The sequence below is a fragment of the Cupressus sempervirens genome, chromosome 6 (genome assembly GCF_028749045.1).
Source record: "Cupressus sempervirens isolate cs-2001-9-10 chromosome 6, ASM2874904v1, whole genome shotgun sequence".
In the NCBI taxonomy this organism is placed as follows: Eukaryota; Viridiplantae; Streptophyta; class Pinopsida; order Cupressales; family Cupressaceae; genus Cupressus; species Cupressus sempervirens.
The window spans coordinates 23,257,259-23,329,347 of NC_143123.1; positions in this window are offsets into that span (position 1 = coordinate 23,257,259).

Sequence of the window (72,089 nt, forward strand, 5' to 3'; positions counted from 1 at the left end):
CTTGAGTAGAATTATTGCCTACTCTATATGTGCAAGTTCTAAGATTGATGAATTATCAACCAGATTCATCTATGCAGCCTATAAGATATGTGTTGAGAAGGAACAAGTTAACCTTAGTGAAATTCTAAGAATGCAACTTCTTGAAAACTTGGAGAAAATCAAGAGAACCAAGAATGGTGTGTTTAGATTTTAGTCATTGATCAATTATATATTCTTTCATGTACTTAAGAGATTTCCATATTTGTCAGTCATAGAGATTATGAGCAATGAGAGATGTACAATGGAGAAGATCAAAGATTTATGTAGAAGAAATCTAGTAGATAAAATCTTTGATAGTGGAAATTTGATAATGAAAACATTTTAGAATGAGATGAGACAAAGATTCAAAATTGCACTTGCAATTGTAGATAGACTTAAAAATGAAATATGTGTTATGGTGGATATAGATTTTACCTATATTCAAGCAATAGAACCTTAGAAAACATTTCTTGATCCCTTAGGTTATGAATTGAGTGATGAAGTAGCAGTTGGATATGTTGATTTATTATTGAAATTTGAGAAGCACCAAGATGAGTATAGATTTGGGACTTATGAAGAAATTAACCAATCAACTCATCAGGCATCCTTAGAGAAGGCATCTAACAAGAAGATAGAGACAATAATGAAGAAAGCTTTAACAGAGGCTAGTATGACTGAAAGTGATTCACAAGCAGTCAAACATACTATGAAACAAGGTATAACATATGTGCAACCTTTGTCAGTGTTTATTCCAGAGACATCTTTAGAATAGAGCATTCCATATGTAGCAAAGTCAAATCTACAGCCAAGTGAGCCAAAGAGAAAATCAAAAAAATTAGTTGAAGTTGTGACCACCAAGACAAAAAGGGTCAAGCAACAAGTCACTAGACTGGGAAAGAGACAAAAGACATTGTTGAAAATTGTTGAATCTAGTGAAGAAGAACAACAACAACAAGAATCTAAATAGGCAAAGAAGGTAACTACTTCTAACCAATTAGCAGGAAAAGATAAGCAACCCTAGAAGCAAAAGCTAGAGAAGATTAATTCAGCCATCGCTTATGAAGACAACTTTGTTCAGATGAAAAAATTTTATGACTTGTATAATAATATTGAGAAAGATTATATTGATATCTCTACTATGAGATATAAAATAGCTTACAATCTAAAACTCAAAGATATTGAAGGCATGGTAATCCAGAAGATTTATGACAAACTTTTTAAGAATAAAATGCAAGCTCGAGAAGACGATATAGAACTTCATAAGTCTATGATAAGGATAATATGCAAGACTGATGATGAAGAAGAAGTCAAGAGATTGTTGAACAATATAGCACCTTACTTGAGAAACAAGGTGAGACCATTTCTTTTTATGGTTAGTGAGAAGGAAAAAAATAAGGAGTGAAACTATGGCAACTATAAGTCAAATATTGACAGAATCCAAGGAAGCATCTTCAGCAACACCTAGAACCTCAGAAGTGTCAGTAAGTGGTGACACAATGCAAATTAATCTAACCAATGTTACCATTAATGTTGATGATACTAACCCTTTTGAGAGTTTGGAATAACCTGAATCTCATGTCGAGGATATTGAAGAACAATTAAAATAAATTGAAGAGGAGAAAAGACTATTAGAAGAAGAGAAGAGGAAAATAGAAGAGGCCAAGTAGAGATTGCTCAAAGAAGAGATAAAAAAAAGTGTCAAGGAAGAAAGGAAGAGGAAGTTAGAATAAGATAATAGAGGAGGAAGAAAAGAGAGAGAAAGAAAGAAAAAAGAAAGAGGAAGAAGAAAGAAGAGTCAAAGAGGCAACTAAGAAGAAGCAAAGGGAAGATCAATCTAAACCATCTAGTTTATCTACTCCACTTTCACTTGTTGGCTTGCCAACTAATGATGATGATCAAACTAACTTGATATCATCTTTGTCAAAACTAATTGAGAAAAATAGGAAAGTGAAGAGCCTATAGAGAACCTTGATGGAGGTTATTGACAGATTACATAGTACTCTGGAAATCTAGCACACAGAGGTAGATTTTGAATAGAGGGAACAAGAGGTGCTAAAATATTTTGATGAGGAATTTAAAAATTTTCTAAATATTGTAGAATCTAAGGCACAGATTTCACATGATGCTAACTTTTTTAGCACTATTTGTCAGAACATCAAGAATGATTTGATAAGTCTTGATACTTGTATCAAGGAACTTCAGAAATGTCAAGAGGATGGAAAGGTATTGTACATCAAGTGTACCTTATCTCACAAGTTGATCAAGGATCTTGATAGTCATATTGAAGGTAAGATGAGTGGGCTAGAGGCTCTATCTAGCCAAATACAACATCCTTCTAGCAAAGTTGATGACTTTGAAGGACAAGTGGCTAGTATTCATTGTGATATCAGGAAACTAGAACTCTAGGAGGAACAAATTTTGAAAATATTTTTGAATTTCATAGATTCTATTTCTCTAAAAATATCTACTATGGATAAAAAATTGGAGGAATGTGTCAAAGCCAAGGACACTTATTCTAACATTTTATACTCCGATCTTAATGCAATTGAGATTGCATCATATGCCCTATGTACAATTCTCACCTCTACTAAATCAGCCAAGAATACATGGGTAAAAGGTTTAACCATTCTTAAGGAGAAAAAATTGATTGTATGAAGATACTATCAGTTTAAGGTAGATGTTTATAGAGCTTTTGATAATAGTTTTTGATAGATTTTGACATTTTGACCTTTGTCATTGGTGTTAAAGGGGGAGAAGTACATAAGAAAATTGTAAATAAGGTAAAAGGAAGAAGATAAAATTTTAAGGTATAAAATCATATTGTAAGGGGGTCATATGAAATATTGACAAGTTGTAAAAGTTAATTAATGTATTGTTGCTATAATGTTTTTGACAAGTTTTTTGATACTTAGCCAGTTTTCCCTATCGTGTTGCCATCAATGCCAATGAGGAATATTCTTGACAATTGGATAATGAAGATATGTAATTTTTGTCATTTATGGCAACTCATGATGTACATTCTTACAAGAAACCTTAGAAATAAAGATACTTAGCTTTTGGTACTCAAAAAATTGTCTAAGTATGAATTTGGTTTACAACAGTGTATTGGTTTGTATGTAACTTGTTACTGATGTCATCTTATGACTAGAAAAGTTAGACAAAGATAGTATACATGATGATGATGACATGTATAACCTTGAACATCAATGTGGATTGTAGAGAAAAGAGATATTTGTGTTTTACTAGTGAAACAAGATAGCAAAATTATAGGAATTATTTTGTTTATAAAATAATTACTTGACCAATTAGGGCTAACATCCTAGATGTTTACTCTTAGTTGGAAAAGCATATTGTGGTCTTAGACAACCTAGCAAAATTTTTTGAAAATCCATGAAATTTATGTAAAAGACATTTTGAGATGAGAAGTGTAGAATTTTGTGATGTATTTTGGTATGCAAAGTTTTTGTGAAAGCGATATATGTGAAGTTGATTTTGTTATTTGAGATCAAACTAAGGAAGAATCTATATTCTTGAAGACTAATTACTTGTTTGGGTAGTGAGCTCTTCTTGTAATTGGAGGCGTGTTTGGACAATGACCTTATCTTGCATTACTACAACTCCTAACAAGGATTCAAAGTCTCCTAATAGGGACTCTCTATACTAAATTTACTCATTGACTCTTAATAGGGTCCATCCTCTAACAAGGAACATATATATTGCTATATCATCTAATCAGGGTTTTCCCTTGGCCAAGGTTTCCATAGCTAACAAAATATGGTGTCATGAGTTATCTTTGTGCATGGTTACTGTTACTGTTCAGCATTACTTGTTTATTTTCTTATGTATGGTTCAAAGTAATTAATAATATCTAGTTGGAAACTAAAGTTTGTAAATTACTAATTCACCTCCCCCCCAGTAATTCCTATGCATAAAATACCAATAAATGATAATAAGAAGACTTTCTACATTAGCTCCATGCCTTTTGACTTGGGATATCAAATTAGAAGAGAAAATGTAGCAAACTTGCAAGCTACCCAAACACTAGCTATGGAGATGGAGGATGACATAATAACATCTAGTAATTGGAAAAGAGAATTCCAATTTGAGACCATGAGCAATACAGCTAATACTTCTAATAATATAGAGGCTATGCTTCAAAAATTGTCTAATGAGCTCATTTCATTGAAGAAACAAATTAACAGGCCTACTCATTATTTTCATCAACCTCATCAACAACGATCTAGATATCCAAATGGAGGTAAAGCATTGAAAATACTACCTATTCAATAGAGATTAGCAATTGAAGGTGCTCCTAAGAGACCAAATATGTGTGCTTTTCACTTAAGGGGAGATCATGATGGAGATACATGTGTTGATATGATTAGATATAAGTAGATGGTGGATAATAAAGAACAAAAAATTGAATATCTTGAAAGTGAGGATGATCATGCTCCTTGTGGTGACTCTGAAAAAAAATTCTTAGAGTATGAATCAGATTCAAAAATAGGAGGTGACTACTTTGCAACTCTAGATGGACCTTAGTTGACAATAATAACCAGAGGTCAAAAGAATAGAAATCATACCAACAATACAATTCCTGTCAAGAATAATACATCATCAAACAAAACTGATAAAGATGGTGACATAGTAACTTCATCTTTACAAAAGAAGCATAAAGGTAAGTTAGCTAATTCCTTTGACATCATATGATACTATGAAGAGACAAGAATTCATATATCTCCACTAGATTACTTGAAAGCTAATATTGATCAATTGAAAAGGTTAGTTGAACATTGCAATAAAGATAAAGAACAAGTTAGTATTAATGCTAATATTGATTATCTCAGTAAAGCTAGCACTAGTGGATCTTCTTTAACCGATGAAGATTTAGCACTCCCTAAGTTGTTTCAAGAAGAGTAATCCATTGTCTTAGCCACCTATCCAAATCAAAAACCAGATCCTTTCTACATTTCTTTATTTATCAATGGGAATAGGTTGAGTAATTGCATCATAGATTTAGGAGCTTCTGATAATGTAATGTTTGACTTTGTAGAAAAATCTTTAGGCCTTTCACTAACTAAGACCTTTGGTAGATGTTATTTAATGGGTGTAAAACAAGTACCCTTTCTTGGACAAATAAAAGATACTAAAGTTTCCCTGGATGCCTATCTTTCAAAGAGACTTAAACTTACCACCCTAGTAGTAGACATCCCTACAAGTTATGGAATGCTCCTAAGTAGAAATTTTTGTAAAGACATGGGAGGAGAAATAAAACTAGATTGGTCTAGTGCTACTATCCAAGTTGGAGATAAAAAGATGAAGTTAGAAATTGAGGAAAAGGAAAAGTTTACTATTCTAAAATCAAATGACCCTAGGTCTCAAATATTGTATCATGAAATGCATTTTGGTAATTACATGTTATTCTCTAACACTTCTGATATTCAAGAAGAATCAAAGAAAACTAAAGGTGATCATTTGTGGACTTTGGAATTTTATGGTAGTTGTGCTAATTTTAGTTTAGCTGTAGGGGTAGTATTGACATCATCTAGTGGGGAAATTAATTGCTTGTCTTATAAGTTAGATTTTAAAAATACTAAAAATATTATAGAATGTTAAGCTCTTCTCCTTGGAACAAGGGCAACAAAAGCAAAAAGGGGTCAAGTTACTCAAAGCTCAAGGAGATGTAGAATCAGTGGTAAAAAAAGTCATAAATCAATATGCAGTTAAGAACTCAAGATTGAGAAGCTACTGTAATAAGGTGTGGGATGAAATTGAGAGTTTAGATTCTTTCTCAATTACATCAGTACTTAGAGAATTCAATTCAAGAGTTGGTTCTTTGGCAGTTTCTGCATCATTTCTCTTACCACATCCTGATTTTAAATATCAAACTTATATTTAGAAGTTCTATTTAGACCCAATGTCCCTAATAATGAAGATTCTTGGTAGGTGTTTGAGGATGAAAAAACATACAATAGTTCATTGAAGGAGAAGAACCTTTTGAAGGCTTGTATTTTGAAGGAAGCACTAATGCAAATGGTGACAATTTAGTGACATATGATAAGAGGAAAATAAAGCTTGATATGATTCAATTGAAGGGTAATAAGATTCTGCCCCATCTAATCTCTTTAGAAAATATTTTTGATAGGAATGGTGCATACATAAAGAGGGAAAGAGATAAGAAAGGAAAAACCTATGGTGAATTTGATGGAATCAATATAGGGATAGAAGTCAGCCCAAAGATGATAAACATAGGGGAAAGTGTTGCACTCCAGAAGAGAGGGTAGAAATCTAAAAACTACTCATTATATTTCAAGATGTGTTTTCTTGGAGATATGAAGACCTTAAAATTTTCATGGGTGAAAAGTTCAAAAATGAAATCCATCTTAAACCAGAAGCAATACCATTCAGACATAAACAAAGAAACTATAACCCTATAGTTGAAGAAGCAATCATCAAGGAGATTGACAAAATGTTGTAGGCTAGGATTATGTATCTTATTCATCATTCCACTTGGGTTGCTAATATTGTGCCAGTGAGGAAGAAGAATGGAGAGATAAGGATTTCTGTGGATTTTAGAAATCTAAATAAAGCCTCTCTTAAAGATAATTTTGCACTTCCCAACATGGTTCATCTCTTACAAACTGTTATAGGTTCAGAGATGATTTCAATTACAGATGGGTTTTTAGGGTATAAGCAAATTTAGGTAGATGAAGTAGATTAGTTCAAAACTACATTTACTACACAATGGGTTACTTTTGCTTACAATAGAATATCTTTTGGCCTAATCAATGCAAGTGCAACTTTTCAATGTTGCATGAATTCGGTCTTTGAAAATTTGAAGGATAGAATTATTGTCATATACCTTGATGATTTGATAGTCTTTTCCAAGAAGAGAAAAAGATCATATCAGATATCTAGAAAAGGTGTTGCAAAGATGTAAAGATCATGGTATCTCATTGAATCCAAAGAAGTTAGTATTTTGTGTGATAGAAGGCAAGTTTCTTGATCATATTGTATCCCGAGAATGAGTGAAAATTAATCAAAATAGGGTTAAAGTTGTTCAACAATTAAGTCTACCATTGAGTAAGACTAGAGTAAAGTCCTTCATTGGCTAGGGTAAATTTCTTGAAGAGATTTGTGCCTGATTTATTTGAGATAGGTAAATGTATAGTTGATATGATGAAAGGGAATAAAACTTTCAATTGGAGTGATGTTGGGAAAAAGGCTTTTGAAGATATCAAGGATGTCATTGCCAAAGCCCCTGTGCTTGTCCATCCTGACTACACTAAAGAATTCATCATTTACTATTATGCCTCAAAACATAATATGTCAGCTATATTGATGCAAGAAAATAAAGAAAGAATACAAGTCCCAATTGCTTTCATGAGTATAACGTTAAAGAATCAATGATTGAGATACTCATAGAAGGAAAAACATCCATATGCAGTGGTGAAAGCCCTTAAAAAATTTATGTTTTATGTATTGTTTTCTCATTTAGTAATATATGTGCCAGATCCTGCAGTAAAAAGTATTTTGACACAAGAGGTTGGTTGTAATAATAGAGGAGTTTGGATAGAAAAAGTCCAAGAATATGATACAAAAATTAAGCCAAAAAAACTTGTAAGAAGTAATGCACTTTGTAAAGACGTGGAAGAAAATCAATAGGACAAAGAAGAAGATACCCCAAATATTCTTATGGTAAGTCTTCAAAACCCTTGGTTTTCAAGAATTGCTTATTTTCTTACATATGGTGAATGGTCTAATGGATTAACTACTAAGAAAAGAAGAGACCTAAAAATAAAGGCCTTGAAGTATGTGATTCATGATAATGTCTTGTATAAGAGAACAATTGATGGTATATTCCTAAGATGTGTTGACAGAGAGCAACAAGTAAAGTTGTTAAGATATTTTCATGATGAAGCATGTGGAGGACATTTTTCTAGCACTATCATTACACTCAAAATTATGAGACAATGATATTATTGGCCTAGTATGCTTAAAGATGCATATAAGTGGATGGCTTATTGTGATAAATTTAAGATGTTTACTGGTAAACCTCAATTAGTTGCTTTACCCCTTAGATTAGTGGTAATTGAAGCTCCTTTTCATTAATGGGGTTTAGATTTCATAGGCCCAATCAATCCTTCTTCTATTCAAGGTCATTCTTACATAATAACTACCACAAATTATTTCAATAAATGGGTTGAAGAAAAGCCAATGAAGAAGACTTCATCAAAAGTGGTATGTGAGTTTCTCAAAGAAAATATTCTGGTCAGATTTGGAATTCCTATAAAATTGATAATGGGTAATGTATCTTATTTTTCTTCTTCAAAAATTGTTAAATTTTTCTATGATAATGGCATTCAAGTTGGGCATTCTTCTAATTATTTCCCTCAAGAGAATGGGAAAGTTGAATCTAGTTATAATAATCTAATTAATATTTTGAAGAAATTGGTCTTAGATAATCAAAAAAGTTGGCACAAGAAGATTCATGATGCTTTATGGGTTGATAGAATCACACCTAAAAGAGCCATAGGTATTTTTCCTTTTGAATTAGTTTATGAAGTGGAAGCTAATTTGACATTGCCTCTAGAGCTTTTTGCATGTAAATTAAAGATTGTCATTGAAGAAGATGTTTTCAAAGATGGATTAGAGAAGAGAATCATGTATCTCACCAAGTTGTAGGAAGAAAGGGAAGAGATGGTTGACAAGATTACTAAACACCAAAGAAGGGTAAATAATTTGTTTGATAAAAGGGAAAGGCCTAGAAAATTCATGGAAGGTGATTTGGTGTTGTTATGGGATAAGAGACATGAGTCGAGAGGTATGCATCCAAAATTTTAGTCTTTGTGGAAAGGGCCTTTTCAGATCATTCAAGTGAATCAAAATAACTCCTTCAAGTTGGCATCTTCCATTAGTAAAACCCTACCATGATCTTATAATGGGAAGGATTTGAAGTTGTATCAATTGCAAAATTGAAAGAAGGTAACCCTACATAGTAGCTAGGTAGGTAGGTTTCCCTTTCATGCATTTTTCTTTAATTTAGTTGCTTTCTTTCCTAGGTAGTTTGTTGTTGTTTTTTGAGTCTAGTCTATTCTTTTTGTTTCCAAGTTGTCACCTTTTATGTATAACCATAGATTGCTAGAGTTATTTCAAGCATTATCATGCTTAAATTCCTAGATAGAGCCAGTTGTTGCCCTAGTTTCAGTCCATATCTTTTCCTTTAAGGTTTTGAGTCAAGTCAAGTGTCAATGTCTTGAGTCTAAGTCTAAACTACCTATAGGATGGCATTTCTTCTCATCATTCCTTTGAGCTAACCTAATGTAGGAAATTATATGAGCAATGCATCAATCTAGAGGGTTTTTGTTATGCATTATCTCCATGAGAAGAAGGTTTGGATCTTCTATCAATTTTTTCCTAACCATGATGAAGATAAAGATTCGACGTTACATTATGGTTTCCATGAAAGACATTACAGATGAGCAAGATTAGTGAGTAGAAGATGTAGTTCATGTAGAAGAAAACATTTAGAACCTTGCTAGAGTCAAAATATGAAGATAAGCAAATACGCATCATCGATTCAATACATGAACAATTCATATGCGATCATAATAAACTATGCGGTAGAGAAAAGTCAAATGAATGAAAGAATGCATGCCATTGGTCATTTGACAAGTCAAATTTCTTAAAAGTTCAAATCTAGATCATCAATAAAGAAATAATCAATGGATGATGTTTTAAGGAAGTAAATATGAATATTTGATCATACATCTTATTAACCATTAGATCAAATATTGATCTATGCTCATTGTTATTTCACTATGCAGAGTTATATAGAGAATAATTAAAGTAACATAATGACAATTAGATGCATGGACCAAATGGACCCACATTGCAAAGGGAAATTAATGAGTCAAAATCTTTAAATAAACACTATCAGATAACATGAACATCTAATGTTTTTGCAAGATCATTGATGATTAACACAAACCCTAGGTTAAGGTCCCTACTGAGTGAAAGGAAACAATCACACCATCATGATCAAGTTAAGGTAAGTCATGATTAAGGTTGCGATAGAGAGAAAACAAAAAAATTGGATGGTCATGAGTTAAGCAAAGGAAATTAAGTTTAATGTTGCAAAATCACAATCATGGTTAATGAACAGTTGTCACCATAATTAATAAAATAAAGGCATGCTAAGTTATGGCCGAGAGAAAAGGTTAATGTCAGGTTCTCCAAGAAATGGAATGATGTCACTCGTCTACCATGGCATGCATGGTTGGAAAGTAGACCCATGTCGTGAAAAAAAGAGACTTAAAATCATTTTATTACCATTGTCAGATCAAAAAATGATCTACATTTGTAGCTATGTCACTATGTAAAGCTACAAGGAAGGTTATGTGTACATGAAGGGATATGTGGAGGAATTTATAAAGGAATGTTATAATGCTTTAATTACAATCATTAATTTAAGATGTACGGCCAAAATTCAAAGATGCAGTGACCATTGGAATATGAAATACATAGATATGATGCCAAACTACAAAATATGAAAGAATAAATATCTTTTACAGGATTTCACAGAATTACGCGAAGAAAAAAAATTGTCATGTGTTTTCAAAAATATCATGGGTTCATAATCATCAATAAAAGGGATACCACGTGCTCATGTTATGATGTAGATTGGATAATTTTATATTTTATTCTCATTTTCTTTTCTATTATGTGATTGTTGCTCTACCAAAATTAAGAAATGATAGAGAACAATAAATGTAAATCCTTCTAATAATACTAGTGTCAGAAAACTTGATGGTGAATTGGTCTATAATTCCATTTACCCTATTTGTTTGTCATGTTTTGTTGCCCATGCATAGATTAGTTATGCATTAAGAGTTGAAGGACAATTATATGTGATCTTGTGATAATCAGGTAGATTCCATTTCATTTTGATATTTTTAGTAGAGGTGATTCCATTTACTTTCTTCATATAAGAATCTGCTTCCTCTCTTGTTCATTTCATATCATGTTAGATAGTTTCATTAGGAATTGAAGGATAGATGTGTATGAATCTATTGGTAACTTGTTGAATTCCATTTCATTCAAGTCTAGTAGTCAAAGAAATTTCATTTTCCCCTCATGTGTGTTTCTTATTCTCTTCCTCTCTTTGCATTTAGATGTTAATCTACATTTAGAATAGAAGGAAGGGGTTAGAAATCTCAAGATAGTCTATTACAGTCATTTCATTGGGTGTTATAGGTTGTCCAAATCTATTTTTCCTAAATTGTTTGTGCCTACAAACAATTTGGTTATCCTTTATGATGGGGACACAACCCAAGAACAGAATAGACACAATAGGAAAGGGAAAATTTTATTAACTATGAAAATATGCTAATACACTCAATGCAGAGAGAATAGACTCCAAAACATGCCCTATGGGGCTTACAATAGTATAAATCTGGAGATAATTTCTTCTTCCAGTACCTTCTCTCAAACTCCACTTTGAACTACCTTTTACAATGCTAGAAATGTTCTTAAATAGACCCCAAAGGGTTAAGGATTAGGAGTACATTCTAGAAAGTGCTAGTTGGCATCCACTGCCAAAATGGAAGGCTCCAACAGTCACTTTAGAAGTCAGTACAAAATTAGAAGAATCCAAAAATGGTAGCTGAACTTCTGAGAGGCATAACTTTTGAACCGTAGCTCCGATTGACAAACCATTTACATTTTTGAAAAGATCTCAGAGTGCTCTATAGCCCCATAAACCAGCCTCGCTCATCCCACATTTTTTAGGCCCATAAAAGGTCATTTAGTGCCTCGAACCTAACTTTGAAGCATTCTTAGGAAGTCTCCAGAAACTGAAAAATTGTGATAACTTTCAAACCATGCAGCCTTTTGACCTGATTCTTTTTTTGGAATGTTCTAAATTACAATTTTAATCATCCATTCAATTTACACCTTATAACTCACCATAATTATGGCTCAATTACAATCTTTTTTTTTTTTTACACATATCCCAAGGTGCTTAAAAACTCTAACCCAGAACACTGATAGTGGAACTGTGAGAGTTGGAACCTTTATTTGACCCAAATGGGTATCCAAAAATGAAAACACATGAAACAAAAACTATGTCTAGGTTTTTTTTTTGGGTGACACAAGATTGCCCTTATACCTCTGGATGCTCCTACATCAGACACCCAGGGTAGATTGAAAAGTGACCCTGTCACTTTATGGATGGTAAAGGAAATCCCAAATGGGAAACCTCAACTACTGATATCCAAGTTGAGTCCTCTATCGGCCATCCTTTCCACTTAACCAGATACTCTTCATACTTCCTATTTATGGTACTCCTGCCCACACGACTATCCAGAATCTCTTCTATCTCCTCTTTCTTAGAAGTAGGAATTGGACATGGCTCTAGCATCAACCCCTCCTCTACACCACCATCATGATATTCTATTAAGTCTAAAATGTTGAAGAAAGGAGAAATGTGAATTCCATCTGGCAACTCCACTTTATATGCATTTCTTAAGTCATGTTTCTTCAAAATTTTGCAGGGGCCAAATTTCTTTATCTTCAGCTTGTTGTAAGTACCTACTAGAAATCTTTCTTTTCTTAAGTGTACCATGACTAGATCCCCTACTTGAAACTCCTTATGTCTTCTCCTTTGATCAGCCCTAGCTTCATACTATTGATTCATCTTGATAATGTGTGCCTGGACCTCCTCATGTAGGTGCTTGATATGTTCAGCAAATTCTTTTGCTTCAGCACTTGTCCTCTCCCCTTGCTCCATCTTCCTCAATTCTAGTGCAGTCCTTGGGCTACTTCCATATACAATCTAGAATGGTGATCTACCAATACTCCTATTTATAGAGTTATTGTAATCAAATTCCGCTTGTGGTAGAATCAAATTCCATCCCTTGGGCTTATCCCCAACTAAACATCTCAGCAAATTGCCCAAGTTTATGTTTACCACTTATGTCTGGCCGTCAATCTATGGGTGATGTGTGGAACTGAATTTCAAGTCCATTCTCAACTTCTTCCACAATGTTCTCCAGAAATAGCCCACAAATTTAGTATCTCTATCAGAAACTATACTCCTTGGGAGACCATGTAGTCTCACCACCTCTCTGAAAAACAAGTCTTCAATATGGACAGCATCATGAGTTTTGTGGCATGGAATGAAATGTTCCATTTTGGAGAACATATCAACCACCAGAAATACTAAGTCATTACCCCTTTGTGTCCTCGGAAATCCAAGAACAAAATCCATACTTATGTCTTCCCATGGCTTTGATGGAATAGGAAATGGCTGATATAGTCTAATATTGTGACTAAATCCCTTCACTGCTTCACAACCTGAAAACTCTATACAAACTTTCTCACACCCTATGAAATTTGAGGCCAAAAATAATGTTCTCTAAGAATGGAAATGGTCTTATCTTAACCAAAATGGCCTACCATCCCTCCACTATGTTTCTCCTTAATTAGATTTTCCCTCATGGAACTCCTTAGAATGCACAATTGACTGCCCTTGAACAACATACCATCTTGAATCAAATAGTCTAACCACTTGGTTCTGTCTACAACAATAGGTTCTTTACAAGCTTTCCATGCTTCAGCAAAATCAAGATCCTTAGGATATGGATTCTTGAGTTCATCAAACCCAACTACTTCAACTTGCATTACTATAAGCAACAACTGCCTCCTACTCAATGCATCTACAACCCTATTAGACTTTCCACTTCTATGCTTCAACACAAATGTATAGCTTTGCAAGAACTCTACCCACTTCACATGCCTCTGGTTCAATTTACCTTGCTATTTAAGTATTGTAATGTCTGGTGATCAGTATATAAAAAAAATTCCTTTGGCAATAAATAATGCCTCCATTTCTTTAAGGCTTGAACTATTGCATAGAACTCTTGATCATAAATAGAATACTTCTTCTTCACATCATTCAATTTTTCACTAAAATATGCAATAGGCTTACCTCCTTGGCTCAATATAGCCCCAATAGCACTACCACTAGCATCACAATCCACCTGGAACACCTTACTAAAATTAGGAAGTGCCAACACAGGTTGTTCTATCACCTTCTTCTTCAGCAATTCAAAACTTCTTGCAGCTGCTGCAGTCCATTTGAACTCTTTCCTATCCCAGTGCCAGTCAAGGGTGCACATATGCCACTGAAATTCTTAATGAACTTCCTGTAAAAACTTACAAGACCATGAAATGATCTCACCTCAGTACCAGACCTTGGAGTAGGCCATTCCAAGATTTCTTTTACCTTCTCTGGATCCATTTTGAGACCTTCAGGTGATACAACAAACCCCAGGTAGACTGAGTCTTTTTTTGCAAAGCTACACTTCTTCAGATTAATTAACAATTTCTCTTCCCTCAACCTTTCAAGGACACTATGAATATGCAATAAATTTTCTTCCAAAGTCTTGTTGAAAATTAAAATATCATCCAAATAGACAATAACAAATTTTCCTAAGAATTTCTTAAGTACCCCATTCATAAGCCGCATGAAGGTGCTTGGGGCATTCGTCAATGCAAAGGGCATGAATAGCCACTCATAAAGACCCTCCTTGGTCATGAAGGGAATTTTCCTCTCATCTCCTTCTTGTATCCATATCTGGTGATAGCCACTCTTGAGATCTATCTTAGTGAAGTACTGAGCTCCACTCAAGAAGTCCATAAGATCATCCATTCTTGGCAAAAGAAATTGATACTTGATGGTTATCCTATTTATAGCTCAAGAGTCTGTACACATTCTCCACTCTCCATCCTTCTTTGGTGCCAGTATTACAGGTACTACACATGGACTTAGGCTCTCTCGAATCAAACCCTTCCTCACTAGCTCTTGAACTTGTCTGTTTAGCTCCTTAGTTTTAGTATGAGTCATCCTATGAGCAACCTTATTAGGAAAACTAGCTCCAAGGATTAAATCTATCTGAGGACTGATTTACCTTACTGGTGGAAATCCTTCTAGAACATTAATAGAGATGATATCTCCAAAATCACTTAATAAATCTAAAACTTCAAGTGGTATTTCACTACTACCTTCCTTATCTTTTCTAGGAATCAAAGCATAACACATACGCTAATGTTTCATGGCATCTAAAAACTTTCTTCCATCAGCAAGACAGATCCTAGCATTGCTGCATACCTTTTCACCTTCCTTTATCATGGGCTTAAGTTTGTGGTAAACTCCATCCTTTGTCAAAGAGTGTGTGTTTGCATGAGCATCATGTACTACATGCTTGTCGAATTTCCACGGTCTTCATAACAATAGATGGCAGACATCCATTGGAATAATATCATAGAGAACTTCATCATGGTAACTCCCAATTTTGAACTTCACTAAACATTGTTCACTTACCAGGACCTTATCATCATCCTTCACCCAAGTGATCTGATAGGGCTGGGGGTGTTTCTCCCTCTTGAGCTTCAACTTAGAGACCATCTCTTCTGACACCAAGATGTCAGTGCTACCACCATCAATGATCAAATCACAACATTTATCCTCACACTTGCACCTGGTACGAAATAGACTCCTCGTTTGTCCCGGTTCAATCTCACCACTTAGTAGGACACTTTCATTTACTAAAGTCTCTCCTCTTTCTGCATCCTCTAAATGTGATGACTATGCATCCTCATCCACATGAGCAACCCTAGCTTGGTCCTTAGCTCTCCTATCTGTCCTTCCTTATCATTGAGGACACTCAAAGGCACAATGACCTTGTTCATTGCAATGGAAATAGGTACCATGAAAGCCTCCTCTTCTTGAACCCTGTCCACGTCCTCTACCTCTTCCTCTCTAATCTCCAAAATTTTGATCACGGGAACAGTTGAAATTCTCGTTCCTCTGGTTCCTGCTAGTACCCACATCTTCATTTTTATTTTGGGTCTCATTTCGGCCTCTAGACAACCTACCACTACCCCTTCCTCCTTGACCATGCCCTCTTTGTCTCCCTTCAAACCTTTTATTTACCTTCTCTTCAACCCATAGGGCAAACTAGTATGCCTCTTCAACACTGGTCATTCTTACCAGACTTAATTCGTCTTGGATGCTAGGTTGCAACCCATTGATATGATAAGAAACCTTCTCCTTATTTGCTTCAGCATGCCCTACTCTAATCAAAAGTCGATAAAACTCCTCCGTATATTCCTAGAATAATTTTCCTACTTGCTTTAACCCATGCATCTTCTTAAACAAATCAAGCTCGTAGTCAACTGGAATGAATTGCTTCTTTAGTTTGTCCACCATGTGATCCCACCTTGTGATCTTCTCCTTTCCTCTTCTATTTCTTTCCAATTGAACCTCTTGCCACCAGATTTTGTCATGGCCTTTTAGTTTGGCCTTTGCAAACTTAACCCTATCTGGATCCTTGATATCCTCATACTCAAAGTACTCCTCCAGTTCATTGATCCAGTCGATCAACTCATTTGGTTTCAGATTTCCTGAAAATACACCCACATCAATTATAGGTCTTTTCCCAAACTTAGTAATGGCCCAAAAAAGCCTCTCCTCTACCTAATTCATAACTTCCCCTTCCAGTCCAATTTCTTATTCCTAATTGTTATCCTCACTTTTGTCGCCTGCGGCAACATTTGTTCCTCTACAGAGCTCCTCCTGCAATGCTTGAACCTGTCTTTGGAGGGCTCTAACCTCCTTAGGATTAATAGCTCTGGCCCTTCCACCATGCTCTCTTCATGGAGGCATCTTCTTATCTCAAACCCACAACAACACAGTCCTAGTGCAAACTGCCTCTCATTCGGCGCTCTGTCTACACACTCAGAAAATCCTTGCTCTGATACCACTTGATGGGGACACAACCCAAGAAAAGAATGGACATAATAGAAAAGGGAAAACTTTATTAATTATGAAAATATGCTAATGCACTCAGTGAAAAGAGAATAGACTCCAAAATATGCCCTATGGGCTTACAATAGTATAAATATGGAGATAATTTCTTCTTCCAGTACCTTCTCTCAAACTCAACTCTAAACTGCCTTTTACAATGCCAAAAATGTTCTTAAATAGACCCCAAAGGGTTAAGGATTAGGAATACATTCTATAAAGTGCTAGTTGTAATCCACTGCCAAAATGAAAGGCTCCAAAAGTCACTTTAGAAGTTGGTGCAAAATTAGAAGAATCTAGAAATGGTACCTGAACTTTCGAGAGGCATAACATTTGAACCGTAGCTCCGATTGACGAACCGTTTACATTTTCAAAAATCTCTCAGAGTGCTCTATAGTCCTATAGAAAAGCCTCACTCATAGCCCATTTTTTAGGCCCGTAAAAAGTCATTTAGTGCCTCAAACCTAACTTTGAAGCATTCTTAAGAAGTCTCCAGAAACTGAAAAACTGCGATAACTTTCAAACCATACAAACTTTTGACCTGATTCTTTTTCTAGAATGTTCTAAATTACAATTTTAATCATCCCTCCAATTTAAACCTTCTAACTCAACATAATTATGGCTCAATTACATATTCCTATTTTTTTGGCATGTACACGTATCCCAAGGTGCTTAAAAACTTTAACCCAGAACATTGATAGTGGAACTGTGAGAGTTGGAACCTTTATTTGACCCAAATGGGTATCCAAAAATGAAAACTCATGAGACAGAAACTATGTCTATGTATATTTTTTTGGGTGACATAGGATTTTCCTTATACCTCTGGATGCTCCGGCATCACTTCACTACTCTTAGGTTAAGAACTTATATTGTCAAAACATATGATCTCATAAATACACATCCATTGCATATCACTGAAAATCATAAGGAGTTGTACCTAATCAATTCATAGGGTAGTGATAGAATACATACACTAACCCATTTGTTGGTAAAGTACCTTTTCTCTATCCAAACATTGTGTATCAAAGAGTCAAGATTATAAAATCTAATAGGAGAACAAATTGTTAACCAAAAATGTGATATACGAAGTGATATGTGAACTATATTGATTTGAATTCTAATGTATGATCAGAGGTATGCAAAGAGTAGCAAAGGAAAGAGCAAATATTGAAAATATCAACAATAAAGAGGTTTTTGTATCTATCTCTTTTGTGTAAAGGAATTTCATGTTTGGGTAGTGGGCTCATCTTGCATACATTATGTAATTGTATATACCAGCTCCTAATAGGGTTGAAGCAACACCTAATAGGTTTGAGGCTTTTAATAGGGCCTAGTCCTCTAATAAGGACCAAGACGCTATATGTACTTCATAGACTCCTAACAAGGTATGAGACACTATAGCAAGGACATCAAGAAGAAGATTGAGAAAAATATTGAAACAATTCTCAAGGAGATTGGTATGACTGAGAATAATTTCAAGAGGCAAAGGGAATTTCCATGCAAACACTAGTACATTTGGACCTAACTTATTTGTCAAAATTTTGACCAACCTGCAATTTGGTCAAAATTTTGACAAGAAAAATAGTGACGTATCTTGGTCAAAAATTGACCAAAATTGGTCAAAATTTGGGTCCAAATTTACTAGTGAAATGAAGGCAACCATACAAATAGAAGTGTTGGCACCTACACCCCAAGAAATGGTAGGATCTGCAAAGGGAGTTACATTAGCTAAATCCTCTATATAGATACCAACTGCACCTTATGTAGTGGTAGCACAAGTACAACCTACTATTGTATGACTAATTTAAAAGAAGGATGAAGAGGAAGTTAAGATTATTGATGTACAGTCAATCACTCCTCCATGTACAAGGAAGTTGGAGAGACTCACCAAAGCTAAACAAGAGGTTGACTCACCTTCTAAGTAGGGGAAAAAGTAATTTTCAATTGGACTAGGCAAGAGAAGGAAAACTTTGCAGATGATTGAATCTAACAAATCAAAAGAAGAATTAGAGGAAAAACCCATAGAGAAGATGGCAACTGAATTCAATCTTACCTTGGATAAGAAACCTTGGAAACCAAAGGTAAAGAATCTAAATGTTCAAATCATTGATAATAAGAACTTTATTGAATTGAAAAAGTATTAACATTTGTATAACAACACGGATAGAATACAACTAGAGAATACAATTGTTATATACATGATTTTGGAGAATAAAAGATTTGAGGACATTTAGAAAGACATTCCTCAAGATTTGCATGATAGATTAATTAAAAGAAAAAGAAGTGTAGTAGAAGAGGATAGAAGAATAAGGGAGAGTTGGATTAAGAAGCTTTGCGAAGTTAACAATGATGAGGATGTGAGAAGAATAATGAAGGCTCTTGATCCCTTATTGAGGACTAAGAGTAGAACAATTTTATTGATGTGAGGTAACTATAAGGAAGTGAATAAGGAGACAATGCAAGCTATTGTCAAATTCATGACCTCTATACCTACTATTGCTAAATAAAGAAAGGAGTTACCAGGAGAAATCCCTGTGACAATTAAAAACAATGCACCTACACCAGTAGTAGTGGAAGTTAAAGCCACTATGATGCCAAAATCATCACCTCATATCACAATTGGTATGAATGCTATTCAAGTGGACAATACATAAAAATAGTTGATGACAAGGAAGATTCTTTTAAGGATTATGGTACTAGTATTGTTAGCAATATCATTGGTTACTCCAACATAGATGAGGAAGTAAATGAAGAAGAGGAGAGAAGAAAAAAGAGGAAGAAGAGAAAAAGAAAAAAGAGGAAGAGAAAAGAAAAGAAGACAAAGAAAGAAAAAGAAAAAATGAAGAAAAGGAAAAGCAAAGAATAGAGGATGAGAAGAAGGAGAAAGAAGAAGAAGAAGAAGAGAGAAAGAAAAAGCAAGACAAGAAAGAAAAAGAGAAGAAAGAAGAAGAGGAGGAGAGAAGAAAGGAAGAATAAATGAGAATAGATTAAGCTAAAAGGTTAAAGCACAATTGGAAGGTTGTGATGCAAGATTCAGCATTCAAACCTTAGTTGAAGCACATTGAATCAAAGTTTGATAAAGTTAAATTTCAACATGAGGCAGACACTTTGTTACTAGTGTGTGTGAAAGATTAGTCTTCTATAATAATAGAGATAGCTATTGCATCTGATGATGAAGATGATCAAAAGGAACTTTTATCATCTTTAAGAAAATTGTTGGAGAAGAACAAGAAGGTCAAAAATCTTGAAAAGACCTTGGATAAAGTTGTAGAGAAATTGTAAAAGAAGTCACAGTTAAGGTGACAGAGCAGGATATACAACTAAGGGCGAAAGAGTTAGTGAGATATTTTGATAAGGAATTCATAACCTGATCAAATATTGCATCAATTCAAGCCTAGAAAAATCATGATGCACAATTTTTTGCTACCATTTGCAACAATGTGAAGAATAACTTGCAGACCCTTGATACCAACATCAAGGAATTAAGGAAATGTTTAGAAGAAGGAAGAAAATTGTATGGATAGAGCATTATGTCATACAATTATTTGAAAGATATGAATGATGAGACAAGTTATAAGGTTAATGAACTTCAAACATTAACATTAGCATTGCAGCAGCCCGGTATGGTGATTGAAGAATTTGAGGCTGTAGTATCTAAATTTCATGATGATATCAGAATCATTGAACTTCATAAAGAAAGAGTGATCAAATGATTCTCTCTACTAAGAGAACACCTGACTGAAAAGGTCAATATTGTACAGAAGAATTTGGATGAATGTCTTGCAGCTAAGGCATCCTATGATAAATTTTCCTACACATACTTAAATGTGGTAGAGATAGCCTCCTATGGCTTATGTGCACTTCTTAGCACTATAGATGTAGCACGAGACACATGGAAAAAATAATTTGAGTTGTTGAAGACAAGTTTTGTTGATTGTCTTTCTAGAATTTCAAATTAAGAGAGGTAACAATTTTTTTTCCTGTATATAGATTTTGACACCTTTTTTATTGATGTTAGAGGGGGATAAGTATAAGGAAAATTGTATAGTGTTGAATAGTGTGTAATGAAAGTGAGAAGTATAAAGAAAATTGTATATAGCATATGATTTATGTAAAAAGGGAGATTAATTGAGTAATACTTATATGAAAAGTATATTGTAATAGGAGTTATAAGGATAGATGGTTATAGATGTAATTTTATCCACAATTTTTTCAATTTTGAGTTTTTGCAAAGGCCAAATTTTGAAGGAAGTTTTTAATCAACATTTTGGGACTTAGCCAATTTTTCCATATGTTGCCATCAATGCCAAAGGGGTGGATTGTTTCCAATATGGATAAGTAAGATAATTTGGTATAGTGATTGGGTTTTCATGTATGGAAACATATATCTTATGTGAAGAAGGCGCATTGTGTAGATAAGTTGGTCCAGTTAGACATAGAAAATTGTCCAAGTATTAGATAGTTATCCAGTATAGCAAAGAAAAATTTGATGTGTATATATGATAGAGTAATAATTGGTAGGTGCATAGTTAGAGATAGATAGTACAATATGTTAGGATGACATGACTAAGTGTGCAAGTCTGTATGGACAGTACGGAAGGAGTTATACTATAAACGCCAATAAAGGTATTGTATAGAGCATATCAGTAATTGGGTAATTACAGGTTAAAGAATTATTTTGTGTATGATATAATTATTTAACTAATTAGGGATGACCTCCTAGATGTTAACCCTAAGAAGGAAAGAGTTATTTTTGTATTTAGCCAAGCGTGTGAAAGCTTGAAGGCCAACTAGGAAGATTTTGTAAATTGTAAAGGAATAAAAGAAAGATTGTATTATGTGAAGAAGTGTGTAAGATATATGTAATATGTGAAGTGATATGCAAACTATATTGATGTAAATTTTGATTTATGATCAGAGGTATTTGAATAGTGGCAAAGGGAAGATCAGATATTGAAGATATCAATAGTAAAGAGGTTTTTGTATCTCTCTCTTTTGTGTAAAGGAAATGTATTATACAATTGCATGTTTGGCTAGTGGGATCATCTTGTACACATTATGTAATTATATATACCAACTCCTAATAGGGTTGACCAAATCCTAACAGGGTTGAGGCTTTTAATAGGGCCTAGTCCTCTAACAAGGATCGAGACACTATATGTACTTCATAGACTTTTGAAAGGGTCAACATCCTTAACAAGATACTTTTTTTAGTGGATCATTTTGTAGGTACCATCCCACTAGGGTTTTCCCTTGGCTAGGGTTTCCCTAGTTAACAAAATACGATGTTATGATTTCTATTGTTGCATGGTTATGTTTATTGTTAAGCATTGTTAGTTTACTTTCATATGCATGTTATAAAGTAATTAACAATATTTAGTTTTGGGCTAAAGTTAGTAAAATACAAATTCACCCCCTCCCCCCAGTATTCCCTATTTCTAACAGAATATTTTTTTACTACAATGAACACAGTTTCTTCTTCTTATTCTCTTCCATCAAAATCTTCATAGGTAACACCTTCTTCTACAAGGTAGCATGTCTTCTTGTTCTCCTCAGGTTTATTTTCCTTTTCCTTCTTTTATTTGTCATGGCATTTAAAAACAAGATGCCCAATATTCTTGTAGGAAAAACACTTCAAAGGAAGTATACCTTTGTATTTTCAATGCCCTCTAGGTAACCTTCTAGCAAGTACTACCTCTTGTTCCACATGTTCCCTTTCTTTAATTGAAACAAATTCATGACCCTTAGAACCATAAATAGATTGACTACTTGAAAAATTCCTTCCTTTTCTTAAAGATAAAAGAGTCATATATTCCTTAAATTTGACTTCTATCTTTGGCATATTATTATCAAAGTTATTCTGTAAAGTCCTTTCCCAAGATTGACCACAACCCTCAACCAACCATAATGAGTTTCTTTCCCTATTTTCATATCTACTCAATTGTAGAGACTGATTACTAGTTGTCCTTTCATTAAGATAACTCATTAACACTACTTATCTCAAGGTGCTAAATAGATAGATCTCATTTTAAAGAGGCCTAAGTCTATTATTTATCTAAATTGCTTCTCTTATTATTATCTTTATTTATTCATAGTGAAGTGGCTAGCCTAAAAGAAATCTCATTTATTGTTATTTGTATCCAATTCTATTTTTTATTTGGGTCTTATTTTTCAAGTTTTACTATTCCACTTCACTTATATTTATTAGTAATGTGACTCTACTATGTCCTTTATCTATTTTATTCCCTTTGTTTGAAAATCAAAATTTCCTCTAACCTTCAAAGTTAGACACTTTGTAGCCTTTGTTCTCGTGTAATTCAATAAGAATGACAATAAATTTTACCAATTCTATAGGCCCCACCCTAGCACCTCTTGTCCATGCATATCTTATGAAATTCCAATTCACTAAACTTAAATATTTTTGTGGGACCCATATTTCTTATTTGTGAAATACTCACTAATTTGAGTTTTCTCATTCTTTAACCAAATCTGCTTTCCCTACTTCCTTTTTGTCTTCACCTTTCTCACTCTTTCCTTTGATTCTCCTAATGCAAAATTTAAGCTATCATCTCAATTAATGTGTGTGATTGTAAGTAGTTCTCTAATTCTCAAGATTTTATTCTTATCCTATGAATTTCTTAGGATAAATATCATGTTTCTATCTCTTCCTCCATACTCTAATTAAATTAACATTTTTCTATACCACCCCCACTTAAGATGAGCAACAATACATCTACAAATAATGCAAGGAAACTACAATGCTGAAAGAAAACTTGGGTCCTAGAAACAAGGCATAATGAGGTACACAATCACAATCAAATCTCTATGAAATGGAGAAATAGAGAAAACCCAGTGCAAAAAACCCTACTCCAAAAAGAGATAGAAAATGATGCACAAATGAAACATCTCAAGATAATTTCTCAATAACATAAGTATAATGAAAGCCTCCATGATAGAAGCTTGAGACTACATAGCCACCCCAGAATGGCAAAACTCCTGTGTTGATGAACATAACAATCTTGTTCCAATATAAAGGAAACAAAAGCAGTGGTGATAAAAGCCATGTATGTAAGGTTTAGCTAGAAGTCCTAGAAAATGCTCAAAGGAGAAAGCATGAGAATGTTGAAATATAATCTCCAATGGAGGTGGGATAACAAGTGTGTTGAATCTATCATCTGAGAGGAGATTTTGTCCTATGATATATCCTCAACAACTATAGTAGGTGGCTTAATGACTGGAGTTGCAATAACAAAAAATGTTGAAGAGTAATCTTGTACAAGAGATAGAATCTAAATAGAAGGTGGAGGTGTGGAAATCACAACACAAGTCTTGGGAACAACACATAAGTTCAAGTGACCTAACTTCACCTTAGTAGACTCTTGTGAAAAAGGAGAGTGAGTCTCTAATAGTGGAGATGGTGGACCAAAATGTGAGAAGGAATATAGGTGGGAAGCATGATGAATAGTCCCTATAGCAACAATATTGTTTGTCTTGCTATTTCTGATGTGCACTAAATATTGTGCAAACTCAACTTTCTTGTCCCACTATGTGTAATCTAGTAAATAGAGAGAAGGTTATAGGAAAAAAAATGGAACACAAAGTACACCATGAAATATACCATTCTTAATGTCAATAGAACCTTTCCCATATACAATGATAATAGTGTTATTCCCCATCAAAATATGTGGAGTAGTAGAATCCTCAAAAGAAGAGAACAAATCCTAAGAAGATGTCATATGGTGTGAAGCACTTGAATCTAGTAACCATCTAGAAGAATGAGGAATAGTAGTTACACATCGTGCATGACCCTTTCCTATGTCTTTACCATCTGACTAAAATGATGATGAAGAAGAAGATCTATGAGAAGTAGAAGGAATATCAATGTTGCTCTTCTAAATGAGAGCAGTCAAATCTGAAACCTATTTGGCATAACCATCTAACTTCTTCTTGTAGAAATGTGAATCCTCATGATTAGGCTTATTACAATAAGAACACTTTAGTCTTTCTAGCTTTGGTTTACCCCCTAAGGAGGAGATGGTTCTAATGAACTATAATTTCTAGAATTAATCTAAGACCTTTTCTAGAATGATATGTATGTGTCTTCTCCTTCATTCCTGAAGATGGTGAAACTACTAATGCATAAGTCTATGAGCCTACGAGAGAATCCAATTGAGAGAGCTTAGCTTGCTCTGGAGTCAAATTATCACAAAAAAACTCAAAGGATGGTATGATAAATCTATTACCCAAAGTATCTTTGGTGGAATATAAGGTGGAAGAAAAAATCAAAAAGTTTCCCTAAAGTGTAGAAAGAATAAGATAAATGCACTCAGTCTCGGTCTTGCTCTTCCCACAACTATACAATAAAGATCTTTGTTGATTCAACTTCATCAAGAAGTCCTCAATGAAAGGAAAATAATTTGATACAAGAGAGGTAATCTCTACCTCAATCTAAAGTGCCTTGAACTCATTCACCATACAAAACAATCTTCAAGCTTGGTCCACATAGCTAGAGAGGTATTGCACCCATCAAGATGAAATTGTAGACTATCATATACCTATAAAGAAATCAATCCTATTGCCTCATATATCTTGTTCTTATGTTGCATGACCTCAAAAGGCCTTTGTAAAACTGGTTCTTATGTAGCATCTCTTAGATTAGCACAAAACTGAAAAGGATCTGGATCACCAAGGATGGTAACCTCTATGTTGTGATAGGAAAACTTCAAACATTGATGATATGTAGAAGGAACTGCTTTCATAGCATGAAGCCAAGGGCATCCTAGTATCATGTTGCAATTCATTTCGATGTTTAGGACATGGAACAATGTGTCTTCAGTAGCTGGACCAACTCTGATAGGTAATGTGATGATGCCCCTAGAGAAGTGTTCACCATCATCATAAGCTTTTATTGTGATTCTTTGAGAGGGATCCACATCATCTTTAGAATAACCCAAATTGTTGACCACCTTAAGAGTACAGATGTTCAGTCCTGCTCCTCCATCTATTAAGACACGTCTGACTTTGGCATTATGCATGAAGACTTCGAGATAAAGGGGATCATTATGGTTAGGTTTGTCCTTAGGAATATCTCGGGGTGAAAAAGTGATATGTTGTGACGTAGATAGGTTCCCAACCATGGCTTGGAACTGGGCAACATCAATGTTATCTGGGACAACTAACTCTTTAAGGGCTTGATCCAAGATCTTCTGATGTTGGGGAGATGCACGCAGTAGGTCCAAAATGGATATTTGTGTAGGGGTTTTTCCAAGTTGTTCAACAAGGCTATAATCAGCTGAAGTAGGAGCAGTAGGTCTAGATGGGGGTACAGGTCTAGTAGAAGCATTAGGTCTAGATGGGGCTCTAGGTAGGGTGATCTTGTGGCGACGTGTAGTGACAGCACAACGAGGGTTTTCAGCCTTTGATATGAATGTGGATATGTGAAAGTCGGACTCAGTAAAGCAATTGATGGTATAGTCATAGCCGGTACGTGTGTAATTCACATTACCTTGCGAGTTTGAGTTTGAACTTGAGGGTTTCTCTTTGTCATGATTACCCAAAGGATCTTTGAAAATAATATTATCAGAGTTGGATGCTAATAGTGATGGATCAACTGCAATGACACCATCATCAATAAGGTCTTGTATTGCATGTTTCAGTTGGAAGCATGATGAAGTTTTGTGTCCTTTGGTGCGATGGTAATCACAATACTTTTTGTCATCCCACCAATCAGCTTTAGTCAATGGTTCATCTTTGATTGGGGTTAATTGCAAGAAGTTATTACTCAGTAACTATTGTAATGTAGTCTCAAGTGGTATTCCCAATGGTGTGAATTTTCTATCCTTGGTTCTAGGATGTCTTTTGTCTTGCGTGGAAGTCTCGGTTTTTTGTTGTTGAGGTGTTCTTTAATTAGGAGTTTGTGAATTTGTAGGGTTTACACCTTTCAAAGTCAATTGAGGTTGTGTTGTGCTAATTGTGCAGGCATCCACAATGCCATCATTAGTTACATTCTTATTTTTGGAGAAAATTTTTGCCTTGTCATTAGACGAGTTGGTGTTTGTGTTTTCTTTGTTTATCTTGAGGATTCCCTTATGGATAAGAGCATCTTCAATACTAGCCCCTTTTTTCATCAGTTTAGAAATGGTGCTTGGACTCTTGATTTTGAGTTCATACATTAAGTATGAGACTAAGTTTTCAATGCACAGGTTTACTTGTTGTTCTTCAGGAATATCTAGTGAGCATTGACTAACTAGGTTTCTCCAACGCAGTAAGAATGTGATGAATGATTCTCCTACCTTCTATTTAGTTGAGCACAAATCAAAAAGTGTGACCTCATTTGTGATGTTAAAGGAAAAGTGGGAGATAAACTTGTCTACTAGTTCTAACCAAGATTTGATATTACCAGGAAGTTTGGAGTACCATTCAAGTGCAGGCCCACCTAGAGAACGAAGGAACAATCTCATAAGGTATGTGGGCTCATCACTGAGTTCGGTACATGAAGCACAAAATTCTTGGATGTGATCAATAGGGTTTCCTTTTCCTCAATATTTTTCAAACCTTGGAGCTTCAAAGTGTTTTGGGAATGGAGGCATATACAAACTTTTATCGAATGGGTTAGGACGTAGGTCCCTTTAAGTATATAGAGCCTATTTCTTTTGGACTCCCAATGTCGTGACTTGTTTGGAATGTTGTTTGAATTGTTGTAATAGTTCTTCATTGGGGTTTTGCATGATGGTCTTTCCTTCAAGTCTTTTGTGTCTATGAATAGACCGTTTGCTGTGGTGAGAACTACGTCTACTTGGTTCTGACATTTTTGTCTCTAATGAATCTGATGAAGTGTCGCTAGGTGGTGGAGGTATGTTGGCACCTCGAAGACAGAAAGGTCCCTATTTTTGGGGAACTTGTTGTGGTATTTGATGTGGCACTTGTTGTGGGATTGACTGTAATTGTTGTACCATGTGTTGTTGTCATGCCGTGTGTTGTGGTTGTTAATGGGATACCTCTGTTGGTTGTATGTGACACCATGTGCGTGCTTGTTGTTCTAGAGGTATTTGTTGAGGTTTTTGTGGTACATGTTGTTGTTGTAACAAATGTCGCTGGTATGCAATTTGTTGCTCAAGGTGTCTTTGGTATTCCAACTGTTGCTTGAGTTGCTCTTGTTGTTTAGCAAACATCATTTGTTGCTGTTGGAATTGTTTTTGATAAATTGTGTGTAAGTCAAGTGGGTCCACATGGGATTGTGTGTTAGGAATGTTGGATGTTTGCCCCACTTGTGGTTGTTGTTGTTGCGTTTGATGTTGTTGTTGATATGTGGGATGTGTGTCAAGCGTATGTAGACTTGGTTGTGCCTTGGAAGTGTTGAGTCCTTGTACCATTGTAGGTTGTTGTTGTCATGGGGGTTGACTAAGTCCTTGAGAATTGAATGTCATGTTTGTATTGTTGTTTTGGTACCTTTGTGTTTTAGATGTTCCTGCTTGCGACATCATATTGACTTGACTATGAGATACATTTCTATTGGGAATGGGTGTAATGTCAATAAGACTTTTCCTTTGTGTGTCCATAGGGATGGTTGTGCTTGATTTTTCACATGTATTTATGAGAGGCTCCATAGTGTTTGATGTCGTAGCACTGGGTAAAGTTAGGAGCAAAGGTGTACTTTGTTGATTTGCCTCCAAAGAAGGTATGTCTGGCATCCCTAGAGCATGGGTCCCTTTAGGTGCATCTTGTTGTTGCATCAGGTGACTAAAATCAAGTGTTAATGTCCTTTTGGGGTGTTTAGGGATTGGTGGTATTTCATCAAACAAGGGGTTGACATTGATGTGTTCAAATGTACTTTGGAGGATTTCAATTGTTGGTTCTTGATGGGATCTTATAGGTGCCATTATTGTGTTTGAAAACTCCAAAGGTTGTTTTCCCTTGTCTAAGTCCAAATTTATCATGGGTTGGATGTTTTCAATTGTTGTGTTGGTTTGATTTTTGGACCTAGGACCTTCCAAGTTTGGATTAAATTTGACAATTTCTTGAGCTGCCAAACGTTTGAAGTTCTTGCGAAAACTTTTGTCTTGACATGCCCTAGCCATTTCTTCATCAGTGATGCCATAATTAGTGTCAGAGTCATCACTTAGGTGTACAATACCTTGTTGTATGTTTGATGTGTTAGGTTGGCTGAATTCAAATGAATGTGATTGTTCATCTTCAGGTGAGGTTGGTACACTTCCTCCTCCTGGTGGCATTGGCACGAATATAGGTTCAAAGTTAGGACTCCATTGAACCATCCCATGTTTGGGGGAAGTGTTTGGAGGAAATCTCATGGTAGGTGTATTGTTCAAGGTTTGTTGTGCCATAGCTTAATTATGAGGATCTTGTGGATACATATTCAAAGGGTCTGATAGTAATGGTTGTGATGCCTCGATTTGGTCTTCGTCAAAGGTTTGTTGGATTTTCTTGCTCTTTCTTTGTCTTGGATGAGGTTTTGGTTGTGCTTGTGCCTTAGAAAACAAAGGTTGATAGAGTTTCTCTGGTCTCTGAGCTACTTGTCTCCTAGTAAGTGCTGGCATGATACCTAAGAGTGCAAAGAATGGTGGGTATGCAAGATATGAGTGTTTTTGGGATTTTTAAGTGTTTAGGAATGTTATGCAATGTGAGGAAATGCTAGATGAATTATGGTTTTGATGTGCAAAGTGAAAATGTCCTAGGGATGTGCAAATGAAAATGCAAAGTGATGTTTTGAAGTTTGACTAGAGGGGATGAAAATGACTCTAAGGTATGTAAAATGACAATTAGGGTTATGTTTTGGATTGGTAATGATGCTAAACGTTGATGTATGCAAGGTGTATCATGTAAAGGATGATTTCCTAGGATTCACAATGACATTTGGGACATGCAAAATGAGGGTAAATGCTCAAGAAGGTAATTTGGTTGATGGACAATTTGATAGGGATTGGTAGTGAAAATGATGTTAAGGAATTTGATCAATGCAATATGAAAGGGATATACTACTAGGGTAGGTCAAAATGATGTTTGGGGATGCTAGGGATATGATTATGTTATGAAAATGGTATATGGAAAGTTTTGAACTTAGGTAAAACCTTTTAGAAAGTATTTTGTCTAGGAGTTTAACCTTGTGATAAAGGACTTTGGATCTTGACCAAAAAATTGATAAAAGACGAAAAGACCAAATTGATAAAAGATGACAAGGTCAAATCTATCAAGCCATAGACAGATTTTGACCCAAGAAAATGATAAGAAAAGATAAAAAGACTAGTCAAGATCCATTATCCGTCAACACTAGGAGATACTCTAAGACTCATACTTTGTTTAGATTTTTGACTAAATTCAAAGGTTTTGGGGGTTCAAAATGACGTTTTGAGGACTCAAAATGATGGTGATGCTAAGCGGGATGTCACAGAGAGGTAAATGGTAGAGGATAGTGTTAGGGCCAGTTTGGATGCTCAAAATGATGATTAGGACACCTAGAATGATGGATAAAGTGGTCAAGATGATGAATAAGTATGTAAAGATGCAAGGTGGTGAATGCAAAGTGTTGATTCTGAGATGGGAATGCAAAAACTAAGGAAAATAAAACTAAACCTAAATGGATGCAATATGAAAAGTAATGAGGACTAAAAGGTGCAATATGAAGTCTATATGATGTAAGAATGAAGCCTGGACTAGGGTGAATGCAAGTGAAATCTATGCAAGTGTGAGATCTACGTTTTGCCAAGCACATTTAGGAGCACAAGTCAACATGTTTTCTAATGTTCGAGTGTGTTGAATCAATGTTTGCAAAGTTTGATAAGGTTGAAATGTTTTGGCAATGTGTGATGTTTTGACAAGTTCAAATGATATCCAAGGTGTAAATTTAAAAGTTTGGCTTTTATCTTGATTATGTTTTACACACACGCAAGACACATTAAGACAAGAATAGTTGTTGTAAAAGTTAACAAACACACCACAACCTAGGCTTTTAGGACTGTATCCACTGAATTCCTACTTGAACCAAAGTTCAACCGCGCTTATCCAGAGTGGACAACCTAGGATCTTGGCACCACAGGCTCCCCCTTACAGTGCACTCACTTCTTGGGGCTACCAAGATTCACTTCCCAAGGGGCATGACTTCCAGAGGGATTGTTGCCTCTACTGAGGACCACGAGAATGTAGGATTTCTTCATGGGCATGGGTGACCCCTTGAGCTAGTGGATAGAAAGGATTTTGGCCACTAAAACATGGTTTTTAGTAAGGGCATTCCGTTCGGCAAGTTAATGATAAACTTCCGCAGAAGGTCTCCCAGCCTCGAGAATCGGGGTTTGACCCACCACAAGGGTACTAGAGGAGAGCTATCACACAGCAATACCGTCGACACAACTTTCACTGTAATCGAGTTTTATATAGCAGCTGGAACGTTGACTTGGCTTTGGCCCGTTACCGCTCTGAGGTCGTCTCCTGGCATACCCAATATCAAGTATCTTGGTCCAAGGCAAGCCTCCTATAGAAGTTACACGAATTTCTCTTACACTCAAGATCCATGAATGGCGAGGGGAGAGGATACGTCCAATGCAACTCCTAGGGATCTAACACCGTAGACACGTCAGGCAGAAAAGAAAAAGGTTCTTTTTAAGCACCAAACGAAATGTTATCTAATCTAGGAAATCCACACACATAATTTTGAAAGACACACAAAGTCTTCGACAACATCCTGCAAACAAAGCATTAGTAGTTTATGATCATGTCTTCATCCCACGATTGCCACATGCTGCAAATAGACCATTAGTAACACAAAATCAGCTAATCTATGTCCTAGAGAGTGATAGGAGCTTGAAATGCAGATTTTGATTGGTGCATGTGCTTACTATGAACCTAGGTGTGCTCTGATAGTACAGATCTAGGTGTGAAAAGGAAGAGAAGATAGTCATTATACCCTTCCAAGTGAGCTCCTTCCTTGCACCTACAAGCACAAAACAAGAAAACCCAAGTTAGATATGCATGTTCATGTTGGGTTCACCAAATGTAGGACCAGAAAAATGGGTTAAATGCATAACATACTATGAGAAAATCACAAACTCAATAATTATTCGTTAGCACCCACTAGTCTACCATGAAATCCAAACTAATTAAAAAAGCAATAGAAACCCACTTTTTTGTTTGTAGCTCCCATGTTCTTCTTTCTTCTCCAAATGATTGTAGCTCCAAAGTTGCCTATAGTGAACACAAGATTGAAGCAAAAGTCTATGATGTGGATAATGCCATGAGAATACTTGAAGTGTGATTTTATGTGAGACAGAGAATGCAAAATGAAAATTAGAGACTCAAGACTTCAGCATTCTAGGATTCAAGAGACTCCAGGATCCAAAATGAGAGAAAGAGTGTCCAATTTATAATTGACATGGAGGATGAGAGCATTGGATTTGTCACCCATAGATATGCGATGTGGCAAGAGATTCCTTTGAGAATCCATGACACATATGACAAAATATGCCAATTGTGAGATTCTATGACACATGCAAGTCAAACTTGGCTAAATGTGGAAGAGAATCTATGACGCATCATAAGATTCCTCAACCCACTTAAAGCCAAGAATCTATGACGAATAAGCCAAATAGGGACATGCGTAAGAGGTAATAATAATTCCTATGACGCATATGACAGAATATGCCAAAAGTAAGATTCTATGACACATGAGAGTCAAATTTGGCTAAATGTGGAAGAGAATCTATGATGTGTCATAAGATTCCTCAACCCACTTAAAGCCAAGAATCTATGACGAATAAGCCAAATAGGGACATGCGTAAGAGATAAGAATATTTGATTATGACAAATCTCAGCCAAGTGTCAAAGGAGAATCCACGAGGTGTCACATCCAAGTGTCATGATGATGACATATTTTATGGAATATTTGAATTAAAAATCCTTTTATTCCACAAAATAAGAATTAGTAGAAAATGGAATTAATGATGGAAAATAGAACTTAGAAAATTGTAAATTTCCATGGTTTGCAGATAATGAATCAATTAATTAATTGAGGATGATAATTAGGAAGAATAATTAGTGAGAATAATAGAATTGAATTATGGGTTATTTAATCCTATAGAGAAAATTAGTAGATGATTGGCCAAATTGATTAAATGAATGCGACTGTATCTTTTGATGAAAATGTGACAATGATGGCTATCAAATACGATGATGAAAAGGTAGACCAAAACCATGGTCAAATTAATTGATAGATCAAAATTGATAACATGCCAAGGACACATGAGATGAATAAATTGAAATGTAACATTTAACCGACATTGTAAATGCTACAGGATTGAAATTGATTGATAAGGTTCAATTATAATAACACTGACAAACATTGTCAATATTATTAAAATGGTTGATGATGCCATGATCTAACATTGAAAGCCTCAACAACGTCAAAGATTGAATGACATGAATGATATTTTGACCTAGCAATGAGAGCCATGACAGTACTAAGGTCAGATTGATAAGATTGATAAGTTGATAGGTTTCCAAGACACTGAAAGCCACAATAATGCCTAGGAGTGGATAAATGATGGTTGAATTGAGATGTTTGATATGTTTTGGGTTGATTAGGACCAATTTTGAGTGATTTCGAGTTGATTTGAAATTGATGTGAAAGGGGATACAAATGACAAAATATGGTCAATCTAGCCAAAAGATCAAAGTTAGTAGAATGAGAAAATGGGACAAATTAGTATGAAGAAGTGATGAGGTTGTAGATGCGAACCATTTTTAAGCGTCTACATTTTGCCCCTCTTTGAGACAATGTGATTTAGAGCGTTGTATCAAAGAATAACTGATGAGAAAGCTACAATATGCCTCAGTAGGGATGATATATATGGGTGCCCCCTTGAGAAATTGACTAAGATAAGCATATGATAAGTCAATTTATGGACAACAAGAAGACAAAACCATAGCAACTGACGGAATGACCCGAAACTGTGCATGCATTCCCAAAATGATGGAAAGATGTCATAACATGAGGGAAATCATCAAAAATGGTCGTATTTGGTCAAAGATGATGAGACAAATGTCAGAATGAGGGTGAACTAGGTGGAAAGCCATAGAAAGTTGATTGATAGCATAGGATGATGCAAGAATGCATGAATGCAAGATGAAGATGATTTGGTGAATCAGAAGACATGATCATGGTGATGGAGAATGAGATGACGAAGAAAGATGAGATGAGGAGATGTTATTATGATGGAAAGACTTTTGCTTCTAGAAAGTGCACTATATGTCAAGTGGAGCTTTATTTTGATATGGCAAATGGAATGCAACGCATCATGGCATAAAGGGCCAGAGCGCAAATGCAAACCTTTTGTGTAAACAAGCACGATACAAACAGAAAATGACCTCATCCTTCCTAAGGCATATGTACATGCCCCAGACTCTCAAAGGTACATTGTAACAGATAGAAATGGAAAAAAGATGACAATGAACCATCCTGGCCACTCTCATAGATCAATTTATATCATTGAGTAGCATAGGTACATGATCAAAGAAAAAATAAAGCAAAAATAAATCACTCACTAAACAGCGTGAGCCAACAGCTATTCTTGTCCATTATTATGTTCTTGTTAATGTTTTAGGTGTGTATATAGTATTCGACATTTTGATAATGTGATAGTTCTAGTTGTGGATTCAGTTGATAAGTTCATAGTGACATGTTGGATTGATTGTTGGTTCATGCTGCATAGATATTGTGATTGGCATTGAAGCATAGCGCTTTGATTTTCAATCTGCAAAGTACAAGTGTTTACTCAAAAGGGGTGGTTATCCACAGTGAGTATGTACAAGGTTTATTGCAAATTTTTGATGGGTTTTGTGATTTTTAGGGTTTTGTGGAGATATTTGATTTTTTTGTGCGACTAGTTTCTTCAGGACATTTTACAATTTTTAGGGTTTTTTCAAGACATTTTATGATTTTTAGTGATTTTTTTCAAGATTGTATGTGAATGTTTAGGATTTTTTTCAGGACATTATGTGATTTTTAGTGATTTTTTCAAGATCGTATTTGAATGTTTAGATTTTTTCAGGATATTATGTGATTTTTAGTATTTTTTCAAGACATTATGAGATTTTTAGTCACAGCCATATCATTTTTTTTTATCAAATCAACTTCAACAGATAACTTCTTTATGAACCCATGGTGACAAGTTTTCGGCCAACAAACCTACAAGATTACAAACTTGTGAAGGAAAGAATGCATTCCATATGACCTCTTACCACCATGTGGCAATAAAACCCTCCACACCATTCCTATTGATCAACCTTCCTACGCGAATGTAAGTTTTTACTAGCGGGTTCAATGGAAAAACAAGTAAAAAAGTCTGACCAAAATAGCTAGCCCCAAAAATCCTATTTATAACCTTCACCATCAAACCTACTGATACACTTGATAGCAAAAATATTTTTTACAAACCTGTAGGATCGCTTTCTTGTGGGATAGCTCTATGAGTATTTCTCTTGCAGCTTGCTTTTTCCTTATTTTTCACCAGTCCCTACACCATGACCTCGTGTTGTTTAACTACATTCTCGCACTATAGGATTGCAGGTTGACTCCTACGAGTTCACTTGGTTTAGTTAACCCATTTGATTCTTTGACTTGTGCTCACAGGTGTCTTTTTTAAATTCTAACACTCAAGTTTTACAGGTTTATTTAGTGTAGTTGGCGAAAATCAAATCTAAAATGCTTAAGGAAAAAAATTTGTATGTCTTAATGGAATGAATGTTGAAAAATTAAATATGTCTTTCATTGGAATGGATTCTTAAGTAATTAGAAAACAAATCTTAAATTTATAGCACTAAAAGATGACCAAATGCGATAAACATTTAGTTTCAAAGTGAAAATGAACATTATGTGTAAACACTTCAACTTTCAGGTTTAAAATGAACAAAACTCAATCGTGAATGCATTAAAGCAAATTTATTTTTATTCCCATATTTTTCAATGATTTCACTCACTTGATTTCCTTTTATTGACATGATTTCTTATGTTGACAATCGTTGTAAGTTGGAAATGAATAATTTTTGTTAATCACATGTATTTTCAAAGTAGTTATTAGGATACACTAAGCTTCCAACTTACAATGAATCAAGTGCCTTTTGTGTCTTGAGATTGTGTCTTTTAGTGCATCTCTATCTTCTTTGATTTTGCAAGTTAGGACCATTAAATACATGACACATGTATCGAAGTTGTTAGCAAGATCATTTGCAATAACCTAGGAGTGCTTCTAACAAGTTCATCCACCTATAGGAAGCGCATCCCCTTTGATGAGTAGTTCAAATGGGTAAATAATATGGTAGGTATCTAAATGAGGGGAAGGATAAAATTTCTTGCTCCATTAGAAAATTTTGGGCAATGTGTTGCTGAGGGTAGCTTGAGGTGGGAAAACTTTCCTAGAATTTTAGCATGTTCGAAATAAATTTTGATAGGGAGAGTAATGATGAACTAATCACAAGTCCATGCTCCTAGTCTACCTCTGAGACCAAATGTGTCTTACAAGATCAACAAGTGGGTCTATATAATCCATCCTATACACATATTCCCCCAATCCTAAGCCCCACTCCCCTATCTTGAATTTATTTCACTTCTTTCCATCTACTAGATTCTCATCCTGGGTGGAGAACACTGTAGGTTTCCAATTGAACTAGGCCTTCCTAGGGTCATTCTTGTACACCAGTTATAGGGTCATGGAGATGATGAAAATCCTTTCAACACCTCTCTTTCATGGCATAAAGTAACCCTTTAACCTTTAGCTTCCTTATTGATTTCATATTTCCCTTAAAAATAGGGCTACAAGAAAGAGCCCCAATTAGCCCTCTTGTTCTTATAAATTAGGGATTTCTTCAATTTTATTAATAATAAATTAAAAGTGTCTTCATAGACCACCATTCATATTATGATCACTAACTAATTTCCAAGGTTTTACACCTCCACACTGTCGTATTGTACCTTTGCTAAGATTGACAATTTTCAAGGATTTTTAGGCCTTTATAAGGCTAGTCTATTGTTTGGACTAAATAGGTGCATTAAAGGATTGGTGGCACCCTATCCTTTTCTCCAAAGGACCTTATCTTACTCCCCTTCAACCTCCATGTTCACTCTTCCTTTAAATCTCTACTACCCTGCAAGCAATAAGCTCTGTAACCTCAATATTCCCTAGTCAGGCATGCTCTAGCTCGTCTAGGGAAAGAGCTTAAAAATGCCTTCATGGATTTTGAGGGCCCTTTATTTTGCCAAGAGAAGGTACATATATTACACTTACTATCCCCAAGAGCCCATACTATTTATACAATGGGATAGTGAGTTGCATCATTTCCAATGCCAACTGCCTAATTCAGGATAGCAGACTGGCAATAAAGAAAAGAATTTACAAACAATGAAAAATGAAACAAACAAACCTATGCTATTGAACAAAAAAATTCCTAAACAAGTATATCTACAATGCTAAAGTGATACAGAAACCAAACTAACTCTCAAAAGCTTTCATTACTCTCAAATTTGCTTTCTTACAGTCAAAAACCAACATTCCAGCATATAGTTTGTACACTGACACAACCAACTTGCAACTTTAGGGTTTTAGGAGTTTAAATATGTCTCCTTAGGTCTTTCTCCTTCTTTTTTAGGGTTTCCATTAGCATCTATCATATTTGGAAGGATTCTTGTAAGGTGATCAGAAACTTTTTGCAAAATTGCAACTTTTCTTGCATGGCAACTTTTGAAATTTTTCTTGTTTGAAATTTTTAACATCTCCTACTTGCTAATTTCACCATCCCTTAGTTTTTCCATGCTAGGTACCCTTCCCTAGGCTAGAGGCCTATACTTTAATTCATTTATTTCTTTATGGTAAGGAATTACTTCATTCTAGGGACATTTAATGACTTCCCATCCCCCTAGTTAATCTTACCAAAATACACCTAGGTCCTCAGACCTTTATTCTACTTACAAAATTGAAAATGGTGAGGGCCCTATGTTTCAAGATGCCACTGCACCAGATTCTTCTTTGAATAAACTTAACATTTATGCAACAATTAAAATATTTATCTTCTTTAAATAAACTTAACCATTCAACCAAAGTAAACAAAAACCATAACAATATGCTCTTAGATAATTACGCTAGATATGTCAACTAGGGAAACCCTTGATCAAAGGGAAAACCTCGGTGGGAATGATGTCGACAAGAATATTTACTAATATAAATATTCCTTGTTAAAGGATGGACCCTGTTAGGAGTCTATTAGAATATTTAGTACATATGAGTCCCTATTAGGAGACTTTGAATACTTGTTAGGAGATTCCAACCCTATTAGGAGTTGTGCCAACCCTGTTAGGAGTTGTAGTACAATGCATGCAAGAAAAGCTCACTGCCCAAACATGCAATTTCAATTACAAGAAGAGCTCGCTACCCAAACAAGTAATTTACTATTAAGTTCCTATTTCCTCTATTTTTTAACTAAACCAATCACTATCAGACCTTGTAGACCAGGTCACAAACCTCGGATATAAATATCAAGCCTTAGATCACACAATAAAACCGTAGAAATGAAATTTCTTTCACTTTCACTCTTCTCTACTCAACTTCACATTCTGCTTTTGTGTTGCTTACAAATTACTTCATCAAATTATGCTTGATAAAGGAAAATTTCCTTCCTTTATACCAAGTCCATAAAATAATTCCTTGAGTCAGTTGTTAGGCCTTCTCGATTAATTATTATAAGACCACATTAAGAACATGTTACACTTAGTGATAACATTAATCTTCTACCTTGCAACATGAATATCTTTTCATTCACATAATATTATGATGAATTAACTTAGCTACATCATCACCAACATGTCTTCTTCACATCCTCAACCTTGATTCTCAAAATAACAATTCTGCTAAGAGATATAACAAGTTCACCAGAACATGCCTTTATAAACTCTATCTCAGAATAGACATCGCCAAAACTTACATAACTTCTTCCAAACTTAACATTTCTTCACCTAACATTAACTGCATATACTATAAACTCAGAATTACCTCCCTTAACCTTGAATAGTGATAATACTCAACTAGCTATCCATACCAACTTGATATTTATGTTGTTCTTCCATCAGATACCACAAAAGACTGTTATGTTGACATCAATGAATAACTCAATCATGAATGTAATGTATCATCATAGTAACATATCTACAATACTCCCCCATAGGAATATCATCAGTATTCATGCTTCCAACAATCTTCCCCTTTGGCATTGATGACAACATAGATGAAAAACATCTAGTTCCAAGAATACCAATTGCAAAAGATTGTTATCCTTTCTTTTCAAATCCTCTTCATCACCCCATTGATATATCTCAATATTCTTTCCATGAAATTTTCATTCCATCTTGTACTTCTTTTGAATATGTTGTACTTGTTCTTCATGCTAACTACTCCACCATGATGTTTTTCATGCAATACTTCTCCCCTATTAACATCAATTTCAAAGGTTTTAAAAATCGTCAAACTCTACAATAAATGATTCTTACTAGCTCAAGTGTCCAAAGACACTGTTCAAAAAAAAATCCAACAAGAGTCATAGATGACTTAGTTCATCACAGATACTCCCCAATACAAGAAGCATTAGCATTCAATCCAGACATACAATGGTGCTTTGCTACAATGTACTGATGCACTCTTGCATCTTCTACTCAAATGTAGGAAGGGGCATAACCCATAGCATAACTCGCATATACTAAAAAGTCTCTTTGGGAAGAGGCTTAGTGAATATATCTACAATCTACTCTTTCGTGCTCACATACTCCAATCTAATTTCCTTTTCTACAACTTTCTCTCTCAACATGTGATACTTGATAGAAATGTGCTTGGTCTTAGAATGCAATACCAGATTCTTAGCCATATTTATTGTGCTTGTGTTGTCACAATATATGATAACAAGTTTACTAAATTCTATCCTTATATCCTTCAACATCTACTTCATCCAAAAAAATTGATTACAATTGTTTGCTACTACAACATATTTTGCTTCTATTATACTTTGTGAGGTACAATCGTGCTGCTTGTTTAGCCAAGAAAGAAATCTTCCTCCAAGAAAAAAGGCTCCAACACTAGTGCTCTTTTTGTCATCCATAATTCCTACCCAATTAGCATCAGTATAAGCACTTAAAGTAAAATCATTAGATCTGTCATACCACAATTTGAACTCTAGTGTTCCTTTCAGGTATCTAAATACCACTTTGACTGTTGCATAATGTGCTTCTCTAGAATCAGCTTGGAATCTTGCAAGTTAGATATTGCAACCCTCTGATCATAGATTTGTTCTTCTTTTGCTCAATAGTAGTTGTCTCATCCTTTATAGATAATGTCTAGTTACCAGTGGTGTTCCAACGGGTTTATATGTTTCCAAACCAAACCTTTTTAGTAAATCCTTCAAGTACTTAGTTTGAGAAATAAATATTCCTTCTTTATCTTGTACAATCTGTAATCCTAAAAAATGTTTCATTTCTCCTATCATACTCATTTCAAATTCTTTCTTCATTTCTTCTACAAACTTTTCACTTTCATCATCATTTCCTCCAAATATGATATCATCAAAAAATATTACCAAAATCATTAATCCATCATCAATTTCTTTCCAATAAAGATTGTTATGTGCAAAACCTTTGCTATATCCAAGCTTTGTCAAATGCTTGTCCAACCTTGCATACTAGGTTTTGGGTGCTTTCTTTAAGATATACAATGCTTTGTTCAGTTTGCATGCTATGTTCTTGTCATATGTTAAAGGACAACCTTCAAGCTACTCTATGTGCACTTCTTCTTCAAGTTCTTCATTGAAAAATGTTGACTTGACATCCATCTGATACACTTTGAATTGCTTATATGTTGCATATATGCTAAGAATAACCTTACTACTTTTATTCTAGTCGTAGGAGCATAAGTCTCGTCATAGTCTATTCCTTCTTGTTGTGAGTAACCTTTACATACCAATCTTATCTTTTTCCTTACAACTTCACCTTGCTCATTCATCTTGTTTCTGAATACCCATTTAGTTCCCATCACATTCTTGTCTGCTAGTCTAAGGACCAATTTCCGTGTCTCATTCTTTACTACTTGATCCAATTCTTCTTTCATAACTTGTTTCCAATAATCATCTTTACATGCTTCATATGTATTCTTAGGTTCAACTTGCAATATCAAATGTAGTTCTTCATTGACTTTGCTTCTTGTCATCACTCCTTTATCTCTACTTTTGATGATCTATTCAAGTGAATGGTTCTTTGTCATATTCTTTCCCAAAGTAGGAGTTGCTATCTCAACTCTTGGCTCTGTTGAAGGTTCTGAGCTTTGTTCCTGCCTTGGCTCTCTTTCATTCTATAAATCATTGTTTGTCTCAAGAAATAATTCATCATTCATTAGCTTAGTAACAACATCATCATCTAAATTGTAATCAATCATTCTCTCTTGTATCCTAAATTTCTCATCAATTTTCACATTTTCACTTTCCATAATAGTCTTAGTTCTCATATTATAACATCTATAAGCCTTGCTTTTTAATGAATAACCAAAAAATATACCTTCATTACTTCTAACATCAAACTCACCAATATCATCATCTCTTTTGATATAACACTTACTGCCAAAAATTATGAAATACTTAATTGTAGGTGAGTGACCAAACCACATTTCATAAGGAGGCTTTTTTGTGTCTTTCCTGACCTATACTTTGTTCATAGTGTAAACTGTTGTATTCACATATTTTCTCCAAAATATCTTGGATACATCATTCTCAGCCAACATAGCTCTTGTTACTTTTGTAACTAACCTATTTCTTTTCTCTACTATACCATTCTATTCTAGGGTTCTCAGAACTAATAACTGTCTCCTAATTCCATTAGCTTCACAAAACATGTTAAATTCATTTGAAGTGAACTCTCCTCTATCTGATCTTAAACATTTAATCTTTATGCCTGATTCATTCTCAACTATATTCTCGAATATCTTGAACTTATCAAATGCCTCAGATTTCTCTTTAAGAAATGCAACCCACATCATTCTAGAAAAGTCATCAACTAAAATTATGAAATAACTTTCACTATAGAATGCTTTAGTCTTCATACGATTGCTGAGATCTGTGTACAATTTCCAATTTTGCTATAGTAGTAAACTTCTTGCAGGGAAAAGAAGTTTTGTTATGCTTTGCCAAAACACAATCCTTGCAAATTGTGTTAGTAGGCTTTACAATCTTAGGAAAATCCCTAATTTCAAACATACTACTAGTCTTCATAATGATGTCAAATTTTATATGTAAAAATCTCTTATGCTATAGCTAACTATCATCTACTTTAGCAAGCAAACATGGCATTTCAGTAGGATTCAACTAAAATACATTACCTCTAGATCTGGTTCATGTTCCAATTACATTTCCATCTTTTTCCTAGATCATGAATGTATTCTCTATGAACTACAATTGATAACTTTTGTCCACTAGTTGTCCAACACTCAAAAGATTATGCTTCAAATCATCAAAAAAATATACATCCTTCGTGTTAGTCTTCCATCAAGAATTATAGATCCAATACCTTTAACTTGGCATGTTGCATTGTTTCCAACTCTGACAATGCCTCCATCATGACTTTTGAAGTTAATAAAATTTTCCATATCACCAGTCATATGATGTGAAAAACCATTTTCAATTGTCCAACCAGATTTCTTTTCAACTTGTGATATGAAAGCCATTTTCTCTAGACTTTCTTCTTTAATAGCTACAAAACCAATTTCATCATCACTGACACTTACTTCTTATTCATCATAATCATCTTCTTCATTTGCATATAAACATTCTCTATCTTTTTTAGGTTTGGAATTACCTCTATACTTTTTCTCTCTTTTAGGACACTTAGATGCATAATGACCATACTCATCACAAGTCCAACATTTGAAGATTTTCTTATCACCTTTTTCTCTTCTTATCAGAAGGGCTACTCCTTAAATTTTTCCATCCTCATCTAATTTGCTACTATTAGCATAATCTCCTCTAGCACTTGTGCTCCTTGATAGACTGGGTCAAATATTCAAGGCACTGAAAGTTGTTTTAGTTCTAGTCAATTCTCTGGGCTATCTACACTCATTATCAACTGCATCAAGTCTTCCAAGTTATGTCTCCTTTGTGAAATCTTTGGTACAAAATACCAAAAACTATATCATTTGAACTACTGACTTTAATGGTGGTATTAAGCTCTTCAATATTTTCCATATCACCTCAACATCTTCTTTGATTCCTCCTTGAGATCTAATACCCACAGTAATTTTTGATATTTTTCCTACATATGATCTTATAGATTCATCTTCCATCATTTTAGCATCTTGAAATGCACAAATCCAACTTTGTAGCCTCAGTTTCTTAGAATGTTCATCACCTTCAAAACTAGTTTTCAAAGCTTTCCAAATTAAATGTGAAGTAGCAAGTGACTTTACCTAATTGTATTCAATTTTAGGAAGTGCAGTCAATAGGGCTTCTTTAGCTCTCATGTCACAAATAAAAAGATGTCTTTCTTCCTTGGTAGGAATTTCCAAATCTTTCTCAGCAATGACTTTCTTTGATATTTTTGTCAAGATCCAATATCCTGAACCAATACACAATAGATGTGTCTTCATCTTTTCCTTCCAGCTGTCATAATTTATTCCATTGAAGTTCGGACTATCTTTTCTGAACATACTCGCCATGCATCTCTCAAAGTAGTTAAACTTTATCTTTAAGGACCTAATGCTCTGATACCAATTGTTAGAAATAATAGTCCACCAAGATAACTAAGAGGGGGTGAATTAGTTTTCCAATAATTAAAACATTTATCCTCTTTAAATAAATTTAATCATTCAACCAAGGCAAGCAAAAACCATAAAAATATGCACATAGACAATTACACCAAATATGTTAACAAGGGAAACCCTTGATTAGAGGGAAAACCCTAGTGAGAATGATGCCCACAAGATGATGTACTAATATAAATATCCCTTGTTAGAGGATAGACCCTGTTAAGAGTCTATTACAATATTTAGTACATATAAGTCCCTATTAGGAGACTTTGAATCCTTGTTAGTGGATTCCAACCCTATTAGGAGTTGTACCAACCCTGTTAGGAGTTGTAGTATAATGTATGAAAGAAGAGCACATTGTCCAAACATGCAATTTCAATTACAAGAAGAGATCAATACCCAAACAAGTAATTTACTATTAAGTTCTTATTTACTCTATTATGTCAACTAAACCAATCAATGTCAGACCTTTTATACTAGGTTACAAACCTTGGATGCAAATATCAAACCTCAGATCACACAATAAAACCTTAGTAATGAAGTTTCCTTCACTTTTTCTCTACTATGCTCAACTTTTCATTCCCCTCTTATGTTTCTTACAAATTACATCTTCATGTCATGATTGATAAAGAAAAATGTCCTTCCTTTATACTGAGTCCATAAAACAATTCCCTAAGCTGGCTGTTAGACCTTCTCAATTAATTATTATAGGACCACATTAAGAACATGTTACACTTAGTGATAACATTAATCTTCTGCCTTGCAACTTGAATATCTTTTCATACATGTAACATTATGATGAGTAAACTTAGCCATGTCATCACCAAAATTTCTTATTGAAATCCTCAACCTTAATTTTTTGATAAGAATTCTACTAAGAGATATAACAAGTTCACTAGAACATGCCTCTGTAAGCTCTATCACAAAATAGACATCACCAAAACTTACATAACTTCTTCCAGACTTAACATTTCTTCACCCGACATTAACTGCATATACTAGATGCTTAGAAGTATCTCCCATAACCTTGGATAGTGATAATACTCAACTAGCTATCCATACCAACTTGATCTTTCTATCATTCTCTCATCAGATACCACAGAAGACTACTATGCTAACATCAATGAAAAACTTAGTCATGAATATAACATATCATCATAGTAACATATTTACAATACTCCCCCATAGGAATATCATCAGAATTCATGCTTCCAACATATAAAGCTTCTCTGAAGTTACCTGACATATGTGTTTTCCCTAGTAGAGGCATAAGGCTACTTGGGTTTCATCTCCAAGAGTCATTGTCCTAGCAAAAGGGGGGCTTCTATTTGTCATACCTTGAAGGATCTCTAACATGTAATTTTGTTGATCAACTCTTGTATCGACTCACCTCTTTGATTAGAGGAAAATATCGCATTAGATCTAGAAAACATCAAGATGGGCTCCTCCTGACAGGGCTAGTGAGTAATACATTGAAACCAAAATGACCTTAGGGATAAAAAGTGTGTTTGAACTGTCTTATTTGTGTAAAAGATCCATGAAAAAAATTTGTTGAACATACACATTCTTCTGGTTACTATCAAATCTTTTTGCTAAAGAGATCATTTGTTTCTCTTTCTCAAGGTTTCTTTGTCCTTTGAGAGATTGTTTTCTCACAATATGTCATATCCAAAAGAGTATTATCCTTGTTGTTTCAAAACACTTGTTAGCAAGTCTATTCGCAAGAACTTTAAACTAGTCATTTTTCACTTGAACCCTTTCAAAGGAAAAATTGTTACGTCATCTTTTGGTAACAAAAAAAACCCTTGGCATACACTCAAAACACATCCATCTTTAAACCAAATTTACTCTTACTATCTCAAAAAGATTGTTAGCAAGTCTATTTGCAATATTCTTCGACCTAGTTTGCCCCACTTTATTCCTATAGTTAAACTCAAGCCACCTTGTCCTCTTGATAAAAAACCATTTCTTAGATTTATTTGGTACCTTAGCAAAATCTATATTTTCCAACCTAAAGTGAAAGGCATACTTAGTGTAATCACTACCTTAACCCACAGTTGCAATAAACCTAGTAGAGGTATTTCATGTCAAATCCACCAAATCCTAAGTTCCAAAAGGTTAAGCTTCCACAAATAGTAGTTTATAGGGAGATAGAAGAACACAAAAAGTATACGCCTAATCCAAGGCTTGCCAAATTATATCAAATTGAGAAGGAAGGTGTGGAAGTCAGTTTACAAACTGAGTGGGATTAGAAAATTTAAAACTTAACCTATTGGTCATTTTTGCCTTCCCCCCAAAATCACCACATTTGAATTCAACAAAGTAATGTTCATAGGTTTTAAATATCCAAATATTCAAAAGGGGCAAAAAATATTTACGCTTAACCTTATAATATTTCTTTCCCTGCGCATTTTAGTGTTTTTGTGGGCTTGCAAGTTCACGATTGTCAAATCAAGAGATATCTACGGTTGGCGCTCTCTCGCTATGGGAAGTTGCATGTTATTTTTCCATAGCAACATAGTGCCTTTTGGTCGCATGTTAGGTGGGTCCTCCCTTTCCTTGCTGTTTCTCTGGCACTGAGTTTTGATAGATCCACGATGGGCGCTATGGCACTATCAAAAAATTTGTGTTCCTCACCGTTAGCGACATAGCGCCCAGATGGAAAATGATACTGCAGCAACATCAAAAGGAAGGTGGGTCCCAGGTATGCCCCATCAGATATCAGTGATGAAATTTGGCACACATTGGCAATTGGTCAATCTTTTCATTGGCTAAGGTATGACTGCGTGGAATGTGGGCCCTGCTTCACTTGGCGGGCCATAAATGAGGATTTGTCAGATAGGTTGCACATGGCCAGTTTCTTATTGGTTGGTATACTGATAGGTCAGATCCATCTTGCTCGCTGCCAAATCTTGAAAACTCAACGGTGGGCACTATCTCACTATAGGAAGCTACGAGGATATTAACCATAACGAAATAGTACCTCGATGACGTGTGGCACAAATGACGTAATGGGCCCGCCCTTCTCCAAAGTAATATTACAGCTCATCCTTGATGGCAATTGTTAGAAGGGTCATAGTATAGTGGTGATATTTCATTGGTCCATTCAGCCAACTCAATGTGCATTTGTACAATTTTGTTGATCACTGTAGATCTAAGAAAATCGATGGTAGGTGCTATCTCATTATGGAAAGTTGCAAGGATATTACCATAGCACCATTGTGCCATGTGGATTGGTGGGGCCAGTTCTTGCCAAGATGAGGATGCCAGGATGTGCCAAGTGGTTGCCAAGTGTTTCGTGGGCCCAGAGGTTTTAAAGAGATAGCGCAATAATACGGTGAGTCTTCACGATCGTCAGATCAGTCTGGATCCACGGTGGGCGCTATATCACTATGGGAAATTGCTCAAAGGATACGCATAGCGACATAGCACCTCGGTGACACATGTCCCAGTGAGTTCGATGGAGGCAGTAATGGTTAGATGCACTAGCAGTTAATGTGACCGTCGTAGTCAAGATTTTTTAAAGGTTGGTGTAGTTAGTAATGAAAAGAGATGGTCAACCATGTAAGACTCCTACGAGGTGGCAAGATAAAAGGAGGTTATTAGCCCATGTAGTCTGTTTAGGAAGCAGAGTTTAGTTGACTTGCTGACCCTACTAATTCAGGTGCTCGGGAATGAAGAAAGTTAGGATTTTTTATGCAATCTGATCTCTGTAATCAATCCCAACCAACCCAAAATGAATGTGAGACAAGGAAGAACAATCTACCCCCCCAATCCAACCTATCTACCTGGTCAGAGCATAGTTATCGCACCATTTTTGTCTTCTCAAGGCATTATTTGACACAAAGGATCAGATATCATTACATCTAGATCCATATCCAGATCAGATTTTCTCCATGATTGTTCTCTGTAGGACTTAATGTAGTAGTTGTGGAGTAATTACGGGGAGAGGACATCTTAGTTATGCCTAAACTATAAAGGCAAAGTTTTATGAATTTTGTAGGGTCGACTTTAATCTTTTTTCTCTATTACTGCTCCACAGAGTCTCAATGTAAATTCCCCTATGCCTCTGAACTACATGATTTTCTGCCTTATCTCTTTTAGCCATTGGTATGAAAGTGCAAGAACTCTTTGCCTCTTACTGGTGTTTTCTAGAGATCTATGATCTACACGACTGTATCTCTTTGGCCTATGAATGATAATATAAGTGAATCTCTCTTTCCTTGTGTCATTCATCTTGGTCTTCTGATCTAGATTAAAGCAAGTATGAATGTGTATATCCTTAGTTTCATTTTGGTTCAATAGTCCATATATGGGCAGAGATTGGTCTGAACACTCTATTTTGGTGCATCACCTCTTTAGATTAGATTAGGTAGATTTTCTTTCATGCTCTCCTTCTCCCTTTTCCTCTCCAAGAGTAGTTAGGTGCATCCTGATAGTAAGAGGAAGTTGGCCTTCTCTACAGACTCAACCTCACAGTTCAAGTCCCACAGCTTGGAGGTTGTTTCCATGTTTCACTAGGTTATCCTCATGCATAGTCTTTGGACAAGGGTGCAAACCTAAGTGACAACATAACCCTAAGACATGAAGTTAACACAAGCATTAGTGAGTACACTAGTTATACCCACTTTCATTAGGTTCTTCTTCTTTCGCACACACTTTGCACTTACCATCTCATAAAGTTAGATCTACATATAGATTCCCATCCTACCTTAAGCATTTTATAGATTCATCATCTTTTGGTCATATACTTGAGATATCCATTTTCACTCAAACCAAATATAGATCAAAACATCCTCCATCATCCTCATTGTACCTAAGAATTTGGTGTCACTTTCTTGAGAATTTTCTACCCTACATCCTACATCCATCAAACTATCTTAGCTATCCCTCAAACTAAGCATTTTTTAGGGTAATCAATCTTTGTTATTTGTGTCCCTCATCATCTTGAGAAAAAGGTTGGACCCCACACTTGATCATCTTTGTTTTCCAAAAAGTCACAAATTTACCTTAGGGTTGATATCACCACCATATCTCAGGCTTACACATAGGGAAAACATCTTCTCTTTTACTTCGACACCACATCACTAAGCTTTAAGCTTCCTAGATTTCATATTACTAAATAGCTTACACTTGTCTATCATAGATTTCATATCTTAGAACACCCTTCCATCATAGTAATTGTCCTTAAAGATCATTTAGCAGAAACATCCATAAACATATACTTGCACTCATTGTCTCGAGCATCTTGCACTTCATCCTTAGAAGCATCATTCTTTCATGTCACCTACCATGTGTATCTTTGAGAACTAAAGGAAGAAGAAAGACATGGATCCTAATCTTAGCGATAGTTTAGCTAGTGCACAACCTTACCCTCCAGTATCTAAAATCACACATAATCCACCACCACAAAATCTATAAGAATCAAAGCCTTCATTAGATATAGATGCATTTATGAACCAACTAGGGCATGCAACTATCATTAACGCCATCATAGACTGAAATAGAGAAACCGTTCTAGAAAACTTCCTAAGGGATAATGTCGATGTTTTTGGTTTTGAGAGACAACACCCTCTGGATATATATAATCCTTCTCACCCCTTATTTGGTAGATTTTCACCAGCCCTTGGTCCTTCTAATCTAAATGATCTTTTTTTCATCCCATAAGGGGGTTATCAAACAACACAAATAGAACCTATGGACCCTAATATCCCATCAACCTAACTCGGTGCCCCTATCCCATCAAACAATCAACCTACCACTACTCAATCATTGGTCTACACAACACCTCAACAACCTCCTGTCTCTAGCACTATTTCTACCACTACTTCACCATTTTCATTTTTTATATTCAATATTGTAAGATCTTCTTGTTCCCAAAGTGTTGCTTCAACTTCAAACATACCCACTAGTAGTACATCTGGCACATCTCAGTCAAACATCCAATCAACATCACAATCCATTATGGGAATACCATTCGGACCTACCAATCCACCTTTCATTTATTCCAATCCATTTGCATTTATTCCAAACACCACCACTCTATTTCCACTTCGCGCTCAAGGTTTTGGACAAATACAAGTAGTCACCACAAGCTTTCCACTTAGTACTTATGTCATGCCAACTTTCCAAGCATATAAACCCATACCACCACCAATCAATCCATTACCACCCATCACTAACTACTTCTCTATGCCACCCGTAAGAAGTAGCCAAACAAACCCAAAGCAACAAATGCTAGCAATAGGAATGATTCCTTCCACCAACTATTTGACACCCATTACCACTCAGTTGCCTTCTCAAGTAGGAGCGCAACTACCATATGTTAGGCCAAATATACCATATCAAAATATAGCCTCAAAATTTCCACCACCACTTCTCCGGAAACAACCACCCCAACAACTATATGTTGAAGCACCAACATAGAATTATCTATTTCGACATCAATCCTATATCTACCCACCTCAACAGTAGTCCTCTTAGTAGATGCAGCAATACATCCAACCACTACCCTTGCACACCATAAATCCTACTCAAAACACCATTCAACCCAGACTTAATCCACCACAATACATCCAACAAAACCATCCATTTTCACCCGCACAATCTAAGACATACCTTGCACTGGGACTAGAGGCACCACTATCAACACCAATCAACTCTAAATGGGAAGAGATGAAAAATTATCTCAAGGCACTCAAATATGGGACAAATTCCAAAACTTTCAAATTTGAAATAGTCTTCCCATATCCATTTGACAAAGCTATAAAGATAACAACATTTCCCAAACATTTCAAGGTTCCTAAGTTTGATCAATTTAGAGGGAAAGGAGATCTAATTACACATGTTAAGGAATCTTATATGCATTGCCAAAATGTGTCTTGCAATGATGTGTTTCTCATGCATCTATTTCCTAAAAGCTTAGGATGGCCTACTCTTGAGTGGTCCTATTGAATCCCTCATGGCAACATCAAAACTTTCATTGAACTATTAGAGGCCTTTGTAGCCCAGTACACTAACGTAGTTGAAACTAAATTATATGTAGCTGACTTAGTTCATGCCAAACAAAAGGGAGAAGAAAGCCTTTCCAACTACTTGCAAAGAGGTAAAACTCTCATAACACAAATTTCTTGCACTATCCCAGAGTGTCACCTTGTTAAAATGTTAATCAATAGTGCCCATCCTAGTCTTGCACATCACATGGTCATGAATTATCTCCAAGCATACAAAGACATCAAGGAAATTGGAATGGTCCATAAAAAGGACTTATTAAAGATGGTGCCATTAAGATCTACAAGGAAAATAGCCAAGATCAACGTCAATACAGACAAACCACAATGCTGGAACAAAAATAAAAACATAGTTACTGATGGAGCCACGAACACGTGACATGTTCATGTATTGGGTCAGCATCTGATACACCCAACACATTTTATCAACAATAATCATATCAACAATAGTTATTGATTTATCAATAGTCAACTATACAAAACAATCAATATCCTCAAAATTAGAACAATACTATCACACTCTCAGCTAGACCAAAACCACTCATTCAAATGAAACCTCGAGTATACGACAATGAACCCATTGATGTTATTTTCAAGAAATTGGCCAAGGATAACCTTATTTGGCACCCACGAACACAATCATTAGAACATTGCCAATCTCAAGCATCTTGTTATTAAAAAAAATGAGTTCTACAAATTACATTACATTAAGTGACATACCACCCTTAAATGCATGCATCTCAAGGAATATATCCAAGATCTTATTAACCAAAAGGATATCATAGTGGGGGCATAAGCCTTTCCAAATGTAGGATTATTAATATATCAAAACATTTTTCCTCCACACAACAAAAATATAGGTACAGCCCTTGCAAACAATTCAGTCACCAACAAATGAAACAATGCTCAAGAAAAATAGGGTGATAACTGAGATAAGTCTTAGAACTATATTTCAACCTACTTAGACTATGAAAACATGATTGGATACATATCATAGGTCAACCCTTCTTTAAATATTATAAATATCAAAGGCCCAGATACCCAATGCATAGTCACCGCTAGAGGAGCTCAACTCAACATAGTTGGACCATCTGTTTCTACCCCATCAAGACCCCCTCCATCTAGACCATCCCCATTAGGACCATAGTATAACATCTTGGAACACCTTGGAAATATGCTAGATCAAATCTTCATTTTAGATCTCTTACGCACAATCTTAAGTTATCAAGAGATCCTTGACAGTGTTATTCATGAGTCACATGTCCCCACACCACCAAATTTTGCAACCTAGTAGGTCATCTATCCACCTCCTATGCATTATCTTTCAAACTTCAGACATCCCAACTGTTGAGCCTGATCATATACTTCCACTTCACATAGTTGTCATGGTTTCTAACTTCATTGTCAAATAGGTCATGATAGATAATGGATCAGCCTTGAATCTATGTACATTAAAATTTATCAAACAAGTGGGATACACTGAGGTAGATATCATAAATGAGGTCATCACTATCAAATTATATGATAATATGGAATAGACTATTGAAGGAACTATCCTACTACCTATTAGAGTTGGCCCGGCCACTTAAGAAATAATTTTTCATATAGTTGATCTTAACCTTCCATACAACATCCTTCTTGGTCAACCATGGATTCACACCATGAAAGAAGTTCCACCCACATATCATCACTTTATTAATTTTTTTCATAATGGCATTGAGATAACCAGCTGCATTAATCTTGAATCCTTTTCTTTGTATACCAACCATTGTCCTAGAATCAAGATCAAAAACACCATGGCAAGCTCCTCTGGCACTTGCCATGATCTAGACACCATTTTAGCCTCCACTCTTCTACAGTTAAGATCAACTACCAAGTTTGTGGAGAATACAATCTTTCAAATGTTTTTTTTGTCAGTGCTTTACCACTTGATCCACATATTAGAGGGTGCCCGATCTACTAGGGGCCAAAGCTAGAAACAACACCCTAGCTCACAAAACTTGGAAACACCACATTTGTTGCTAATGGGATCTTCGATGGAGAGGAAACAACTCTTGATATTAACACATGGTTATACAAAGATTTACCTCTCAAAAGTGAAGAACTCCTTGACTATTTCAAAAATAAATATCCATAATCACATCACCTTGCTACCGAGGAATGGGATTATCAAGGAGGTGGTATAGGCCATGAAGAGTCTATCATTAGATAGCCTGTAGAAGCCTATGAAGAAGAAAAAAGAAAGGCCTAAGTTATGAACTCCCTATTGGATACAATTTTTAATTGTGTATTGTCTTTGATGTTACCAAAATGTCATATCATTCATCAGATAGAGTCTACCGAGGTCAAATGATCAGCAAGGAAATTTACAATGTCTACCGAGCATTCCTAAACATTACTCAATAAAGTCAGTTCTTACCGAGCTCACTCGGGCATCAAAGGATTTTGTAGCAAAAAGTTAGTGTTAACTGAGCTCCCAAGGTTAATGAAGAAAATTTAATGTTTACCGAGCTCACTCGGGCATCAAAGGATTTTTTAGCAGAAAGGTAGTGTTAACCGAGCTCCCAAGGTTAACAAAGAAAAGTTAATGTCTACCGAGCTCACTCGGTTATCAAAGGAAATGTGGCAGAGAGTTAGCTTCTACCAAGCTCACAAGGTTAGCAAAGGAAGGTCAGTACTAACCGAGTTCATTCAGTCTCCAAAAGATTTTTGCAAGGTTTGTAGTGTTTACCGAGCCTCACTTGGTTAACACTAGAAAACCATTCTGGAGTAGTGGTTATCGAGCTAGGTCGGCCAACGAAGGATTTTATTATTTTGATATTAAGTTCAATTGTTTTGTGCAGCCGACTGATGTAATGATTTTTTCAGTTTTTGTAACTTATATTTGAGTCAACTTGATAATCTGAAAGGTATATATTTATATGTTCAAGTTTTGAATTAAAGTGTGAGTGTGAGAATATGGATGAGGATGGAATAAGCAAATTTTGAGCAAATTTTGATGAAGGATTAGATATCCTGCTGGAGCTGCAAAGTTGTATTCAATCAGTAAGGATTCAGTGAAGCTGAATAGAGATCTGTAATCAGAAAAAGATAAGTTGCATATCATTCAGGTCACCTCATTGTTGCTTTCTAATCATTGTAATAGTGAATCCAGAATCTCTTTACAGAGTTGGTTTAATAGCCATTTTGTAAATCCTATAACAAGGTGATAGTTCAGTTGAATTGTTCTAAAGACCTCTAACCAGGCCACTCCAAACAGGGTGTTTAAATCCTCTAACAAAATCACACCTAACAGTGTGCATTGTAACCTTTAACAGGGTTGTCTCCTAACAGGGCTCACTTCAGAAGAGTGAAAATTGGTGACTAGTTACTTGGTGGTTTTTCTCATATTGGGTTTTCACGTTAAATCTGGTGTCTCTTGTATTCATTTATTTTGACCTTTGCAAGCATAATAATAACTATGAATGATAGATGATTAGTAATTAGTTAATCTACTGAGTTACAGTATTCCTGCTCTATTTATCATGTATCAGCAGTAAGTAAAGACATCAAAGGGATTTTTGGAATTGTTTTTGTGGTAACTGATTTACCCCTCCCCTCTCAGTTACTTCATCTATATTTCCAACAATTGGTATCAGATTTTTTGGTGCTTGCAGGATAAGATTTCAAGGATCTAAGTCAAAGATTAGGATGTCTTATAAGAGGAAAATTCCAAGACTTAACAGGGACAACTTCTCAACATGGCAAGGGTTAGACTTCATCTAGATTCTATTGGAGATACAGGACTAAAATACCTTGACGAAAAATATGCAAAACCAGTTGGTACACTATCTGTCAATGATATTGCTGAAAAGAAGACCCACAACATTATGATGATAGGTATAGCATCTGGTCTGAGTTATGAAGAATTTGATGACATCAAGGACTACAAATCTGCCCTAGAAATGTGGTAAAAGCTGAAAGAAATCTATGGAGGAGATCATAATGTAAGAAGAGCCAAAGTAGAAAGTCTAAGAGGACAATTTGATCAGATGAGAATGAGAGAGGATAAAAACATTACAAAATATGTTGAAAGAGTCAAAGCATGTGTCAGTGCAATCAAAGCATCTGGAGGAGATATCAAGGAGGAGACAGTTATAAGTAAAGTTCTTAGAGCTCTACTTTCCATTTATGCAATCAAAGTTTTTGCAATTCAAGAAAGAAGATGTGAAGAAAATCACAAGATAAATCTAGAGGCCATAGTTGGAAGATTAACTACATTTGAACTAGACAACTTTGACAACTATGTTTCAGCTTCCAAAAACATTGAATCGGCATTTGAAGCCAAGCTTTCACTCAAGGAGAAAAGTAAAAAGAAAAAGGAATCTCAGTCAGGAAGTGAAGATGAATCAGACCAAAGTTCAGACAGTGATCTTAAGGTGATTGAAGCTCTACTAGCAAGAAAATATTCTAGAGGCAGAGGAAAATATAAAGGTAAAGTTCCTCTAATCTGTTTTTCATGTGAAGAAATTGGTCATATTGTTGCTAGGTGCCCAAACAAGCAGAACAAAGATGAGAAGAAAGGTTACAAGTACAATGGCAAGAAAGACTTCAAATCATTCAAGGATAAAGGTAAGAAAACATGTTTTATGGCTAAAGATTCTAATGATTAAGAAGAAGATGAAATTGTCTACATTGCTGTGAAAGATGAGTCTGATAATGATGAGGAAATGGCACTCATTTCTCATATGAGCAAAAATGATACATGGATCATAGATAGTGCTTGTTCTCATCACATGACTGGTGATAAAACTAAGTTTGAGTACTTTGAAGACTATGATGGTGGCAGTGTAAGATTTGGTAACAATGAACCTTGTTGTATAAAAGGAAGAGGAAGAATCTCTCTAACCAAAGAACTTATATGTGATAATGCCTATTGGGTAGAAGGATTAAAGCATAATCTGTTGAGTGTAGCACAGCTACTCAATAATGGATTGAAAGTAGAATTCATGCATGGAAAAGCAAGATTGTTAGATGGCAAAGGAAAACTGATTGGTTCAGGCACTCAAACAAAAGGTAACTTGTTCTATCTTGAACTAGGTGAATGTTCATGTTTCATTGCTCAAGTTGAAGAAAGTTGGTTGTGGCATAAAAGATTGTGTCATGTTAATTTTGATAACTTGGTGAAGATAAGCAAATTCAAGAAAGTAAGAGGCATTCCTAATATAAAGAAACCTGAGGTCGGTCTATGCAAGAATTGTTAGATTGGTAAAATGGGAAAGACTAGTTTTAAAAGTAAAAACTATCAGTCTAAAGATATATTAGAAATTGTGCATACTGATTTATGTGGACCCATTGGAATTGAAAGCTCTATTGGAGAAAAGTTCTTCATTCTTTTTGTTGATGACTACTCAAGAATGATGACTATCATGTATCTAAGGATCAAATCAGAAGCATTTGAGAAATTCAAATGGTATTTGGCCAGAGTAGGAAAGGAAATAGGGAAAAGATTGAAATACCTAAGGTCAGAAAGAGGTGGAGAATTGATTTCACATGAGTTCAATAACTTTTTCATTGAAAGAGGAATCAAAATATAGGTATCAGCCCCTGGAACTCCTGAACAAAATGGAATAGCTGAAAGGAGGAATAGATCTATCATGGATTGTGCAAGAACTTTAATGATTGAAAAGAACATTGCTATCAAATACTGGAAGGAAGCTATCAGCACTGCAATTCATACCTTGAACCGAGTAAAGCTAAAAAAGGACTCATTCAAAACTCCCTATGAGCTATGGTGTGGCTACAAACCTAATGTAAGTTATCTAAAAATATTTGGAAGTAAATGTTACATTTTGAAAGAATCTAGAAAAGGCAAATTTGATGTGAAAAGTGATGTAGGAATATTTTTGGGATACTCCTACAAAAGTAAAGCATATAGATGTTTGAACTTGTCTACTTACAAAGTCATAGAAAATGCACATGTGAAAGTTGATGAGTTTGCAGAAAGGACTAAAGAAGAAAGAAAAAGGGAACTAGAAGATTATAGAAGATTTGTTTTCATTGAACCTGATACAGTACCAGTCAATCAGGAATCTTCTACTCCCAAGTCATTAGTAACCGAGTTACAGGAAGTTCAAATTGAGCTACAGCAATTTGAGTTACATTTTGATGCTATCGAACAAGTGTCTACCGAGTTTGAAGGACCCAAGCCAATATCTACCAAGCTAGAATAGCTAGAACCTAAAGTTGAAGTGCAAGAGGATAACAATGAAATTCATTCAAAAGGAAAGGAACCTGTATTAGCAAAATATGTCAGGAGACATCATTTAGCAGATCAGATCATTGGAGACAAGTCTGAAGGAACCATGACAAGAAGTAAGTTGAAAGGTACTTGTTTACTTGCTGATTTTGAACCTAGAAATATCAATGATGCATTGGGAAATGATAGTTGGATTGAGGCTATGAATGAAGAGATAGAACAGATAGAGAAAAACAAGACATGGACTCTTGTACCCAGGCCTAAAGATAAAAATGTGATTGGAACTAAATGGGTATTCAGAAACAAGTTGGATGAAGATGGTAAGGTATCAAGAAACAAAGCTAGACTAGTATGCAAAGAATATGCTCAAGAAGAAGGAATAGACTATGGAGAAACTTTTGCTCCTGTTGCAAGATTGGAAGGAGTTAGAACTTTACTAGCATATGCTTCTCACAAAGGATTCAAAGTTTATCGGATGGATGTCAAGTCAGCATTCTTCAACGGTATACTAGATGAAGAGGTTTACATTGAACAACCTGAAGGTTTTGTTGATCCAGATAAGAAGAACATGGTCTGCAAATTACACAAGGCTAAAATGTGATCCATAGTCTAATAATTTGCATGGAATCTCGTATGTCCTCTAGCACGGCACTATTGCTTGTCAAGTTTTCGAGTAAGAATAATGTTCAGAACTATGGCATAAAGCTTGGCAAAGGTATGCCTTATCATGATGGTCCTATAGGTGTCGGGGTCTGATGCCAACCCAAATTTGTGAATTAGGTAAATCGCGTGCCTCAACCAAGAAGCATGGAAACTAGTACACACCACCCTATTGAAGAGCATCGGGAGGATGGGGCACATAATCAAAATACCAATCTTTAAAAAACTTTTCCTGAAAACTATCCTTGTCGACAGCTCTGCTGCATCTCGTAACTCTAACGGCCTCACAAACAATAGATGGAGTGAAAAGATGGCAATGGGTGGGGGAGGTAAGATGAGTGGGTCGTTGACCAGGGATATCATAGAGAGTGGAGGTGTGGGAAACCAGGGAGTGTCAATCAAGGGTGGAAGGTAGGGGAAGATGGCGAAAGAACAAAGTGTGCCAGAAGGATTTTGGGTTGTGGGCAAGCATGTCGCAGATGGATCTACACTATTAAGCCACAAATAATCACTTCTTGTGACAAATAAGGTGATGATATCAAGAGCCCATCTGAGTGCACAAGGGGGAATGGGCAGCAAAAGATGCATGCAAGGAGCGATGGAAAGACTTACACCCAGTGTTGAACCAAAGATTAATAGGACATGATTTTCGACTAGAGTAGCCAAGGGGGGAGGAGGTGCTATGGGGTATGGAGAGGAGGGCAGACTCCCGGATACCATCAGCAACTAGATCAACTAAGAATAAGGCCTAGGAGGGATTAGCAAAGCAATTTGGTGGGATTAGTACAAATAAAATTATACCACTTGTAAAATTTAAACAAACCAACATATTAAGAAAAATAATTCCAAGTAGGACATGCTCTATTAAGATGCATCTAGTTTAGAAGCTTATTGATAGTGTAGGAATATGTACTATGTTTACCTTCTCCCTACAGGTTGAGAACTCCTTATAGAGGTCTAAGTAGTCTTTCTAGTTCTTGGGACATGTTGGATTGTAGCTATGACACTCATATTAACATCCTTAAATGGAGATAATTTTTCCTCAAAACAATCACTTGTTTCGAACACATTCGTACATGATTCATCTATTGTTCTTGGTAAGGTTCTTCTTACTTGAGTTTCTTGCTTCACTTTCACCTCAGGTTTAATCCTCTTTATTCCTACATGTGCTTCATTTTCTCCATCAACAATTGGATGTCACTAAAGCTTTTGATTTTCTCCATATTACTTGAGTTTCTTGCTTGAGCCTTTGATATCACTAATATATCCCAACTCAATCTCTACAAAGAAAACAATAACTTGCAAAGAAAAATTGAACAAAATATAAATGGGAAAATTGATTCTCTTTTGGACAAAGGTATGTTGCTATAATAGGAGTACAAGGCCACAAAGGACATAGAGTATAGTTCATCAAAATAGTGGACTTTGAAACTCTAAAACAATGAAGAATAGCTCATCACTTTTACAACTCTAAAACAATGAAGAATAACTTATCATTATGGTAATAAGACATCAACGTTACAACTCATAATAGAGAGAGTACAATTATGACTATCAGTGACAATATGCAAAAGATGCAGTGACCATGGAACCATCAACAAATAGTGGCATTGAAAATCAAACTAAAATACATATACAATCATGTGCTATAGAAAAAATAATCTAACCATCGACACTAACGACATAGCAGAGATAATGTCTAAAAATAATGGTCATGGCAAGCAAGTAGGCATGTTGTTTTACAGAGGCAAAGGGGTACGAGTATGTTGTGATAAACCCGAACCAATGTTACTTGAGTCATAGTGATCAATCTAAATATAAGTTTGAGAAATATGTTAAGGAAATACTATAGCAGTAAGCGTATGAAATACAATGAATTCATTGATGCATCAGTGATGATAGCACTAGGGCAGCATGCTATTGTAGTGATAACATGCAGCTATAGGAGTTAATACACTCATTGAGCAGTCCCAAATAAAAAGAAGTCATCAGCAATAAAAGAAACATTAATTTAATGAATATTATTGATATCTCATGAAAGGAAACTGTGTTGTATAAAGCAACATGACAGTACAATGGAGGTGTTAGCACTAATTAATAATACCATTGGCAATTGCAAGAGATTATTGTTTGATGAACTATGTAAGTGCACTACCTTGAATGAAAGTCAACCATGTTTATAGTTAATATTTATGGTGATCAACAAAGTCATATATTATGACAATGTCACCAAATATGCCATTAAAATAGAGATGGCATAAAACCACAGGATTTACTCACTAAAGTATTGTGCTAAGAATAAATGAGCATTTACAAAAATGATTAACCCATTAACATATCATGCTAAAAAACAATGAGCCTTTACAGTACACAAATAAACAAATAGAAATCCCAAAGCATTTGTTGTAGATTTCTTCAAAATGGAGGTGCATGATGGTTTACTAAGTAATAGCATACAAATCAATTATGTCTTGGGGTAGATAACGTCTTCCAAAAGACAATCAATGATAAGAATCAAGTAAGGTATTGTTATTAAAAAGTGCAGGGATAGAAGGTGTTGATCAAACATTTTGAGATTAAAATGAACTTCCCTTGTGTTCATGATTAATCGCTAACATCTCCCCTCAATCTAGCTTGTGTTGTCTAAGGCCTTGGGAAACTTGAAACAAAACAATTTTTAGGTCCTTCGTTGAAGCTTCATTTTGAAATTGGTGAACCTGCATAGACAAATATATAAAAAAAATTATAAGGTATCATGATGCCATCTCCTTATTACCAATAAGTTTTTTGAGTATGTTTTCCACCTATGAACTACTATTGTATATGAGAATCTTTCCTCATCTTTCGTAAATTTTTTGATCTTATAATATAAAGGGAGTGGTCCCCAAGAATAAGAAACTAGTGATTAAAGAAAACACATAGTTATCAATAATGATAACAGTCTATAAGTCTCAAATAAGTGAGTTAAAATCCAATTCACAATGATAAAAATTTATACTTGACATGAAAGAGCATGTCTATAAAACTATTATTTAGTCATAAATTTATTAGAGATTCATAATATAGAATACGCAAAATGGATTCACTCCAAATGCATTCTTCACAAAGTTAATAAGATCAAAAGAGAAAATATTATCTCTTAATAATATGATATTTCCACTAACATTCAGTGTCTTCAAATTTCAAACTCAACATTTATCGTTTGTAGTGTCAATTTATTTTCAGCATGAATAAGACATTAAGACTAATATAAACTGAACTCAAGCAAGAATCAAGTCCAAAGGGATTGTGATGACCTGGAAAAAAATACTCTTCACCGTATTCCAGAAAATAGCGTTCTAAAAAAATTTAGGGTGCACCTCTAAGAGCAGGACCTAGATTCATATCTCTATTACTGAATTCAGGAGACCAATTAACAGTATTTGAAAACTTGATTAGCTATAAAAAGTTCTTGTTTGCTAGAGACACTTGAAAGATTTTCACCATTCTCTCCATAACCTCCAACTGCGTAAACAAGACCATCCAACGCTATATAAGAAAATTCATAGTGTGCCACATTCATTTATGTTAGTTTGCTCCATCCAGCACACAGTCCAGTACCAAGGGCTTATCAATCTGGCATTTCATTATGCCAAAATGGAGTTAAAGCCTAAATATATATGAAATCAAATCATCTCACAACCTTAAAACTATCTCATCTAATCAAATTTAATGCCATAAAACATAACTATTTATCTAATTTTAGTTACATTCAATTCACCATAATCAAACCTTTAATTAGATTTTGGTACTCCCATGTAACCTCTCTAATCACTTAGAAATGGGCTATTCTAGATGTTGGTATTAGAAATAGCATGGATAGACTAATCCAATGCCCAAATATTACCAATTAACACTGCTCAAATAAGAATGAGATTCAATTAAGTCTTACCTCAATCATGTCCCTGATATTGATGACTAGAGAAGATGCATTTAACAGGAATCCATTCACCATCATTACACATCTATAGCCCTACTATTTCATCATCCTACAACAAAACAATCAAAGCATATCCATCTGAATGAGGGCTTATGCCTAAACCTAGATCTGATCTTGGGCAGGGTGGGTAGTAATTCAATCTCATTCTCTGTCTCATTTTTCCTCACATGTTAAGAAAATAGTTTTGTGGTAGCCCAAGATATTCAGATAAGAGGCAAATAATTTTGTTGCAAAGTCTTTGAATTTGAAGAGCATATTGATCCACAGTTAATCTACAACAAACGGGCAACATGATTTGAAAAAAAAAATGAAAATGATGAAAATTAGATGGACAAGAATAGAGCTAATACACCAAGAAATTATTTTGAAATGGACTATAAAAACTTAATGACGTAGATGTGCTTTTCATACCTATAGCCATCAGAGGCCTAGGACAGCAGAAGAGGCAAAAATAGATTTTACATAATATTTTTATCAATATGAATTAACAAAGATTTGGGTACCTAAAATCCATTGGCTTTGTTGGCCAAAAGTCCATTTTTATATCCTGTGGGGGTAGAGTAGTCAAGGACATCATATCCACCCAATCTAGTATTTGTTCATCAGAGATTACAAAAGCCTGGCCATAGCCTTCAATCTCTTGTATTTTGTATATGAGTTTTTCTTGCAGGGGTAGTTGAATGAAATCCCTTACAATTCTCTTCATTCTATCTGTCGGGAAAAGAGGAATTCCATGATTCATAGACTGTAATAGAGATATACATATCATATCAGCGAAGCAAGCAAGTTAGAAGATTAAAAACAATATGGAACTTGACCCCTATTCTACAACATAATTTATAGTCAATGTTGAAGGTACCCACTTGAAAAAATCCCCATCCTAACATGCAATGCCAATCTTTTCTAATTCCTTTTGCCTGTAGAGATCTGATTCTCCCAAAAACATGCCCATATCAATAATGGGAATGTCCAATTGATGAGTAGGAACGGCATTTGGGTGCTCTTTCTTTGATCTAATATACCTTTAGGGGAGGTTGTGAAGATTTTGAGATGCCTAATTCCTGAACAATAGGAATTGTACCATCAGAGAGATCAAATACCGTAGTTGAATTAAACATGATAGTTTTTCAATCTAAACAAACCACCTTACAAGTTCTAACCCCTCACTCTCAGAATTCTGAAGTTCCATCAGATGGATTAAATACCAAGGTAAAATATTTTGTTTATTATTATATGTATTATATTATATATTTATTATATTTTTTTATGAATATTCATTTAGATTGGTTAATTTTTAGTAAAAGTGAAAATGGGTGGAATTTGAATCTTGATGGCTAGTACAATAATGATACAACTTAATCATCACATTATACTCAAAATTTAATAGTTAAATTTATCTTTTATTTTTTAAATTAAGCTAAGAAAGTCAATCATTTTTACTTGTGTGTGTATATCTATATGCATATTTATGTATATCTATATATGTACATGCACATATTAATTGGAAATGCATAATTGAATGTCATGAATAATTTAATTATCTAGATGCAGCAAACTGGATGTCCTAGATGTGATAATTGCCTTGACCTCTACAAACTTTTGAAGTTTTTTGAGGATTGGTGTCATGAAAATTGATTTGGAATAGTACAGCTATAGCTTATAACACTATAATATCAAATTGCTTGCCAAGAATAAATGTTAAGAGCATTTAACACTAGAAGCCTCATTATGAACCATAGCTAATGCTCCCATGATATGATTGATGCGAACATCAAAAATCCTCATGGGCTATAATTTACAGCCTCATAATTGGAGATCATAGTTTTAACTGAAGAAAGTTGCACATGAGAAAACATTTCATGCAACAACTTCTACATAGTGAAGGTGTTTCAATGTTGCACCACAATCTAAAACCCGTCATACAGTGTGAAAAAGTAGTAGCTCATCAGGTCGCTCAATTATGATGAAACATCTACTGTCTGTAAAAAGTTAAAAACAAACCAACATCCTAGGTATCACTACCTAGCTGCAAGCCAGTTACAACATTTTTTCAACACTTCTCCATTAAGAACAATGACCATACATGATCCCACATTAATATCCATAATATTGGACATCAAATGAAGGTGCAATTCTTTTGCTACCAATAGATTGTTAGAATGTATACCTCCATATTATCCCAATGCTAAGCATGACACATCATTATGTACTAAAGATGCCATATCATGAGAATAAGAAGATAAGTTACTGTTGTCATATTTGGAATGGTTCTATTTATCCCGATGTCTCTCAAGGGAATTTTCATCATAAAGTGAGCTTGCATACACTTAGCTGCCACAACTGTTGGGTTGTCATTTTTGGTAGCCTTCAACACAATTTGTTTACCTTCATTAGAAAACTCAAGCTCCCTGTTGTTGAAATCCTGAATGTGTCCTCCAAAGGACTTCAACCATGGTACTTCCAATACTACTTTGATTCCACCAATGCCAATCACAAAGTACTCAGCATCAAATATATAATTATCTAATTTTGTGCCCACCCTTGGTATTTTCCTTGTACAACTAATTTTGGATTCATCCACCAACATAATGTTAAATCGAGCAAAGTTCTCTACTTGTAGTCCTTCATTTACTACAAAGTTCTCATCAAAAAAGTTATGTGTAGCACTACTCTCCACCATATGCATAACTTCCCATCCTTTGTCAAAGATGATTTTTGGAATACCCAGATAGGGATGCAAGAGTTCATTTATCCTCATCGTTGCCCGAATCAGAATTCACCTCAATAAGGTATGCCTTACCCTTACCAAGAGACCTATGTCTGGTTTCCAATTTTCTTTGCAATGAAAACAAAGATTCATTCTTCTTAACTCATTACTTGATTCTTTTCCTAACTTAGGAGATGTGACTTTAGGCTGATTAGGAGCCTTTACATCTGATTCATCATCTGATTTTTGATTCCTAAAGTTCTTCTTGTATTGCTCAGAAGGAGGTGTGACTTCAACACCAAGAGCTAACTCAACAATATTATCCAATGTATTACGCCTATGTGCCTTGACCAATCCTTTTAGTCTATCACTCAATCCTTATACAAAAATCACTGTGACTCTTTTTGTTGACATATCAAAACTTATTTATGTAAGTCTCCACATGTCCTACATGCTTAAGTCAGGCCAATTCTCTATAATAGACTTCTATGTCTTTTCAGTTAAAGTGAGTAACCAGCCACTTAACAAATACTTTGTACAAGTGTATCATGGCATGATCCTTGTAAACTAATTCATGGTTCCACTTCCACCAATCGGAAGCTACCCTTCTAGGTGCATGGTAGAAAATTGTATTGCATGGTAGAAAATTGTATGGTCAAGAATTCGTTAAGTTGATTAATTTTCTCTCTTCATAGGCTTCCATCTCTTCTTTTCACCCATCTCTGCTTCCATTGCATTAACTTGAGCCTCCTCTTGTTGCCCTGACCTACTTCTTGTGTTATATATGTGTGATTCAAAATCTTTGGGATACACAAAAATGTTACAACTAAAAAACCCCATAGGCTAGGAGGGTTTATAGCTCTGATACCACTGAAATGTTCTTTTCTAGGCCCTAGAAATCTCATATTCTTGGCATATTTTAGAAACTTGCTTCATGAGTAGATTGATAGATGTTCAGAATCTTCGAACAGATTAGAGTCATTCCCAAATGCACAATGTCGAATGACTCCCTTGGTCTAATTATTAAGAGAAGTTTTTGTGGAAACTCAGAATGACTACATCCAGGATAGAGGAGATTATTGATTGCAGAATTGAAGAGATTGTGACTGCAGACCTACCCTACATCTAGAGCATGATGGTAATAGATTGCAGAAATGGGGCTATGTCCAAATTGTGTTGGTAACAAGGTTGTTGTCTTGCTTGACCTCTTCAAAGTATAGAGATCTTATAAGATGAATTGAATAACAATCTCGCGTGAATGAATCCTTCTCTCACCCAAGTCAATAGCCTTATGGGGGAAATTCACTCAGGCTGGAAAAGCAGTAAACACATCACAAATTATCTAACTTGGTGCCCAAAGAAAATCATGATAATCATATCATTGGTGATAACACAGTCCCAAGACAGTGTTGAGATCCAAGGATGCAATAAAAAAGCTACAAGTTTAGAACTTCATGACAGTTCAAAGCATGAAGCCTTAGATGCATAGGACAATAGTCTAAACATAGGACAAAATAGAGAAATATTTAGTATCTTATTGAGCTTCGCTTTGTTTCAAGAGTAGTTTAATATTCTCTACCAAACAGGGCCAACCACGTGAAGATGGAAGCTCATTTGGTCCCACCCCCCTCCCCCTAACATCACTCTACATTCCCCGTTAACATCTAACATTCAATCAATATCACATGATAACATTCATTAACACATTAGATTTGTTAACATACAACATTCATCAATATTTTGCATTAACACATAATTCATGAACATTCATTAGCACATAATTAAATTCATTGAGACATAAAATTTAGTCATTATCAATTAAGGTATGTAGATGACAATCATTTTTTTTTTCTTTCTATTTTTTTTTTCTATGTAAGCTCTAAGAGGAGCATCAATGTCATCATCAATTCCCCCCTCATCAGTTGTTCTGTTCTCTATTCTTGATGATCTCAAATTCCTATGCTATTGCAAAGGGGGGTCCTCTGCAATAAAAAATAAAAGAGTTAAATTAAAAATAATTTATTATAATTGTTACAAGTATTTAATTATTTTAAATAACATAATTGTGGCGCTCTTTACCTGATCTAACCACATCATTTTGTCTAGACTCAACGTCAACACGCTCATGAACATCGACCCCTCAATCCTCTATAGCGGCTATACAAAATGTTATGTTTATCCAAACACCAATTGCAATTACATATATAAAAAATTAATAGAAAATGTATACCTCCACCACTGGGATGCACATCATGTGAACCTTCAGCATCCACAGATTGTGTAGAAGGATTGTCAGGCTACATTCCAACATCCTATGCATTGTTATCATTGCTTGCTTAAAACACATATACTCACTTTATATTGGAACTTAACATCAAATAGACTAATTGGTAAAGTATTCAATTTGAAATAAATTTTGTTTAGCTTATTTACCTGTGGCTCAGATGCATCATTATTAGAACCTTCCACACTAATTTCAGCTTGTAGCCATTCAGCCATGGCTCTATAGCCTTGTTGGAAGCCAATTCTCTTATCCTCTTCTATAAGGCATCTCTTGAGCTCTAAGCCCTACATTTTTGCATGGTATGGTGAATTTTACTTGCATTGTTTCATCAACCAGTGGAGGGTAGTTAAAATATCTAAAGGAAATGGTAAATAGTTAGTAGGGTTTCCAACCCTTGTTACACCTTATTTTGGTCATGTTGGAGTTGTTCTAAACTATCTTTGGTGTTTGGGAGTCCTAGAGGATCCAATTGCACTCTTGGTTGCATGTGTAGAATAAAGGTCAAGTGTTGCAATCTACCATGTGACTATTAACAGCAAGTTTTCCTTAGACCTGATTTGTTTTGGGTTATGTTGATGTTTGTTTTGGTTTCCATTTATGTTAGAGGGTTGGAGTTGTCCAAAACACTTGGTGTCAAGGTTGGGTGTATGAGGCCTTGAATGGTACAAGGGAGAAGTAACTAGTATGTAGCCTTATGTGATGAGTTGGGTCCATGAATTAAAGGAGCAGTTGTAATAGCAGATTAGTTCCTTGTTTGAAGGTGAATCAAGCCTTGAATGTTCTAGTGGAGAACAGAGGATTGCGGTGATAACTTGAATTGCTTAGTTGTTCCAAGGTGCTAGGAGTTTTTTGGTGCTTCCAAAGCATGTTACTCTGCATCATATATTGGTGTGGAGGAACACTGAGATCCAAGTTGAGGATTAGGAGCATAGACAAGCTAGTCTATCCTAGCATTTCCCATCACATTATATAAAAAATTTGATACAAATTTTCATTTACTAATACTTACAACTCATGCTTGAAGTTTCGAAAAACCACCAGAGTCGAGCTTGTGTGTCTTGTGCTTTTCTAGTCATGCCTTTGTTGCCTTTGATGTGTCAGGCAATCTATGAAAATTTTGAAATATGTTAGATAGTATAAATATAGAGGTTAATTAGTACATAATTAGATTCACAATAGTATAACATACCTTGATGTACTCTCTACTGGTATAATATTATTTTTCTTGTCAGCTTTATACTTTCCATCCAAAGTTTGAGTCTGCCACTCAGCCTCAGGAACATAGGGCAGACGCTCGTACCTAGGGTTATCCCATAAATTTTTTCTGTACTAGTCCCTAATATAATTCAAACATAAACCAACTTTTTCAAGGAGCTTGTTTCTCTCGAATGCACGAGGTCCAAAGAGTTGGGTCATGCACTCTATAAGATCATCCTTCAACGATTTGTCTTGGTTATTCCACCTTTTAAGTAAAAAAAAACATGTTAGACTCATAAATGAAGTGAAGCTACCTTTAATATAGTTCAAGAAATGGATGAAAAGAAAAACTATTCTAGCAATGATATGAAATCAAAATAGTGGTTTAGGGTTTTAGTTAGGATATGATGTTCCACCAGGTATGCAGGGTGGGCCTGAATATTCGCAAACACTCATCACCAAGTTTTCTCCAAAAAACATCATTCCCTACAAAACAATCATGGGATCATTAGTCGATGAAGAGTGATAAAAAACTTAATTACTATTATATAACTATAGAATAATAATAACTTTAAAGTACCTGGAACTTTGGCTACTGTTAATGGAATGCCTTCATCGTCGCTGACGATCAATATGACATCCTTCACCGTTCCCATGCTAGGAACATAGGAACATCCAGGAAATGATGCTGCAGCTCCTATTGCAAAAAATTTCATAAGTCTTTGTCATGAAGTATAAAAGAACAAATGATAATTGATGTTAAAAAGTTGTAAAAAAAAAAACTGTTTGTTGCTGTCATAAGAGAGAAAAAGATGGATTTGTGTACCAATAGATGGTGCAACACTCGATGCCTGTAAGCTGCGTGTTGTCGACTCAGCATTCAAAAAGAGATTTTTGGTTGTCTCGGATGGAGGCGGCATCGTCATAGGATTCAATTGATTTGAAGCTGAAGAATAAAATTGTTAGAGCATGCATAAATATAGAACGCATGGACTAGCATGGACAAGATTGTTAGAGCATTAAAAAAAAGGATTGTTCAAGCATGTATTCAATGATTATGATCACTCCTATATATATTTAGTGGAAAACACAAGTGGGAAATGGAACATGCGATCTACCTGAACCACTTGCAACACCCTCATCATGGGAACGGCACTTGAAATCATGCAAAAAACTCTATAAAGACAATGCATCCATATTTTAATCAATGCCATAAAAGAGCATAACATAAAAACCATTATTGAACTCTTGCTATAATTAAAAAATTTATTAATACTTACTTTTAAGGTTTCAGAGGTGTGCAACAATTCAGATCCCCTATCTCTTATTTCCTGAGTAGTAGGCTTTATGGTTGCCAAATGTATAATTTCTCTGCCAATTTTCTTTAGCAGCTTTTTAATCGAATCGATCAGGTCATTGGTCTTTGCTAAATCAATATAGAAAGGGTCCTCCTTAGGGAGGGTTGCTGATCAAGGACTACAAGTTCCTTTCCCTCCCTCTGACCACTGGCCCTCTGTGACAACAATAGTATTAGTATTATCAAAATTACTCCAAAACAATGAAGAAAACAACATTAAAAAAATAACATTTTGCTTCTATCTAGTTTGCACAATTACAATGAGTTTTACCTGCTCATGTGTAGATGAGCTGAGAACATCGCAAACATTCCCTCTAGGCGGTTGCTCCATATTGTGCCCCTGTGTCAAAGATTAAGTATAAAAATTTTAGCCAAAAATTTATTGACTAAATGGTATGTTGGAGTCATTGATTAGAAGTTGGTTTAATAGTATGTACCACCCCCATGATAGTAGCCTTGTTTGTATCTATGTGGTTCAAATTGTAATCAATAAGAAGCTCTTCCCCTACACGTATTGATTTTATCACACAGATGAATACATGATTTCCCTCGCATGCCTCAAATATGCAATTGGGTTGCTTTATAGTTGACCCAAGTCATGTACTATTTATAAAACTCACAATATTCCTTATTTCTTTTAGCCTTCCATCAATGTATATAGCGACACTTTTACTTTGATTATTGTCCTTTTTTTGTATATAATTTTTCGAGAGTGCATACCTACGCATACTTTTTTTATATTGAACAATATGCATCGAACTTTTGTAATCGTAACATGGTCCAACATACTCCATCAATTCAGAAACTTTTTTGTAAGACACCTTTATGTCGTCAATAGAAAATAGGCCCAAACCATGTAATGATGATGGTGTTATGCGATATATCCTCTCTTAACACAAAAATCAGTATTTATTGGAGGAAGTTCCTTGGGTACCCAATGTTTCTGTAGATGTTGGTACTTCAAGGGCACCTCGATTTTTTCTTCCATCTCATCATCATAAGAACATGACCCCCCTTGAGCAAGAAAAAATTTCATGCATTTATTGAATTTCCTTCTAGTCCTTTGACCTCTAGTTAATCTCCTTGTTCTAGATAAACTGCATGTCTCACTTTCCTCTTCTATTCCTATATTTCCCTCACTCGAGGAAGACACTTCTGACAAATACCTATTCGCTGGTACCTGCAAATGGGAGAGATCTTAGAAGACATCAATCTCACTATTGATAAGTGTATTAAATAGATTGTCTATAAGGAGTATTGACTTATACCTATCGATCCATGAGACTATACGAGATCCTCTTGAAAGGGGTTCAGTTTCCTACAAATGTAATTCAATTATCGTGAGCATAATCACATCATAATCATAATCACATCCATCATAAGCATCACATAAAAATTAAAAACATTAAAAGGTACACAATATAACACCTAAATCAGGCTCACATTATAAGCCTACTAGGGAAGTAGGCCTAGTGAAGGGCTAAAATTGGGTTTTTGTATCAGCTAATGAGTTGAGGGCTTAGTCACCTTGGGGACATGCTATTTGAAGTTGTTTGATGTGTGTGGAGGTGGAGGAAACACCTAGTTAAGGTGAAGTCAAGTTTGGCGCCTATTGAGGCATTATGAGCATTTGATAGTTTGTTGATTAGATTGCTTGGATGAATCCATTGGATGGATTGAGGGACATTCATGGGATTATTCCAAAGATGTAGAACCTAAGGTGGCATAAGGATTTGGTGTGCACTCTGATAGGTTATGGAGTTGGCTTGGATCAAGGAGAGGGATCTTGTGAAGATGCTTGGTTGGTGTTGTGAGAACACTATGGAAGTCCCTCTTGTTATGAATGATTGCAAGTCCACCTAGGGTCTCTGTATCACCTACAGAGGCAGAATTATTAACCAAAAAATTGGGTAAGCACTTATATTATGTTGAAACTTGTAGCTTTTAAATAGATAATGAATAAACTATGTAACCATATATATAAGACAAATATATTTCTATCAAGAAATGAATATTAAATAGATTAAGGATTGATGGCATACCTCTAAATTCCATCATCATCATCCTTGTCATCATCATCATCATCATTATCATCATCATCATCATCATCATCATCATCATCCTCATCATCATCATCATCATTGTCATCATCATCATCATCCTCACCATCATCACCGTCATCGTCATTGTCGTTGTTGTCGTCGTCATCATTATCAACATCATCGTCACCAACATCAACATCATCTTCATCATCATCATCAGTAGCAGCATCATCATTATCATCTTCTTCTTCTTCTTCATGAAAATTTGTGTCAAGAACATCATCCAATAACTATCGATTGTGATCACCATCTACATCATCTTCTACTTCTTCAGTATCTTCTTCTTCCATCGCATTATACTTTATTGGCCTTCCTCTTGGTTCATGTCTAACAAAAAATGACCAACTGGTTTATGTGGAACCTCTGGTAAAATACCTACTCACATTGGCTTGGAAGAACATAGGGCTCATCCCCAACTGGCTCAAATGACTTTGTATTAAACATTGTAAATCCATTATCATGTTCAATAACAGTTCTATCAGGATCATTTGGATTAAGTCGTAGCCTGTACCATTTGACAACGAAGAGTACTAATTTGAAGGAACTAAAGTCACACTCAAGTATATCATCCAAAATTCCATAGTATCAATTTTCACACTCTTGAGGATGTAAGCCGTTTCTAGATGAAATATTAGTCACTTGAAAGATTGCAGTTATTCCTGAATCACAAGTTTTCTTCATGTCATCCAACACTTTGACGCAAAATTTTTGACCATTACAAAACATAGCCTTGTGGTGTTTAACTTGCAATAATATGTGAAACATGTCAAAATTATTGTATCATGAGTTGATAAACATACGAATGATTAATAAATTTGCACGTACCTATAAATATCTTGAACCACGTG